This window comes from Harpia harpyja, chromosome W, assembly GCF_026419915.1.
Source record: "Harpia harpyja isolate bHarHar1 chromosome W, bHarHar1 primary haplotype, whole genome shotgun sequence".
In the NCBI taxonomy this organism is placed as follows: Eukaryota; Metazoa; Chordata; class Aves; order Accipitriformes; family Accipitridae; genus Harpia; species Harpia harpyja.
In genome coordinates, this window is record NC_068968.1 from 16,346,840 (window position 1) to 16,418,928 (window position 72,089).

A 72,089-nucleotide genomic window follows, 5' to 3' on the forward strand; every position below is an offset into this window, starting at 1 on the left:
GAGGTCCCTCCAGCTGCGGCAACAAGCACAGCAGCTACCCAAACCTTGGCAACAGACACTGCGGTTATCCAAGACCCGGCGAGCGGTACTGCAACTGAACCAGCGGACCAACCTGCACCAGTATCAGTTGCCCCTGTACAGAAAAAGAAATATACAAAAAAATCAGTTCGCTTAGCGAAGGATGAAGGCGAACCAGGGTCATCACGGGAACAGGAGGAAGAGGCAGAACCAGAGGTAATCACCCGGTCCCTATCCTTGAGTGAGCTGCGGGATATGCGAAAAGATTTTGGCTGCCGTATAGGTGAGCATATTATCACCTGGCTCCTCCGATGCTGGGACAATGGGGCTAATAGCTTGGAATTAGAAGGTAGGGAAGCCAAGCAGCTGGGATCGCTTGCCAGGGAAGGTGGCATTGACAAGGCAATTGGAAGAGGGACACAAGCCATCAGCCTCTGGAGGCAACTCCTGTCAAGTGTGAAGGAAAGGTACCCCTTTAAGGAAGATGTTATATGTCAATCAAGCAAGTGGACCACCATGGAAAAAGGTATCCAATATCTGAGGGAATTAGCTGTGCTAGAGACAATTCATCATGATCCGGACAACCCACAATTACCCAAAGATCCAGACGAAGTCCAATGCACATGACCCATGTGGCGGAAGTTTGTACGGAGCGCACCATCGTCCTATGCCAACTCACTGGCAATAATGACCTGGAAAGACGAAGAGGCACCGACAGTGGATGAAGTGGCTCACCAACTTCGTCAATACGAAGAAAATCTCTCCTCCTCCCTACAAGCCTGCATTTCAGCTGTGGAGAAGCTGTCCGAGGATTTCCAGCAATTCAAAGAGGAGATGTCCTGTTGCCCACCTGTAAGGACCAATGTCTCAGCTATTAGGAGTGAGCGCTCCTCTGCCCAAGAGAGAGAATATAGAAGGTACACACTGCGAGGTGCCCTGTGGTTTTACTTCTGTGATCATGGAGAGGACATGAGGAAATGGGATGGAAAACCTACCTCGGTCCTAAATCCACAGGTACGTGAGCTGCGAGGAAAAACCACCACAAAAGGGGATTCTACCAGGAAAAATGCCGCTCCGGTTTCCAAACAGAGTAGAAGGGCTGATCTTATTTCTGATCCTCTTGAAGGGACTTCTGAGCCAATTTTACGACAAGTGAATACTGGATACTCTGACCAGAAGGCCCTGCCTCCAGCCAGGTGGAGGAAAGGGATAACCGGGTCTATTGGACTGTGTGGATTCAATGGCCTGGCACGTTAGACCCACAGGAGTATAAGGCTCTAGTAGACACCGGTGCACAGTGCACTCTAATGCCATCAAGTTATGAAGGGGCAGAACCCATTTGTATTTCTGGTGTGACAGGGGGATCCCAAGAGTTAACTGTATTGGAAGCTGAAGTAAGCCTAACTGGGAATGAATGGCAGAAACACCCCATTGTGACTGGTCCGGAGGCTCCGTGTATCCTTGGCATAGACTATCTCAGGAGAGGGTATTTTAAGGACCCAAAGGGGTATTGATGGGCTTTTGGTATAGCTGCCTTGGAGACGGAGGGCACGGAACAGCTGTCTACCCTGCCTGGTCTCTCCCAAGACCCTTCGATTGTGGGGTTGCTGAGGGTTGAAGAACAACAAGTGCCACTTGCTACCACAACGGTGCACCGGCGGCAATATCGCACCAACCGAGAGTCTCTGATTCCCATCCACAAGTTGATTCGTCAACTGGAGAGCCAAGGAGTGATCAGCAAAACTCGCTCACCCTTTAATAGTCCCATATGGCCCGTGCAAAAGTCTAATGGGGAGTGGAGACTAACAGTTGACTATCGCGGCCTGAATGAAGTTACGCCACAGCTGAGTGCTGCCGTTCCAGATATGCTAGAACTTCAATACGAACTGTAGTCAAAGGCAGCCAAGTGGTATGCTACAATTGACATTGCTAATGCGTTTTTCTCAATCCCTCTGGCAGCAGAGTGTCGTCCACAATTTGCCTTTACTTGGAGGGGTGTCCAGTACACTTGGAATCGATTGCCCCAGGGGTGGAAACACAGCCCCACCATTTGCCATGGACTAATCCAGACTGCACTGGAAAAAGGTGAAGCTCCGGAACACCTGCAATACATTGATGACATCATCGTATGGGGCAACACGGCAGAAGTCTTTGAGAAAGGGAAGAAAATAATCCAAATCCTTCTGAAAGCCAGTTTTGCCATAAAAGAAAGTAAGGTCAAGGGACCTGCACGGGAGATCCAGTTTTTAGGAATAAAATGGCAAGATGGACGTCATCAGGTCCCCATGGATGCGATCAACAAAATAGCAGCTATGTCCCCACCAACTAATAAAAAGGAAACACAGGCCTTCTTAGGTGTCGTGGGGTTTTGGAGAATGCATATTCCAAATTACAGTCTGATTGTAAGCCCTCTCTATCAAGTGACCCGGAAGAAGAATGATTTTAAATGGGGGCCTGAGCAACAACAAGCCTTTGAACAAATTAAACGGGAGATTGTTCATGCAGTAGCCCTTGGACCAGTCCGGACAGGACAAGATGTTAAAAATGTGCTCTATACTGCAGCTGGGGAGAATGGCCCTACCTGGAGCCTCTGGCAGAAAGCACCTGGGGAGACCCGAGGCCGACCCCTGGGGTTTTGGAGTCGAGGATATCGGGGATCTGAAGCTCGCTATACTCCAACTGAAAAAGAGATATTGGCAGCATATGAAGGAGTTCAAGCTGCTTCAGAAGTGGTTGGTACTGAAACACACCTCCTCTTAGCACCCCGACTGCCAGTGCTGGGCTGGATGTTCAAAGGGAAAGTCTCCTCTACACATCACGCGACTGATGCCACGTGGAGTAAGTGGATTGCACTGATCACACAACAGGCTCGCATAGGAAACCCCAGTCGCCCAGGAATTGTGGAAGTGATCACGGACTGGCCAGAAGGCAAAGATTTTGGAATGTCGCCAGAGGAGGAGGTGGCACGTGCTGAAGAGGCCCCGCTGTATAATAAACTGCCAGAAAATGAGAGGCAATATGCCCTGTTCACTGACGGATCCTGTCGCATTGTGGGAAAGCATCGGAGGTGGAAAGCTGCCGTATGGAGTCCTACACAACAAGTCACAGAAACTGCTGAAGGAGAAGGTGACTCGAGTCAGTTTGCAGAGGTGAAAGCCATCCAGATAACATTAGATATTGCTGAAAGAGAAAAGTGGCCAGTGCTCTATCTCTATACTGACTCATGGATGGTGGCAAATGCCCTGTGGGGGTGGCTACAGCAATGGAAGCAGAGCAACTGGCAGCGCAGAGGTAAACCCATTTGGGCTGCCGCACCGTGGCAAGATATTGCATCCCGGCTAGAGAATCTGGTTGTCAAAGTACGTCATGTAGATGCTCACATACCCAAGAGTTGGGCCACTGAAGAACATCAAAACAACCAACAGGTGGATCAGGCTGCCAAGAGTGAAGTGGCTCAGGTGGATCTGGACTGGCAACATAAGGGTGAACTATTTATGGCTCAGTGGGCCCATGATGCTTCAGGCCATCAGGGAAGAGATGCAACATATACATGGGCTCGTGATCGAGGGGTGGACTTGACCATGGACACTATCGCACAGGTTATCCATGAATGTGAAACATGTGCTGCAATTAAGCAAGCCAAGCGGTTAAAGCCCCTGTGGTATGGAGGGCGATGGCTGAAATATAAATATGGGGAAGCCTGGCAGATTGACTATATCACACTCCCACAAACTCGCCAAGGCAAGCGCTATGTGCTCACGATTGTGGAAGCAACCACCGGATGGCTGGAAACATATTCTGTACCCCATGCCACCGCCCGGAACACTATCCTGGGCCTAGAAAAGCAAGTCTTGTGGTGACATGGCACCCCAGAACGAATTGAGTCAGACAACGGGACTCATTTCCGAAACAACCTCATAGACACCTGGGCCAAAGAGCATGGCATTGAGTGGGTGTATCATATCCCCTATCATGCACCAGCCTCTGGGAAAATCGAAGGATACAATGGACTGTTAAAGACTACATTGAGAGCAATTGGGGGTGGAACTTTCAAACATTGGGGTACACATTTAGCAAAAGCCACCTGGTTAGTCAACACCAGAGGATCTGCCAATCGGGGTGGCCCTGCCCAGTCAGAATTTTTACGTACTGTAGAAGGGTATAAAGTCCCTGTAGTGCACATAAAACATATGTTGGGGAAGACAGTCTGGGTTACTCCTGCCTCAGGCAAAGAAAAAACCCATTCGTGGGATTGCTTTTGCTCAAGGGCCTGGGTGCACTTGGTGGGTGATGCGAAAAGATGGGGAAGTCCGATGTGTGCCTCAAGGGGATTTAATTTTAGGTGAGAATAGCCAGAATTAAACTGTATGATATTAGTTGCTATATAACCCTGCTACTGTATGTTATCATTACTATAATTGTTATATGCTATATCCATCATGCAACAATCCAACGGTGCACACCATCCTCCTGCTGCGCCAAATGTCACCTGCTCGTCACACCGCACTGAAGCCCAATTCTGCTCTACCGACTGAGAGGACTTTGCACCATCCCTCCTGCCCAGAAAGACTGGTATGACAGATGGAGCCCAGAGTCAGAAGCTAAATGAACTCAATGAACATTTTATGAACATGACCCATGAACTAAAGGAATGATATCTCTGTGTGTGTATACATATATATATATATATATATATCATTGCTCATATGTCTTAAAGGGATGGAAAGGTGATGATTGATCAGGATGTAACTAAAGGTATGGGAACTGTGCATGACGTCGATGGTATAGAATAAGGGGTGGATACTGTCCTGGTTTCAGCTGGGATAGAGTTAACTGTCTTCCTAGTAGCTGGTACAGTGCTATGTTTTGAGTTCAGTATGCGAAGAATGTTGATAACACTGATGTTTTCAGTTGTTGCTCAGTAGTGTTTAGACTAATGTCAAGGATTTTTCAGCTTCTCATGCCCAGCCAGCGAGAAAGCTGGAGGGGCACAAGAAGTTGGCACAGGACACAGCCGGGGCAGCTGACCCAAACTGGCCAACGGTGTATTCCATACCATGTGACGTCCCATCCAGTATAGGAACGGGGAAGTGGGGGCAGGGAATCGCCGCTCGGGGGACTGGCTGGGTGTCGGTCGGCAGGTGGTGAGCAATTGCACTGCGCATCATTTGTACATTCCAATCCTTTCATTATTACTGTTGTCATTTTATTAGTGTTATCATTATCATTATTAGTTTCTTCTTTTCCGTTCTATTAAACCGTTCTTATCTCAACCCACGGGTTTTGCTTCTTTTCCCGATTTTCTCCCCCATCCCACTGGGTGGGGGGGGGGGGGAGTGAGTGAGCGGCTGCGTGGTGTTTAGTTGCTGGCTGGGGTTAAACCATGACACTGGGTCTTCCCACTCAAAGGCAAAATAATCTCTACATTCCTCCTTTAGAGGGCATGACCAGAATGCATCCTTAAGATCTATTACACTATACCATTGGTTCTCGGGCCCCAATTGACTCAACAGGGTGTGTGGGTTTGCCACTACCGGGAACCGGCTGACAGTCCGTTTATTGATTTCCCTTAAGTCATGCACTAACCGATAGCTACCATCGGATTTTTTTACTGGTAAAATCGGGGTATTGTAAGGGGACATGCAGGGTTCGAGTAATCCCTTTCCCAATAGTCTCTCGATCTCAGGTTTTAGTCCCTTTCTTCCCTCATTAGATAGGGGATATTGTTTAATTCTCACTGAAATCTTGGGGTTCTTAATAACCACCTCAAACGGTTCAATATCCAGTTTTCCAATTGTTTCGGGAGTATACCACACTTAGGGGTTAATTTGCTTCTCGTCCACCTCTGTAAGGGGACAAAGCCTGATTTTTAACTCTTCCTTCTCCACATCCACCCGAATCCCCATTTCTACGATTAAATCCCTACCTAATAGGTTATATTCCGCTTCAGGTACTAACAACAGCGTCCCATTTCCGTACCTGCAACTTGATTCCACCGCCACATCTTTTATAACGGGGACCTTAAAAGGTTCCCCTTTTGCTCCAATTACATTAACTTTATCTCCGGAGATTTTACATCCCGGAGGTAATGATTGTACAGTAGACCTTTCGGCTCTGGCATCCACAAGAAAGGTCACCTCCTGGTGCTGAGGACCCACTTTTAAAGTTATCAAGGGCTCTTTCTTACCAGGGGTCCTCAGCACATAGAGTCCCTGACCCCGCTAATCCTCCCGGAACGCTTTTTCATCTTGAATCCTTTTTCTACATTCTTTCTTCATGTGTCCCTTTTTCCTGCAATAGAAACATTCTACAGCTTTATCTCCTCTCCTCTCGATTCTTTCCTTATCTCCCTCACCAGACCTACCGGGTCTCCTTATCACACCCTTCTGTCCTTCTCTTACCGCTGCAACCAGCAGCCTAGTCTGCCGCTTTTCAGTTTCCTCTTCTCGCCTCACATACACCTTCTGAGCCTCTCTAAGTAATTCATCCAACCCCCGCTCCTGCCAGTCCTCAATCTTTTCCAATTTCTTCCTAATATCTCCCCAAGATTTTGCCACAAACTGAGTTTTCAGCAACGCCTGTCCCACAGGGGTAGCAGGGTCCACCCCAGAGTATAACTGGAAACTTTTTCTTAGCCTTTCAAGCCATTCTGTCGGGGTTTCATCTTTCTTCTGTTGTTCACTAAAGGCTTTATTAATATTCTGACCTTGGGGAACAGATTCTCATATCCCCTGAATTATAGTTGTTCTCAGATCTGACATATTATTCCTATGAGCCGGATCCTGGTTATTTCAGTCTGGCCAATTTAAAGGCCACTTCTGATCCGCAGCTGGGCCAGCTTGATGTTGCTGATCCCACACTCTCATTCCAGTCCCTCTAATCATGTCCCTCTCTTCCACGGTAAATAGTATGCCCAGGATAGACTGTAATTCATCCCACGTGTACAAATTCGGTCCCAAGAATTGATCCAGCCTCTCGGCTACCCCCAGGGGATCATCTAACAAACTCCCCATTTCCTTCTTAAATTCCCTTACATCCCCCGTATTAAGGGGAACTGCCACATACCCCGTTCCCGTTCCTGGTCCCCCCCGTCCATCCCCACCAGGCACTAACATTTCCCGAAGAGGAAACAATCTCTCCTCTCCTCGCCTTATTCTATTACGTGCAGACCTTCTGGGAGGGGGTGCCGGGGTCGGGGAATCAGGTTCCGAATCTGACCCCTCCTGGGCCTGGGCTATTCCCTGGCCTTGGGGTGGGTCCTGAGGCAGAGGGGCCTGAGGGGCATAGGGAGGGGGCCAAAGGGGGTCCTCATCATCTTTTCGAGGTTTTTCCGGTCTTTTTTCCCTTAAGGCAAAGAGGAATGATGGTTCCCAAGATTGGGGGATCCATAAGGCAGCATATTCGCTCTCCTCTGGGCCGGCTGGTGGTCTCCTATTGTTTACCCATATATTTAATTGTTGACACACCCAATCCTCAGAGGACCCGAACACGGGCCAGAGTACATGAGGATTGCTGAGGGGTTTCCCACCCCAAATCTCAATACAATAATTAATCATCTTTTCCTTAGACTTATCCTTTCTCCTTGGGGAACTGTTCCAATATCTTATCATCAGGCCTAGGGGACTATCTGGGGGTATGTCTGGTAACTTATCTTTCTTCCCCATCCCCATGGGTCCAGAGGGCTTGCTTTTCCTCTGCCCCATCTTCCGAGGTGCCTTTATCCACACACACACACTTCCCCTCGGTCGTGACTCGCTCCCTCGCGGGCTACGAGAACTGCACTACTGGAGGGTCCGCACTCGCATGATCTCAGAGAGACCTCTCACACAGTCGCACCTCGGGATAACCACCACAACCAAACGGCTCACAATTTATATACTCACCTGCTCCTGGGGTCTTCGTTTGGTCTTCGTGCACAAAATTTAAGGGGTCCTGCAGGTTCTTTTGCTCAATTATCGTAATTTTAAAGGGGGTTCGTGGGTCCAGGGTATGGTGGCGGCACCTCCTCAAGACGGGGCTATCCGGGGATAGGGCGCCTCCCCGCTTGCGAGGGTCCGCACCAAAGAACCTGGATCCGAGTCACGGCACCAAGTTTGTTATAGACGCTCGTGACAAATTGGAGGAGCCAATTTGTATTAAATAACAAGATCGAATTTATTAGCAAGCGATAAGAGAGCAAAACAGCGCTGGGCGGCTGGGGAGACAGTGCTCCACCAAAGGCTCGTGCCGAAAATGGGGAAGAGTCCCTTTATTTATACAGTTTCTAGCTCCTGTCTAAGTGGCGGCTGGTATCTTCTGCATTGTGTGTGCGCTTGCGCCATCAGTTGCTAGGTGGTCGTAATCTGCCTTCTGGTGGTCGCTGGGGATGAAGGCCGAAGTCTTCCTCAGCTGTCCTTTAGGTGACCTGAGTCTCACTCATGCTCTGTAAAACGTCTCTTCACATTCGTTAATCATCAGTACGTAATTGTTTACCTAGCCGGATACTGTGGTGTTAGATAAGCGAAGAATGTCTCTACCCCCACGTGCGATTTCATGAACAAAGTTAACCCGTTCATTACACGGAGCAGGTTTTCTGGCAGGACTTGTGACCCCGTGGGGGACCCACGCTGGAGCAGTCTGTGCCTGAAGGACTGCACGCTGTGGAAGGGACCAATGCTGGAGCAGTTCGTGAAGAACTGCAGCCCGTGGGAAGGACCCATGTTGGAGAAGTTCGTGGAGGACTGTCTCCCGTGGGAGGGACCCCATGCTGGAGCGGGGAAGAGTTAATTTTCCCCAAGTTGAGTCTGTTTTGCCCATGACGGTAATTGGTGAGTGATCTCTCCTGTCCTTATCTCGACCCAGGAGCCCTTTGTTATATTTTCTCTCCCCTGTCCAGTTGAGGAGGAGTGGAAGAAGCCCATGGAATATCTATCTGTTAAAGGACAGGGGATAGTAATTAATAAGAATGTATAAATCTCTATGTTGGGTATAAAAGTGGTTTAAGTATGTAGTTTCAGTTGTAAGTGTTGGTAAGAAGGGATTTCAGTAATGAGAATTAAATACAATGGCATGGTTAGAAGATATCTGTATTAAATTATGTGGGACCTAAGCATGATGCAAATGGTATGGAATAAGGGGTGGAGATTGTATTGGGTCTGGCTGAGATGGAGTTAATTCTCCCCATAGCAGCCCTTGTAGTGCTGTGCTCTGCATCAGTAGCTAGAAAGGTGTTGATAACACACCAGTGTTTTGGCTACTGCTGAGCAGTGCTGGCACAGCATCAAGGCTGTCTCTCCAACATTTTTGCCCCCCCTCAACGGCAGGCTGGGGCAGGGCAAGATCTTGGGAGGGGACATAACCAGGACAGCTGACCTAAACTAACCAAACAGATATTCCATACTGTATGACGTCAGTTCAGATATAAAAGCTAAGTAAAGGGAGATGGAAGGGGGGCATTTTTGTCTTCCAGAGCAACCACTACGCGTACTGAAGCCCTGCTTCACAGGAAGTGGCTAGACATTGCCTGCTGATGGGAAGTAGAGAATAACATCATTTGTTTTTCTTTGCTTTCATGCGCGACCTTTGCTTTCACTTTATTAAACTGTCCGTCCTTATCTTGACCCACGAGCCTTTTGTTATATTTTCTTCCCCCTGTCCAGCTGAGGAGGGGGAGTGATAGAGTGACTTTGGTGGGCACCTGGCACCCAGCCAGGGTCAACCCGCTACAAGCTCTCTGAACAACTTCTGTGGATATATGTTTTCTTCAAGATAATGTAAAATTGGCAAGTTTGTTTGCTATTATTAAGCAAATGGTTGCTCACTTTTCCAAGTTTATTCAGTATATGCTACTTGCAAATGTCTAATACTATTTGAATAGTTTGTTGCAAGGTCCAAGCAGATGGAAAAGGTTACTTCTCAGGAAGCTCAAATTTAAACACAGAACAACCCTTTTTGCTTTTTTTTTGTTTGTTTGTTTATTTTCAGAGTTCTGGTTTAACCGAAATATATAGCATTGGCAAAAGCCCTAGACTGCATGCTTTCCAATTTGGCTTTACAGTCAATAAGCTTCAAAACAGAAAGTAAATGCTTCTGAGGGAAAAACAAGGATCAAGGTGAAAGTGTGAGTCAAGACAGTATGATAGCATATTTCCATGCATTCTGTATGGTATGTCTAAATATTTTGATGGTTTTAATATTTTGTACCAGCCGTGGAAACTGGTTTGCTGCTAGGTGACTGTAAAAGTGAGATTTGGTAAATAATTATTAGAAACCTTATACTTACACTATGATTGAAACAATAGACAAAAGTATAGCCAAGCAATTAACTAGTAGAGGTAGTTACTCCTAAGTTTTGTAGTTCTTGGCTCTTATGACTAGATGTTCCTGTACACTAGATGAGAACAATGTTGAAACTGACCACATGTGATTGAAACTGCGTTAAGCTTCAAGATCAAAGAACAAGGACAAGAACAAAGACAACAAGGACAAGAACAAAGACTTCAAGGACAAGAACAAAGACTTCAAGGACAAGAACAAAGACTTCAAGGACAGCCAACAGAATCTCAAATGGGTTGGTGGTCGTAAAAGCAGCCCTTCGACTCAAATGGATCCTTCATTGCGCATGATCGGATGTAGGCAGCACTAAGATAATCAGTTACAATCATTTTTATGTATATGTATACTAATCTGATTAATATGTAATTGTTACTCCATATAATCTGTTTGTGCTGAAGCTGTGGCATGCATGCTAGGTGGAACTATCCCCTGTGCATCCAGTGCTGCAATAAAGAATGCCTGCTTTCTAAAACTCCAAAACGAGTCTTAGAGAGTTTCTTCGACCGGCTTTTTGGTATCAAGTATAGCTAACTGTATACTTTTAAATAAGAATTCCATCCTTCTTTTACACGATCTGGAAATAAAGAGCTAATAGATCAAGCCCATTATGTAATTTCATTTTGGAGATGGATGTGATCATTTCATATTATCCATATTCAGAAGTAGGGAGGGTTCCAATATGGTCGTGATTAGAGCAGGAAAAGAAAATAGAGTGAAACTAGAACCACATGAGACAAGAAAGGGAAAAGATTTCAAAAATATCATAAGGTACTGCATTACAGACAGCTGACAAGTAAAGAAGTTGAGGAAAGAGTACTAGGTCAGACTTTTGGGCTGGAAGGCATCATTATATTTTCTGTAAGAACAGTTTTATTAGAGTGCAAGATGTGGAAATGAGATAGTCTACAGTAGAAACAAACAAAAGGGAATCCAACAAAAAGCAATCTGCATCATCATTCTTTTCCTCCTTTTCCATCCTGGCAATGCCATGGTCAGTGTGTACAATCCTGAGCATCCAGATAAGCATAAAATATGCTAGGAATCCACTTACCATCCTTGAATGTGGGGCTGGAAATTAGCTCAAAAGCAGCACAAACTTCCAGTGGGAGTAGTTGGTCTCTGTAGCTGCTCTGCTTTGTGCTGGTCTGGATCTCACTGACTGTGGTGGGTTGACCCTGGCTGGACACCAGGTGCCCACCAAAGCCATTCTATCACTCCCCCTCCTCAGCTGCACAGGGGAGAGAAAATATAACAAAGAGCTTGTGGGTAGAGATAAGGACAGGAGAGATCACTCACCAATTACCATCACGGGCAAAACAGACTCAGCTTGGGGAAAATTAACTCAATCTATTACAAATCAACCAGAGTAGGGTAATGAGAAATAAAACCAAATCTCAGAACACCTTCCCTCCACCCCTCCCTTCTTCCCAGACACAACTTCACTCCCGGATTCTCTACCAACCCCCCCCCCCCAGCGGCACAGGGGGATGGGGATGGGGTTTACGGTCAGTTCATCACACGTTATCTTCTGCTGGTTCATCCTCCTCAGGGGCAGGACTTATCACACTCTTCCCCTGCTCCAGCGTGGGGTCCCACCCACGGGAGACAGTCCTCCACGAACTTCTCCAACGTGGGTCCTTCCCACGGGCTGCAGTTCTTCACGAACTGCTCCAGCATGGGTCCTTTCCACGGGGTGCAGTCCTTCAGGCACAGACTGCTCCAGCGTGGGTCCCCCACGGGGTCACAAGTCCTGCCAGAAAACCTGCTCCAGCATGGGCTCCTCTCTCCACAGATCCGCAGGTCCTGCCAGGAACCTGCTCCAGCGCGGGGTTCCCACGGGGTCACAGCCTCCTTCGGGAACCCACCTGCTCCGGCGTGGGGTCCTCCATGGGCTGCAGGTGGATATCTGCTCCACCGTGGACCTCCATGGACTGCAGGGGGACAGCCTGCCTCACCATGGTCTTCACCACGGGCTGCAGGGGAATCTCTGCTCCGGCGCCTGGAGCATCTCCTCCCCCTCCTTCTTCACTGACCTTGGTGTCCGCAGGGTTGTTTCTCTTACATGTTCTCACTCCTCTCTCCGGCTGCCATTTTTTCCATCTGTCCCAACTTTTTTCCTTCTTAAAAATGTTATCACAGAGGCGTTACCACTATCGCTGATTGGCTCGGCCTTGGCCGGCGGTGGGTCCGTCATAGAGCCGACTGGTATTGGCTCTGTCGGACACAGGGGAAGCTTCCAGCAGCTTCTTACAGAAGCCACCCCTGTAACCCCCCCCCACCAAAACCTTGCCACACAAAGCCAATACACTGACACTCCACATGGAGCTTAGAAAGACTTAGTGTAATCATGATTGAGTTCTTCCCTAGGCTGGATTGCTCACTGAGATGCCCATTTTAATTCTGAAAAATATTTCAAACAATTATTCTAGAGCTGGGGTTATGGGGTAAGAAGCCTGTTTTACTGAATTTCTTTGGATAATTTGGGTGAATCATCCCAATTTTTAAGCAATTCCTTCAAGTTTTAAATTACTTTGAAAAACTTGACAGTGTTATAATCTTTGAGATTTTCCTATCTCTAATGATGTTATCACTGATGAATGAAAAATATGAAATAATTTTGAGATATATAATTCCTAGGAATAGCACTAGACTATTTAATTTCATAATTTGTAACACAGCCAGTAGAACTGTAGGATATTTTGGACGCAGTCCTAGAAAATGCTTCATTTGTGATAAATAAGCTAGTAGCTGGAGAATGTATTGGAGTTGCTTTTTTCAAATGGATATATGAGTTGATAGGGTAATTTCAAATATTATATGCATAGTATCCTGCTCAAGATCATTAAATCATTTGACTGTATATGTTTTCTCTTAGCACTCCTTAGGTCATGAAAAGAGATTTTAAGACATTAGAAGAGAAATAATTAACATAGCTAGATGTCGTGGTTTAACCCCAGCCAGCAACTAAGCACCATGCAGCCGCTCACTCACTCCCCCCCCACCCAGTGGGATGGGGGACAAAATCAGGAAAAAGAAGCAAAACCCGCGGGTTGAGATAAGAATAGTTTAATAGAACAGAAAAGAAGAAACTAATAATGATAATGATAACACTAATAAAATGACAACAGCAATAATGAAAGGATTGGAATGTACAAATGATGCGCAGTGCAATTGCTCACCACCCGCCGACCGACACCCAGCTAGTCCCCCGAGCGGCGATTCCCCGCCCCCACTCCCCGTTCCTATACTAGATGGGACACATGGTATGGAATACCCCGTTGGCCACTTTGGGTCAGCTGCCCCGGCTGTGTCCTGTGCCAACTTCTTGTGCCCCTCCAGCTTTCTCGCTGGCTGGGCATGAGAAGCTGAAAAATCCTTGACTTTAGTCTAAACACTACTGAGCAACAACTGAAAACATCAGTGTTATCAACATTCTTCACATACTGAACTCAAAACATAGCACTGTACCAGCTACTAGGAAGACAGTTAACTCTATCCCAGCTGAAACCAGGACAGTATCCACCCCTTATTCTATACCATTGACGTCATGCTCAGTTCCCATACCTTTAGTTACATCCTGGTCAATCATCATCAGCTTTTCCATCCCTTTGAGACATATGAACAATTATATATATATATATATATGTATACACACACAGAGATATCATTCCTTTAGTTTATAGGTTAGGTTCATTTAATGTTCCTTGAGTTCATTTAGTTCCCGACTCTGGGCTCCATCTGTCATACCAGTCTTTCTGGGCAGGAGGGATGGTGCAAAGTCCTCTCAGTCGGTAGAGCAGAATTGGGCTTCAGTGAGGTGTGACGAGCAGGTGACACTGGGCGCAGCAGGAGGATGGTGTGCACCGCTGGATTGTTGCATGCTGGAGTCAGTTCTGGTTCCATCACTACTGCGCTTTGCTCAGTTTTATCACAGTTCTTTTCTTGCTTGATCTAAGTGATTCTTACTATAGTACTATGGATATAGCACATAACAATTATAGTAAGGATAACATACAGTAGTGTATTGGTTTTGTGTGGCAAGGTTTTGGTAGCGGGTGGGGTTACAGGGGTGGCTTCTGTAAGAAGCTGCTGGAAGCTTCCCCTGTGTTCGACAGAGCCCATACCAGCCGGCTCTAAGACAGACCCGCCGCCGGCCAAGGCCGAGCCAATCAGCGATAGTGGTAACGCCTCTGTGATAACATTTTTAAGAAGGAAAAAAAGTTGGGACGGCGGTATTCGGCAGCCGGAGAGAGGAGTGAGAACATGTAAGAGAAACAACCCTGCGGACACCAAGGTCAGTGAAGAAGGAGGGGGAGGAGATGCTCCAGGCGCCGGAGCAGAGATTCCCCTGCAGCCCGTGGTGAAGACCATGGTGAGGCAGGCTGTCCCCCTGCAGCCCATGGAGGTCCACGGTGGAGCAGATATCCACCTGCAGCCCGTGGAGGACCCCACGCCGGAGCAGGTGGGTTCCCGAAGGAGGCTGTGACCCCGTGGGAACCCCGCGCTGGAGCAGGTTCCTGGCAGGACCTGCGGATCTGTGGAGAGAGGAGCCCACGGAGCAGGTTTGCTGGCAGGACTTGTGACCCCGTGGGGGGCCCACACTGGAGCAGTCTGTGCCTGAAGGACTGCACCCCGTGGAAAGGACCCACGTTGGAGAAGTTCGTGGAGGACTGTCTCCCGTGAGTGGGACCCCACGCTGGAACAGGGGAAGAGTGTGATGAGTCCTCCCCCTGAGGAGGATGAAGCGGCAGAAAATAATGTGTGATGAACTGACCGTAAACCCCATTCCCCGTCCCCCTGTGCCACTGGGGGGGTAGGTAGAGAATCCGGGAGTGAAGTTGTGCCCGGGAAGAAGGGAGGGGTGGAGGGAAGGTGTTCTGAGATTTGGTTTTATTTCTCATTACCCTACTCCGGTTGATTTGTAATAAATCAAGTTAATTTTTCCCCAAACTGAGTCTGTTTTGCCCGTGACGGTAATTGGTGAGTGATCTCTCCTATCCTTATCTCGACCCACAAGCTCTTTGTTATATTTTCTCGCCCCTGTCCAGTTGAGAAGGAGGGGGAGTGATAGAACAGCTCTGGTGGGCACCTGGCATCCAGCCAGGGTTAACCCATCACAAGTAGCAGGGTTATATAGCAACTAATATCATACAGTTTAATTCTGGCTATTCTCACCTAAAATTAAATCCCCTTGAGGCACACATCGGACTTCCCCATCTTTTCGCATCACCCACCAAGTGCACCCAGGCCCTTGAGCAAAAGCAATCCCACGAATGAGTTTTCCTTTGCCTGAGGCAGGAGTAACCCAGCCTGTCTTCCCTAGCATATTTTTTATGTGCACTACAGGGACTTTATCCCCTTCTACAGTATGTACAAGTTCTGACTGGGCAGGGCCACCCCGATTGGCAGATCCTCTGGTGTTGACTAACCAGGTGGCTTTTGCTAAATGTGTATCCCAATGTTTGAAAGTTCCACCCCCAATTGCTCTCAATGTAGTCTTTAACAGTCCATTCTATCGTTCGATTTTCCCAGAGGCTGGTGCATGATAGGGGATATGATACACCCACTCAATGCCATGCTCTTTGGCCCAGGTGTCTATGAGGTTGTTTCAGAAATGAGTCCCGTTGTCTGATTCAATTCGTTCTGGGGTGCCATGTCACCAGAAGACTTGCTTTTCTAGGCCCAGGATAGTGTTCCGGGCGGTGGCATGGGGCAAAGAATATGTTTCCAGCCACCCAGTGGTTGCTTCCACCATCGTGAGCACATAGCGCTTGCCTTGGCGAGTTTGTGGGAGTGTGATATAGTCAATCTGCCAGGCTTCCCCATATTTATATTTCAGCCATCGCCCTCCATACCACAGGGGCTTTAACCGCTTGGCTTCCTTAATTACAGCACATGTTTCACATTCATGGATAACCTGTGCAATAGTGTCCATGGTCAAGTCCACCCCTCGATCACGAGCCCATCTATATGTTGCATCTCTTCCCTGATGGCCTGAAGCATCATGGGCCCACTGAGCCATAAATAGCTCACCCTTATGTTGCCAGTCCAGGTCCACCTGAGCCACTTCAATCTTGGCAGCCTGATCCACCTGTTGGTTATTTTGATGTTCTTCAGTGGCCCAACTCTTGGGTACATGAGCATCTACATGACGTACTTTTACAACCAGATTCTCTAGCCGGGACGCAATATCTTGCCACAGTGCGGCAGCCCAAATGGGTTTACCTCTGTGCTGCCAGTTGCTCTTCTTCCATTGCTGTAGCCACCCCCACAGGGCATTTGCCACCATCCATGAGTCAGTATAGAGATAGAGCACTGGCCACTTCTCTCTTTCAGCAATGTCTAACGCTAGCTGGATGGCTTTCACCTCTGCAAACTGACTCGATTCACCTTCTCCTTCAGCAGTTTCTGTGACTTGTGTAGGACTCCATACAGCAGCTTTCCACCTCCGATGCTTTCCCACGATGCGACAGGATCCGGCAGTGAACAGGGCATATTGCCTCTCATTTTCTGGCAGTTTATTATACAGCGGGGCTTCTTCAGCACGTGCCACCTCCTCCTCTGGCGACATTCCAAAATCTTTGCCTTCTGGCCAGTCCGTGATCACTTCCACAATTCCTGGGCGACTGGGGTTTCCTATGCGAGCTCGTTGTGTGATCAGTGCGGCCCACTTACTCCACGTGGCATCAGTCGCGTGATGTGTAGAGGAGACTTTCCCTTTGAACATCCAGCCCAGCACTGGCAGTCGGGGTGCTAAGAGGAGGTGTGTTTCAGTACCAACCACTTCTGAGGCAGCTTGAACTCCTTCATATGCTGCCAATATCTCTTTTTCAGTTGGAGTATAGCGGGCCTCGGATCTTCGAAGTCCTCGACTCCAAAACCCCAGGGGTCGGCCTCGGGTCTCCCCAGGTGCTTTCTGCCAGAGGCTCCAGGTAGGGCCATTCTCCCCGGCTGCAGTATAGAGCACATTTTTAACATCTTGTCCTGTCCGGACTGGTCCAAGGGCTACTGCGTGAACAATCTCCCGTTTAATTTGTTCAAAGGCTTGTTGTTGCTCAGGCCCCCATTTAAAATCATTCTTCTTCCGGGTCACTTGATAGAGAGGGCTTACAATCAGACTGTAATTTGGAATATGCATTCTCCAAAAACCCATGACACCTAAGAAAGCCTGTGTTTCCTTTTTATTAGTCGGTGGAGACATAGCTGCTATTTTGTTGATCACATCCATGGGGATCTGATGACGTCCATCTTGCCATTTTATTCCTAAAAACTGGATTTCCCGTGCAGGTCCCTTGACCTTACTTTCTTTTATGGCAAAACCAGCCTTCAGAAGGATTTGGATTATTTTCTTCCCTTTCTCAAAGACTTCTTATGCTGTGTTGCCCCATACGATGATGTCATCAATGTATTGCAGGTGTTCCGGAGCTTCACCTTTTTCCAGTGCAGTCTGGATTAGTCCATGGCAAATGGTGGGGCTGTGTTTCCACCCCTGGGGCAATCGATTCCAAGTGTACTGGACACCCCTCCAAGTAAAGGCAAATTGTGGACGACACTCTGCTGCCAGAGGGATTGAGAAAAACGCATTAGCAATGTCCATTGTGGCATACCACTTGGCTGCCTTTGACTACAGTTCGTATTGAAGTTCTAGCATATCTGGAACGGCAGCACTCAGCTGTGGCGTGACTTCATTCAGGCCACGATAGTCTACTGTTAGTCTCCACTCTCCATTTGACTTTCGCACTGGCCGTATGGGACTATTAAAGGGTGAGTGAGTTTTGCTGATCACTCCTTGGCTCTCCAGTTAGCAAATCAACTTGTGGATGGGAATCAGAGAGTCTCGGCTGGTGCGATATTGGCGCCGGTGCACCGTTGTAGCAATTGGCTCTTGTTGTTCTTCAACCCTCAGCAACCCCACAATCGAAGGGTCTTGAGAGAGACCAGGCAGGGTAGACAGCTGTTCCGTGCCCTCCGTCTCCAAGGCAGCTATACCAAAAGCCCACTGATACCCCTTTGGGTCCTTGAAATACCCTCTCCTGAGACAGTCTATGCCAAGGGTGCACGGAGCCTCTGGACCAGTCACAATGGGGTGTTTCTGCCATTCATTTCCAGTTAGGCTTACTTTAGCTTCCAATACAGTTAACTCTTGGGATCCCCCTGTCACACCAGAAATACAAATGGGTTCTGCCCCTTTATAACTTGATGCCATTAGAGTGCACTGTCCACCGGTGTCTACTAGAGCCTTATACTCCTGTGGGTCTAACGTGCCAGGCCATCAAATCCACACAGTCCAAAAGACCCGGTTATCCCTTTCCTCCACCTGGCTGGAGGCAGGGCCCTTCTAATTCTGGTCAGAGTATCCAGTATTCACTTCTCGTAAAATTGGCTCAGAAGTCCCTTCAAGAGGATCAGAAATAAGATCAGCCCTTCTACTCTGTTTGGAAACTGGAGCGGCATTTTTCCTAGTAGAATCCCCTTTTGTGGTGGTTTTTCCTCGCAGCTCACGTACCTGTGGATTTAGGACCGAGGTAGGTTTACCATCCCATTTCCTCATGTCCTCTCCATGATCACATAGGTAAAACCACAGGGCACCTCGCGGTGTGTACCTTCTATATTCTCTCTCTTGGGCAGAGGAGCGCTCACTCCTAATAGCTGAGACATTGGTCCTTACAGGTGGGCAACAGGACATCTCCTCTTTGAATTGCTGGAAATCCTCAGACAGCTTCTCCACAGCCGAAATGCAGGCTTGTGGGGAGGAGGAGAGATTTTCTTCGTATTGACGAAGTTGGCGAGCCACTTCATCCACTGTCGGTGCCTCTTCGTCTTTCCAGGTCATTATTGCCAGTGAGTTGGCATAGGACGATGGTGCGCTCCGTACAAACTTCCGCCACATGGGTCATGTGCATTGGACTTCGTCTGGATCTTTGGGTAATTGTGGGTTGTCCGGGTCATGATGAATTGTCTCTAGCACAGCTAATTCCCTCAGATATTGGATACTTCTCTCCATGGTGGTCCACTTGCTTGATTGACATATAACATCTTCCTCAAAGGGGTACCTTTCCTTCACACTTGACAGGAGTCGCCTCCAGAGGCTGAGGGCTTGTGTCCCTTTTCCAATTGCCTTGTCAATGCCACCTTCCCTGGCAAGCGATCCCAGCTGCTTGGCTTCCCTACCTTCTAATTCCAAGCTATTAGCCCCATTGTCCCAGCATCGGAGGAGCCAGGTGATAATATGCTCACCTATACAGCGGCCAAAATCTTTTCGCATATCCTGCAGCTCACTCAGGGATAGGGACCGGGTTATTACCTCTGGTTCTGCCTCTTCCTCCTGTTCCCGTGATGACCCTGGTTCACCTTCATCCTTCACTAAGCAAACTGATTTTTTTGTATATTTCTTTTTCTGTATGGCGGCAACTGATACTGGTGCAGGTTGGTCCGCTGGTTCAGTTGCAGTACCGCTCGCCGGGTCTTGCATAACCGCAGCGTCTGTCGCCAAGATTTGGGTAGCAGCAGTGCTCATCGCTGGGGTTGGAGGGACCTCAGTGCCCGTTGCCGAGGTTTGGGTAGCTGCTGTGCTTGTTGCCGCACCTGGAGGGGCTGCAATGCCTGTTGCTGAGGTTTGGGTAGCCACAGTTCTTGTTGCCGGAGTTGGAGGGGTCACAGTGCCTGTCACCAAGGTCTGGGTGGCCGCAATGCTCGTCGCCGGGGCTGGAGGGGCCGCAGCGCCCATTGCCGGGGTTTGGGTGACCACAGTGCTCATCGTTTTGTTGTTAGGTCCAGAGACCTTCTCTTCCCCTTGAGGGTACTGAGTGGTGTCGAACAGGGCTCGATAGGAATGGGCCAGGCCCCAGCATGTTGCAGTAATTTGTGTCTCTCTGGAGCTGCCGGGGTGACAGCATACCTTTTCCAAATATTTTACTAGTTCTTCTGGATTCTGCACTTGTTCAGGGGTGAATTTCCAAAACATTGGAGGTGCCCACTTTTCTAGGTACTTGCCCATACTACCCCACACACCCTGCCACTCATCATTATCCAGCCTCAGGGCAGATCTCTGGGTGATCTTCTTAAATAGTTGTTTAACCTGAAACAAGAGCTGAACCACATTCAGGAGCATGCTAATTCCTAGCAGTAGGGCTAGGACCGTGCTGGTCTCAACATCCCAAGGCTATTCAAATTTTTCAAAATTCTCCAACACCATTGTAACTGGACTGAAGGAGAAAGGAGAGGGGAAGAAAGGTATCCCACCCATAGACTGGTTTTCCAAGGAGGAAAGGTAAATGGTGTAATTATTAATAGTTTCCCACACATGGCTCCCGGAGTATAAAGGTGACAATGCTGAGTGCAAGTACCGGATTAATCCCACAACCGATGACTTTATCATACCATAAACCAGTGTTATACAATACATCAAAGCGAAAACCTTAATCCACCTCCCACGGATGATAAGCAGCAGAAGAGGGACTACATACAGCAAGTGAGGTGATACATAACAGAACTTTAAGAACCAGAGCAACAACTCTAAGAACACATAAATCAACATAATGACCAGCGACTATTAGACCAATATAATGAATACTTATAACAAATTTGTTTTAGCAAGCTCTGGTCAGGTTTGTCGTTATCTCAACCCTTCGGGCCCCACGTTGGGCACCAAAATGGACTGTCGTGGTTTAACCCCAGCCAGCAACTAAGCACCATGCAGCTGCTCACTCACTCCCCCCACCCAGTGGGATGGGGGAGAAAATCGGGAAAAAGAAGCAAAACCCGTGGGTTGAGATAGGAACGGTTTAATAGAACAGAAAAGAAGAAACTAATAATGATAATGATAACACTAATAAAATGACAACAGCAATAATGAAAGGATTGGAATGTACAAATGATGCGCAGTGCAATTGCTCACCACCCGCCGATCGACACCCAGCTAGTCCCCGAGAGGTGATTCCCCCCGCCCCCCCCCTCCAGTTCCTATACTAGATGGGACGTCACATGGTATGGAATACCCTGTTGGCCACTTTGGGTCAGCTGCCCCGGCTGTGTCCTGTGCCAACTTCTTGTGCCCTTCCAGCTTTCTCGCTGGCTGGGCATGAGAAGCTGAAAAATCCTTGACTTCAGTCTAAACACTACTTAGCAACAACTGAAAACATCAGTGTTATCAACATTCTTCACATACTGAACTCAAAACATAGCACCGTACCAGCTACTAGGAAGACAGTTAACTCTATCCCAGCTGAAACTAGGACACTAGATATTAAAGTGGGAATTTCAATAGATGAATGTCATATTTAAAACTCAGCCACTTTAATTATTTATACCTAATGGATGTCTTTTGGTTTGTTCAGTAGAAAGGATACTGCTAATTTAAATTCCCATGAATTATTGCCTCAAAGTGCACTTAAAAATACTCTCTGTCCTAGAGCCCCAAATTTTGGGAAAGGAGATAAAACAGCTGTTACTGCTTTTGTGTCAGGCAACATTTATTTGGCTAGACAGCTTTTTTTCATACTACTTACAATAATATGTGTTTCACAAATACAGATTAAACACAGTGATAAATCTGGATCCCTTCAGTGAGCCTGAGTGTCTGCATTCAATTACAGCCTTCTTAAAATACAGTGGTGGATTCCTGCTTGTGCCATACTGGCTGAGTCCCAAATTAGTTTAACAGTTACTGTCCCCAAAACACCGAGCTTGGTTCAGAGCTGGAATGCAAGATCTCAGAATACTCAACCAGGGTCCTCTTGACACCCACCAAAGGCCTTTGTGTCTTCTCATGTTGCCTTCTTTTTAAAGGTCTCAATCTATGAGACACTTTGTTTTAACTGACCTTATTTCTTCAATTTGTTTTTTTATTTTGATGAATGCATGCTGCTGCCTTGCATTGCTCTGCATGTCTGGAAGAGTGTTCTCTTCATCCTTTTCCCATGGAAGCTCTAAGCAGCTCTGTCCTTTGTCCCCTTTGCTTGCTCCAAGTATCAAAATAATCTCCACGCTATGAAACTAACTTTACTAATGTGAGGGTGTACAGTCACCCTAGTCTTCTTTCTCCTGCAGAGACCAAAATCTCAAGTTATCTCTCTGGACATTTTGGAGGTAAGACATCGATTCAGATTCAGTACAGTTACAGACAGCTCCCAGCCTTTCCTTCCAAACCTTCCTCCCGTTACCTTTCTCACTGCAGACAACATCTCTGTGCTTTCTGCCATTCAGCACTGAACTCTCCCTAGGTCTGCACATGCAGATAGTCTAGATATTGTACATTGATTCTATACATAATATCTTTGAGATAGGATGTTTTCTGTCTATCCATGGCTAAAACTCTCACACAAACTTTATTTTGGGTCTGAACTATAAAATTCCTTTTCTCTGAACTTGATAGATTCAATATGATACTGCTGTTATCCAGTCAGGATGCCGCTGCACCCTTTTTTAATTATCTTCAACATAAGATGCTAATTTTTAATGTCCTTTTCAGCTTAACCACAGCCTCTTCTCATCTCTCATTTGCTACCAAAATGTCTATTATGTTCCAAACAATCCATGATAATAGATTTACATGATGATAGATTCAGGGCCTTTTTTTTTTTTTTTTTACACTGATACTTTTGCCAAAAACGCTGATCAGTAGTTGTTATTGTTATTTAGTTCTCAGCATCCTTATGCTTGTCTGTATCTAGGCATTGGGGTTTTTGTCTGATTTGTTTAGAGTGTAAGATGTTTCTGGCCAGGACACCCTCATTTTACTCTGTTTTCATAGTACAGTGTGAGTCTGATCCATGACTAAGGTTCCTATAAGCTATGGTAAACCAAGTTGTAACAGATGGGTTTCCCTGACACAGATTCTTCAAATGTCCTTTTTTCTTTTTTTTTCATGTTGTTGATGGACTATCATGGTTCTAACACATCCTTTTGAAATGGAATGGGGCATTTATCTGTTTGGGGAAAGCACTCTGATCTGAAAATAGTAGAGCCATCTATTATGGAGACTAGCTCAAAGTGTACTCAAAAACTGGAATGCAAAAGGTCTTTTTGGAAATTAATATGCCTATGTGGTGGGTTGACCCTGGCTGGACACCAGGTGCCCACCAAAGCCATTCTATCACTCCCCCTCCTCAGCTGCACAGGGGAGAGAAAATATAACAAAGGGCTCGTGGGTAGAGATAAGGACAGGAGAGATCAACTCACCAATTACCGTCACGGGCAAAATAGACTCAGCTTGGGGAAAATTAACTCAATTTATTACCAATCAACCAGAGTAGGGTGATGAGAAATAAAACCAAATCTCAGAACACCTTCCCTCCACCCCTCCCTTCTTCCCGGGCACAACTTCACTCCCGGATTCTCTACCAACCCCCCACAGCGGCACAGGGGGATGGGGATGGGGTTTACGATCAGTTCATCACACGTTATTTTCTGCCGGTTCATCCTCCTCAGGGGGAGGACTCATCATACTCTTCCCCTGCTCCAGCATGGGGTCCCTCCCACGGGAGACAGTCCTCCACGAACTTCTCCAACGTGGGTCCTTCCCACGGGCTGCAGTTCTTCACGAACTGCTCCAGCATGGGTCCCTTCCACAGCGTGCAGTCCTTCAGGAGCACACTGCTCCAGCATGGGTCCCTTCCACAGCGTGCAGTCCTTCAGGAGCACACTGCTCCAGCATGGGTCCCCCACGGGGTCACAGGTCCTGCCAGAAAACCTGCTCCAACATGGGCTCCTCTCTCCACAGATCCGCAGGTCCTGCCAGGAACCTGCTCCAGCGTGGGGTTCCCATGGGGTCACAGCCTCCTTCGGGAACCCACCTGCTCTGGCGTGGGGTCCTCCATGGGCTGCAGGTAGATATCTGCTCCACCGTGGCCCTCCATAGGCTGCAGGGGGACAGCCTGCCTCACCATGGTCTTCACCACAGGCCGCAGGGGAATCTCTGCTCCTGCGCCTGGAGCATCTCCTCCCCCTCCTTCTTCACTGACCTTGGTGTCTGCAGGGCTGTTTCTCTTACATGTTCTCACTCTCTCTCCGGCTGCCGTTTCTGTCCCTCCCAGCAACTTTTTTCCTTCTTAAAAATGTTATCACAGAGGCGTTACCACTATCGCTGATTGGCTCGGCCTTGGCCGGCGGTGGGTCCGTCATAGAGCCGACTGGTATTGGCTCTGTCGGACACAGGGGAAGCTTCCAGCAGCTTCTTACAGAAGCCACCCCTGTAACCCCCCCCCACCAAAACCTTGCCACGCAAAGCCAATACAGCCTATTACATTAATTTTGTAATATCAAATAACATTGTGACCACTCTATTTGTGTGAAGTCTCTAGGGTTAAAATATTCTTTAAACAGATGTTTATTTTTGGACAGGCCTATTGAGTTGTTTCCTGTTGTATGTTAAAGTAGCTGCTCTCAGAGGTCAGAGAGTTCAGCTTTACAAAGACACCCTTATTTTGTAGAAAATGAATCTTCAGTGTCTTTAATAGGAACAAACAAAAATATCTCTAATAAAACTTTTTTAGAATATTTTGCTTGATGACTTGTCCAGAAAGAAAGGGGAAAAGTAACGTAAGGATACAAGTTTGAACAATAAACATAGGCATGAAAGCATATGCTCTGTTTTCAGTAAGTGTAGATATCTGTATATGTTTTTAATGTTTCTGCCACAGGAACATTATTCTTCTTTATTTGTGCTTGTTTCTTCCTCCTAAACCTACATACTTAGGAAAACATTAACTGGCTTTTGGTTTTCTGAGCAGCAGACACTAATTAAAATGGCATGGATCCAGCAACTGGACCCAGTCAGATGGAGGGTGCCTTTGCATAGACCTGTTGAAGACTTTGGAGTCCCAAGCTGTCAACAGGACCAGCCTGCATAGATAACTCTGTATTGTCAGAGTGAAAGAGGAATTCAACTCAAAACCATAGCTTCAAGTAAATGCAGTGTTTGTGAAGGATAGCACTCTGATAGCTGTGAAATGAGAACTCCTTACTTTTTCCCAGGAGGAAGACATCTTTAGCTGTGGCAAATCAAGTTTTACATTGGTGTAGCAGTTCATTTATGTCTCTGAAATACCCAGAGTGATTTATTTTATTGACCCATTTAGTAGCTGGTTTATCTATTGCAACAGCCAGTTCCAGTCTAGCAAGTGAAGCTGACATTGAGAAAAGCTGTATGAAGTTAGACACCTGTCATCCACTATCAGTTGAGGGCACAACATGAGGGCACAACAGCAGGGAATAGCATGGGCATGTGAAGACACATCCAAGCCTAAACCATAATTTTTCTCTGCAGATGCTTTAAATGAGTATCGCTGCTAGTAGACACATATGTGCTTAGAATTAGACATCTTAAGACACTTTAAAAATTAGAAAATTCTTGAAAAGCCTGGGTCATCAGAGTGCTGCTTTGAAAATGGAAAGATGTTAACTGGGATTTTAAAAGGAGACTGATGGGAAATTATTAGTTCTGATGGGAAAAGGTTCAAAAATAGAAGCTTTGCAGACAATTTTTTTGAGATATTTTCTTGCAATGTAAGTTGTATAATAATTAACTGCATTTTTTCAGAAGGTCTAGACAAAGAGGAATGTTTGGAAATGGGGGAGTTGGTGTTTAGCATTCCCACTTTCTATTCAATGTGTCCTCCAAGACTAGGTCAAACGGGACAGATTAATTAGTTGTTTCTATTACAATGATGAGAAGTGAAATGGTTAATACTGGGCTTGACACTGCCAGTCTTGCAGGCCAGTGCCAGTTCTCAGCCAGGTCCGTTGGAGGAGGCAGATAAATGAATGTTGGTTATTTAAACCGACAGAATGACGGGCCAGCATTTATTTGGATTATTTCCAGTGACTCTCTTCTTTGGCCAGCACGCTGGGACAGCTGTGACACGGGCCGGCATGCCCGAGCGCGGGGCGCTCGGCGGAGCACCACCGGTCCGCCGTGGCAGTCGTGCCGGGTACCCGCCCAGCCGCGTCCGGGCCGGTCTGGGCCTCCCTCCCCACGCTCATCTCCTGCCCGGCCCCGCTCCGGGCGACCCCCCCGGGCGCGGGCACCCCGTCGCGGCCGGCGGTGTCAGGGCGGGGGACGTTAGTGTGAGGGGGCCGGTCCTGGGCAGGGCCAGGGCCGCCGCATCCTGTCCCTCCCCGCTCCTCGCTGCACCGCGGCTCCCTCCCTCCCTACGGCTGGGGGCGGCCGGGTCGGCGCTCACCGGGATCCCATTCCTCCTCCCTCGGTGCATGGTCGCGGCAGGAGCGGGGGAGGGCGAGCCCGACGGGGCGCGGGCTGGAGGCGGCGGCAGCGGAGGTGAGGCGGCGCTGCTGAAGTTGGGGGGGGAGGACCGGGACCGCTGGGCGCGTTTCCAATCATTGCCCGTGCGGCGGCCGTGCGCGCTGGACTGCCAGTTCCCGTCGGGCCGGGGGTGTAGCCGCAGGACGGGCCGGGAAACCGCCGCGGGGGGATGGGGCACGAAGCGGAGGTAACGGCGGGGTCTGCAGGGGACGGGGCTGTGCGTCGGCGAGAGCCGCCCCACGTCCGTCGGGAAAGCGGCGGGGCGGGAGGGCGCCCGCTCACTCCCCCGCAGGGCGGCGACGCTGCGCGGGCAACCAGGGCGCGACCAGGCCGGCGGCGGGGCGCCCGGAGCCGCCGGGCGGGGCCGGGCAGTGGGGGGCCGAGGCGGGCGGAACGGCGGGAGCGCCGTCCGTCGGGGGGGGGTCGCATGGCGGCTTCGTGCGGGACAGGAAGCGTGAAGAAAGGTCGGAGGGGGAGCTGGGCTGCCCCCCAGCCAGGCCTGCACCCACCGGCTGCGGCGGCAGCGGCACCTGCGGCGTCTCCTGGGGGCGGTCGGTGGGGCAGGCGGGGGCCGCTCATCTCCTCAGCGAGGTGCTTGGGGAAGAGAGAGTTCAAAGCTCACCTTGGCGTCTTCCCACCTCCGATGTGTTCTTCCTTCCCTTCGCCTTTCTGGTCTCTGTTTTTGAGGGGGTTGAGGGTGTTTTGTTTCTTAGGATCCTTCAGGAAAGGGCAAGAAGTGAATGACACAAGTTATCAATGAAGGTTTGTTGGTAGTTTAGGCGTGGCTCCGAAGGAACTCGGAAATATACCATTGAGACTCCATAATTCAGAAGTTGTGGGTGCGTTGGAGCAATATCAAGTAAAACAACATGGGCTGGCAGTGCTATGTCCTGACAAGTGCACGTGCTGCCAGTACCTGGTGGCAGAGAGGCTGGGTTGCTCCACTGCAGTAAGTTTACGCTGAGACAGAAGTAAGCAGACGAGATGCGAGTGTGCGCATTCTGATGAGAGATGTGTTATTAGGAATAAGCGAAAAAAAATAAAAAGCTCTAGCTGACCTCATCTGGAAGAAAATATTATATATGTTAATTAAAAGGTGTGGCTTCCTTAGGGAAACATTCCTAGGCACCATTACAGATACCTTAATGAAAATATCTGCTTGGTCCCAGTCTTACAGTGGGTTCTGGCTGCACAAGCTCACACCTGCAAGGAGCCCCGTTGTTTTTAGGGTGTTTGGTCACAGAAACCTTATAGAGCTGTAACTCATCAAGGCCTAAATATATACTGTGCACAAAGAGTGGTTTATTAGAAAGCATTGGTGACACTAAAATCAATTTTCCAATTTATTCTTCTGGATAAAACATGCTATAAAAATATCCTCCTAATTAATCTCTGGCATTTTCTGGAGTATTCTCCATTTCCTCCCGTTGTTAGATGCAGGGTATAGACAGACCATCGGTCTGCTCTGTTAGGGCAGTTGCTAATGAGAGGGTTTTATCTCAGATACAGTTTCATGGGACCATTCCTTGATTTTTCATTGCATATGCTAGTTGCAGCCACTACAACTTTAATCACATTGCTGCTTTCTTCACAAGTTTTCTGTCTGGGTCATGGGGTGGGTTTAATCAGTACTTAGGAAATTGCCCACTTTATCTGTTCAGAAGGGACAGGTGAGGAAGGAGGGGTGGAGGGGTTGCCCTCTTTGTCAAGAAATGGATAGATTGTGAAGAGCTGTCTCTGAAGAATAGCCATGAGAAGGTTGAAAGCTTATGGGTAAGAATTAGAGACTGAGCCAACAAAGGGAACCTTGTGGTTGGTGTTTACTACAGGCCGCCCAAACAAGGGAAGCCTATTGACGAAGCCTTCTTACTCCGACTACAGGAGGCATTGCGCTCACAGGCTCTCATCCTGCTGAGGGACTTCAACCACCCCGACATCTGCTGGAAAAGTAGCACGGCAAGCTGTAGGCAATCCAGGAGACTCCTGGAGTGCATCGAGGTGTCACGTCCCAATTTCTCAGGACGACGACTCAGGTTTGCCAATTCCCAGGTCGGGATTAAGGTGAAACGACACCAGGGATCCTTTAACTCACAAAACTCAACTTTTATTTGCTCACAACAAGAATTGGCATGAAACTATGTCAGTAAACTGTGTAACGTGCTAACCATACATCACCAAACATATGCTACTAGCCTTGATTATTTGGGGATCAGTCCAGGGAAGACAATAAGGAGATCCCTCCCATTGAGCCATGAGGTTCAGAGTGGACCCCTTTGCTTTCTAGACTCCTTCTCAGAGAGGACCCTAGGGGCAGCTAGATCCACTCCTAGTCCCAGACTTGGTCAACGGTTTATGTGTAAAGGGATGAGGTGTAGGGATTATGGAAAAAAAAAAGAGAGAGACAGAGAGAGAAAAGAGAAAGATTTCACCAGTCCTGGGTCCAGCGTTGGTCCAGCCAGCCTAGGGGTCCAGTTCCAGAGGGCACACGTACGTGGGGTTTCTGTTTGTGTCCTTTTATAATCTCCTTGCCCCTCCTTCAGGCGGGCACTCAAACTCATTAGTCTAAGTAGGTGTCATGCACGGTTTGTGCTTCCAGAACCTTTGGGAAATGGGTCTGTGGGCTTGGGGGTCGTTTGAGGAGTAACTTCTCCCTCCCTGCAGGTATGGCTGTTCTTTGACCTTTGGCCATACCTGGTGAGCTCCCCTGCTCAGCATATCAGAACAGGCACCCTCCACACCCTGTTGCTAACTGAATTCTCACCTGTGGTTGGTTGCTCTCCAGAGTTCATTGTTATGCAGAGTGTGCCATTAAGCAGAACTTGCCCCACCACAATGTTTGAGACATTAACTCTTTCAGTCTTTCACGCAAGGATAACTTCTTAGGCCAGGTAATAGACAGCCCTACCACAGGGAATGCATTACTGGACCTGTTGGTCACCAACGCAAGTGGTGACAGAGACATTAAGATTGGAGGCAGCCTGGGCTGCAGTGATCATGCACTGGTGGAGTTTGCAGTCCTGAGGGATATGGGACAGGCGAAGAGTAAAGTCAGGAACCTGAATTTTAGGAAAGCAAACTTCCAGCTGTTCAAGGAGTTAGTCAATGGGACCCCCTGGGAAACTGCCCTCAGGGACAAGGAAGCAGAACAGAGCTGGCAGATCATAAGGATGCTTTCCATAGAGTGCAAGAGCTCTCGATCCCCATGTGTAAGAAATCAGGAAAGGAAGGCAAGAGACTGGCATGGCTGACTCAAGACCTGCTGGTCAAACTAAAGGGCAAGCAGGAAATGCACAGGCAGTGGAAGCAGGGACAGGTATCCTGGGAAGAATGCTCCCAGGTTGTATAGGGATGGGGTCAGGAAGGCCAAGGCATGGCTGGAGCTGAACTTGGCAAGGGATGCAAAGAATAATAAGAAGTTTAATAAAGTGAAAGCAAAGGTCGCGCATGAAAGCAAAGAAAAACAAATGATGTTATTCTCTACTTCCCATCAGCAGGCAATGTCTAGCCACTTCCTGGGAAGCAGGGCTTCAGTACGCGTAGTGGTTGCTCTGGAAGACAAAAATGCCCCCCTTCCGTCTCCCTTTACTTAGCTTTTATATCTGAGCTGACGTCATATGGTATGGAATATCTGTTTGGTTAGTTTAGGTCAGCTGTCCTGGTTATGTCCCCTCCCAAGATCTTGCCCTGCCCCAGCCTGCCGTTGATGGGGGGCAAAAATGTTGGAGAGATAGCCTTGATGCTGTGCCAGCACTGCTCAGCAGTAGCCCAAACACTGGTCTGTTATCAACACCTTTCTAGCTACTGATGCAGAGCACAGCACTACGAGGGGTGTTATGAGGAGAATTAACTCCATCTCAGCCAGACCCAATACACCACTTTGGGTCAGCTGCCCTGGCTGTGTCCCCTCCCAACTTCTTGTGCCTCTCCAGCTATCTTGCTGGCTGGGCATGAGAAGCTGAAAAATCCTTGACTTAAGACTAAACACTACTGAGCAACAACTGAAAACATCAGTGTGTTATCAACATTCTTCTCATACCTAACTCAAAAACATGGCACTGTACCAGCTACTAGGAGGACAATTAACTGTATCCCAGCTGAAACCCGGACAGCTGTGTAAAGAGCAGTTCTATTATTTTATTTTCAACAGTCTTCTAAGTAAAGCAAATAGTTTCAGTCATTTTCATGTTATGTTGTTGAAAGTAGTTAATGCATTTGGAAAACATTTTACTGCTAATCTGAGATCTTATTTTTTTTAATTGCCTTTGTTTCTCCCTATGTTTAGACTTTAGGAGGTCAGACATCAACCATGGATAAGCATTTCAACACCAGTTAATCAGAAAATAGAATAATCAATTTTCCAAGAAGTATTTTCCTAGAAGATAATCTTGTGGAAGGTAATTCCAAATAAAACAAAATCCACAAAGAAAAAATAATTAAAACTATACATTTTCTGCAGAAGTCAAGCAAATGAATACAAATGTGCCCAATCTATGTGAGTGGATCAAGAATATATCTGAAATTCTGAACTCAGGGAATACAGGTAGCAATTGGACAATTACCTTTTCCATGACTGAGCACAAATAAATCACGGTAGAAGATATTTAGAGACTGTTGTGCTGTTGACACAATCAATAGAATCCAGTTTCTGATTCAGTATATATAATAAAATACAATAAAAAAAAAATCAGTCTTTTGCTAAAGATTAATTTCTCTGGTTTGCCTTGTCTTCTGGTCCTCATAATCATACTATCTTTTTCAGCTTGGCACTCTGTAGTAAAGTTAGATGTGAGCTCTTCAAAGGACAATCTAGAATTTTTAGACATAGCTGCATGAGCAGAGTGCTGTAACGATACTTGTTCCTTAAAACGTTTCTTTGTTATATTGGTTTAAATGTTGTGGGTTGGGGTTTTCTTTGAGGGTTGAGGGCCCATGGTGAAAGCATGGAAATTAAATGATAAACCATGAAAATGAAAAACTATAAAAAGAGAAAAAAACCTGTTTTGGAGAAAGTGTAATATTGTGTTACAACCAGCTGAGAGGACTATAAGTAATAAATGAACCCAGACACACAAGGAAACCTTACTTTAAGCTGATTTTCAGATCTTTTCATTTTCACCTTTATACATCTTCTGGTGCTCAGAAAGGATTAACGAAGCAATTTTGCTGAAGCAGCTGTACAGCCTCCTTTGTCATTGGTGTCAATGCCCTATTTCAAATTACTTTGTCTTAATACTTTTGTCTTATCTTAAAGACTGTGAAGGTATTGTTAGATTCATGTTCTATACATGGTATCTAACATCTTATCAGTGTAAATGTCTTGGTTTTGAATTAGCATTAGAGTTCACTGATTAGCCTTCATGCTTGCTAACATCTGACATTGCATAAGTTGTGTGCGTTCTCATGCATCGTTTATGACAATTCACCATTGACAGAATGAATGCTGTTGCTCTGTTCTGGATGAATAACAGTAAGTTTTGTAGATAAAATCATTTAATAGGCTCTAATAGTACAACTGATATTTATTTTAAAGCTTGACTGCAGGTTGTTGGCCTTTTCATCTTGCAAGATTCTGTTTGATCCCAAGTAGGTTCTTTTGTTATGGTGCTTTAGAAAAAATATTGTAAGTTTACTGATAATAGAAATAGTCAACGTGATTGACCACAGCATTCTCCTGGAAAAACTGGCTGCTCATGGCTTGGATGGGCGTACTCTTTGCTGGGTAAAAAACTGGCTGGATGGCCAGGCCCAAAGAGTTGTGGTGAATGGAGTTAAATCCAGTTGGCGGCCGGTCACAAGTGGTGTTCCCCAGGGCTCAGTTTTGGGGCCAGCTCTCTTCAATATCTTTATCAATGATCTGGATGAGGGGATCGAGTGCACCCTCAGCAAGTTTGCAGATGACGCCAAGTTGGGCGCGTGTGTTGATCTGCTTGAAGGCTCTACAGAGAGATCTGGACAGGCTGGATCGATGGGCTGAGGCCAATTGTATGAGATTCAGCAAGGCCAAGTGCCGGGTCCTGCACTTGGGTCACAACAACCCCATGCAGTGCTACAGGCTTGGGGAAGAGTGGCTGGAAAGCTGCCTGGCAGAAAAGGACCTGGGTGTGCTGGTTGACAGCTGGCTGAATATGAGCCAGCAGTGTGCCCAGGTGGCCAAGAAGGCCAATGGCATCCTGGCCTGCATCAGAAATAGTGTGGCCAGCAGGACTAGGGAAATGATTGTCCCCCTGTACTTGGCCCTGGCGAGGCCCCACCTTGAGTACTGTGTTCAGTTTTGGGCCCCTCACTACAAGAAAGACATTGAGTTGCTGGAGCATGTCCAGAGAAGGGCAACCAAGTTGGTGAGGGGCCTGGAGCACAAGTCTTATGAGGAGCGGCTGAGGGAGCTGGTGCTATTTAGTCTGGAGAAGAGGAGGCTGAGGGGAGACCTTATAGCTCTCTACAACTACCTGAAAGGAGGTTGTAGCAAGGTGGGTGTCAGTGTCTTTTCCCTGGTACCAAGCGATAGGACAAGAGGAAACGGCCTCAAGTTGTGTCAGGGGAGGTTTAGATTGGATATTAGGAAAAACTTCTTCACTGAAAGGGTTGTCAGGCATTGGAACAGGCTGCCGAGTGAAGTGGTGGAGTCACCATCCCTGGAGGTATTTAAAAGACATGTAGATGTGGCGCTTAGGGGCATGATTTAGTGGTGGACTTGGCAGTGTTAGGTTAATGGTTGGACTTGATGATCTTAAGGGTCTTTTCCAACCGAAATGATTCTCTGATTCTATGATAACTATAGCAATTATAACTTGGTCCTGGTCTGAACTGAAAGTTGAATTGGTTTATTAAAAGCCATAGAATTTTTAAACCAGCTTCATTCAAGCAGTGCGACTTCCCAGGGTGGCTGAGACTTTGGGTAGCTGTGACAGAACTTTCTTGGTTCAGCTTCCAGGCAGAATCCTTTAAATCTGTTTGGAAAGAATCACCTGTGATGTGGGAGGATAAATTCCATATCCGTATTTGATCTTCTGTTGAGATTGCAGATAGGGTGCCAGTTGGTGCCATCTGTGTTTATAGATTTTGTAATAGCATTCACCAGGAGATTATCTGAAAGCTGAATCAGTTTACATAGGTCAGTGAATTGCAGGTTGCAAGGCTTACATCTGGGATCACTGTAAACAGGTTTTTCAGAGTTTTCATTGAACTTTCATTTGTCAGAACCTAACCTCATCACTAAAGTGTGTGGTGGTGCTAATGCACTGGTTTTATACGCTGGCAAATGCATTTTAGAGAAGCTTTATTTTAACGGTTACGTACTCCTGTTTTGTCTCTGCTGTAACAAAAAATATTTTCATATATAGGAGTGGTGTTTTTTTATTCCTGAAATGTTAAAAAAGTCATATGTATGCAGTGCTGTAAATATAGTCACTGTTCCTGCAGTAAAGTACCTGTAAAAGTTAAAGCGCTGCAGATGAGAGTACAATTTTTCAGATGTCTGGAGTTTACTAAAGCAAGGTTTGTACACAATTTCACAAGGTAATAGTTCTTTGTGTGCAAAGAACGACAGCATCTTTCTGCACAACTATTTAGTATTGATGAATCGCATGTATTGAATTGTGCTTGTAATATAAACACTGGAGGCTATCTTATGCAAATACTATAGCTCTCTCAGCCTTCTATGGAACTCATTTATTTCACAAAATAAGGCAGTAAGTGTAGCATTGCATGGGGTTGTTGTGACCCAAGTGCAGGACCCGGCACTTGGCCTTGCTGAATCTCATACAATTGGCCTCAGCCCATCGATCCAGCCTGTCCAGATCTCTCTGTAGAGCCTTCCTACCTTCAAGCAGATCAACACACGCGCCCAACTTGGCGTCATCTGCAAACTTGCTGAGGGTGCACTCGATCCCCTCATCCAGATCATTGATAAAGATATTGAAGAGAGCTGGCCCCAAAACTGAGCCCTGGGGAACACCACTTGTGACCGGCCGCCAACTGGATTTAACTCCATTCACCACAACTCTTTGGGCCTGGCCATCCAGCCAGTTTTTTACCCAGCAAAGAGTACGCCCATCCAAGCCATGAGCAGCCAGTTTTTCCAGGAGAATGCTGGAGAAACTTCTTTTGCCATGAGAAAATTTTCTTTTCATGTTATCCAATTTATACCTTTCTTGTTGCAGTTTAACAGCATTACCACTCATCCTGCATCTGTCTTGGACAGATAAAATAATTGTTTTTCTTCTTACTACGTGTTTTTTTTTTTTCTTATCTATCATAGCCTGCTATTTCTTTAATCTTAATTCTTTGACCTCAGAGGTACTGAGGCCAGTGTACACCACTTATTTTTGTTGCTTTTCTTTGGGTTGTCTTCCATTACTTCACAACTATTTTGTTCTGTCCAAGTTAAGACTCTATTCCACTTGAGGTTTTAATGATGTTGAATAAAATGGAATAGGATCCTCTTCATACTTGCTGTTATGATGCTTGTCTTTTTTGTGGCACTGTGACTCTTTTTCATGTTCAGGCACTGATCCACCAGATCCTCATCCAAGGACATGTGTTCTAAGACACTGTTCTCACTGATAATTTTATAGGTGGTTATTTCTGCCTAACTGTATCATCTTGTACATGTTCTTACTGAAGATGACACTGTTTTTTCAGGACATTCCTCCAGTTTGCCATTTTGAATTCTCATCTTTTCCTCCGTCAAACATGCTACCTTTTCTAGATTAACTTTGTCTGGTAATATAATAGCTTACTTTTTTCAGGATCTGTATGATGTGATATACTGAAACAAATATTCTTTGGAAACCTTACCTTAAAAAAGGGAAGAAATTTTTAGCTAAGTCTTTTTTTTTACTTGCAATGATCCTTTTCAGGGAAGAAAATGTAGAGGAGAGAGAAAATTTTAGGACAAAATATTTTCCTTGTAGTGCAAGTGATTTAAATTAGCCATGTGTATTGAAGAATCTGTGGAAAAAAAAATTCACCAGACTTCTGGTGGTCCTGTGGACTGGGGACAGCAATTCATGCAGATGTTAATGCTCAGAGGGAAACCTTTCTCCTCAAGTCTTTCCATTAGTTTACAGGTGATGGAGGTAAATATTTTCACAAGAAACTGTTGGCCTCCATCCTTGTCTATTTTGGTATTATTAATACTGGATCATTGTGTAATCAGTGTCTGTTGAAAAATGCGGTTTCAAGGGTAGTAGCTATAGTTCAAAAAGTACAAGTTGTGTGTGAAACAGAAAAACAGAAAGGACAAACTGGCAAAATTAAATGTCCGCAAGAAGGAAGGTTAAAAAAGAATTTGAGGAATAAGTTGAGGAGCAGGAAGTCTGCCAGAGAGTCTGTAGGGCCAACAGATTATTGGGGAATAAAAAGAACATTCAAGGAAGGCAAGGCCATAGTAGAAAGACTAAATTAAAATTTTGCTTTTCTGGCTTTTCTGTTCATGGTGGAAGAAATTGATGGAGGTTTCTGCCCTGGAGTTCTTTTTATATGGGACGCTCATTAGGGGGTCAGTCTCAAATTGAAATGTTGGCAGGAGATGATAGAGAAAAATTGACAGAAGTAAACAAGAACAAATTGCCAGATTCAGATTCACTCAGAAATGAAATAACTGCTAAATGTGCTGTGACAATTTCTTTAAAATGCTTTGGTAGTGAAGGGCTGAAAATGGTAAATGTGTGGCAGCTTTGGTGGGATTCCAGGGGAGATTTGGGAACTACAGAGCAGTGTGCCTGCCATCTGTAATATGCAGGTGTACCAAGGAGTAGACATAGTAGATACATGCATAAATACGAGGTAATGGGAAAGAGATAACATGAGTTTTTCAAGGGGAAATAATGCCTCATAAACCTGGAGGCACATAGATGATGGAGATCAAGTTGATTTTTAAGCTTCTTAGATTTCAGCAAGGCTCTTAAGGAAAGCAAGCTGCTATGGGAGGAGAAGTGAAGCTTCTTGCACAGATAAGCAAGCAGAAAACTGAGGGTAGATGTAAATGGTTTGTTGTCACAATGGAGGTAATTTACCAGTGGAGATGCACATGGATCTGTTGTAGTGCCTCTGCTCTTCATTTGTTCATACATGATTCTGAAGAGATGATAGGTTGCATGTGCTGCTGTGTTATTCAGGGTAGTATTCACGTGCAGAAATACTTTATAAGACCAAGTAACTAGGCAATAAAACAGTATATGCAACTCAGTGTTGAAGAAAAATTGATGAAGTATCAGGGGGCAGGGAGAGCAGACCTACCTTTGCTTGTAAAGTGGTGGGCTCTGAGCTGACTATTATCTCTTGGATATAAGACCTTAGATTTGTAATAAATGGTTCCATGAGTATGTCACAGTCAAAAAAGCAAACTGAGTGTTAGAAATCTGGGGTTTTGTAATTGTTTCTTAAAGGAATAGAGCACAAATCCACCATTTGTATTGATGGTGTACCCACATCTTGCATGTTGTGTGCATTTCTGGACCACCATCTCAAGAGGGATCCAGGAGGACTGGAAAAGACCCAGAGAAGTGCTGCAAGGACAATCAGAGATGCATATCACCTTCCATACAAAGAACAGTTAAGTTGATGAGGAAAATAGACAACTGGGGATGCAATGATAGTTTTATAAAATCATGAATGGCATGGCGAGGGTGATAGGGATCAGTTCGTTGTCTCTCCCAGTACAAGAACTAATGAGCATGGAAATGAAACTAGCAGGTGTTGGGTTAGGAACAGCAAAAAGAGGAGTTTTGTTTCATGCACATATCATTAAGTTGTGTAACTCCACAGGATGTGGTGGATACTGAAAATTTATACCAATTCAAAGGCAGACTGGTCAAAATGAATGGAAGAAAAAGTCTGTAGAGGATTATTAAATACATAAGCATGACCTCTGGCTTTGAAAGTCCCTGAGCTGCAAATTCTTGGAGACTGGAGAGTATTTGGGGAAAGTATGACTAAACACTTACACTGTTCTTATCCTCTTCCCCAGACATCTGCTTTTGGCTGCTCTTGGAGATGGGGGTACTGGGTAGAAAATTTGACCTGGTATAATTTTAGATTTGTCTTTTTAAATTGTAAAAACTGAAGACACATTTTTCTGTGAGTTAGCAGCTCAGGGTAGCATCTGCAAATCTTGTACTTTGTAGACCGAAAGCCTCCTATTAATTTTCCTTATAATTTAAGATAGAAGTACATTTTTAACAAAACACAAAAATTACCATGAACATTTGTCTGTCTCCTGCCAGTTGGTATCAACTACAAATTATGTTTCATTTCAGTCATGCTAAACTTCCAGATGAGATAATACATATTGTCTCATTTAGGGAATCTAAGCAGCTATGTCTGTAATCCTAACGTGTTTTTTCTGATTTATTTTCTCCTATGCTTGCGTGAAATTGTATTTAATATGGAAGTTTTGCATTTCTCTGCCCTTCTTTTTACTGTAGATACATTTTAACTGCTGACATGAACATAAAATATGTGAGATTCCCTGTGGAGTTAGAGAAAAGACTGAAAGTTCATAGGTCTCTGATTGGGACAGAGAGGTATAGAGGGAGGAAGATGCTGTGTTATTTATTCTTCTACAGACACTGATTTACTGGATTGATTTAGAGCATTGATTCAATGGTACATCTTTAGGGCACTCGCCAGCAGATCAAAAATGCATAACCACACAATGCAAACGTCTTGTGTAAACATACCTCATCAGCCAAAATTTTAATAAATTAACCTTGTACTAGTAGGTTTTCTGCTATGTCAGATATTGTTTGTCTCTTTACAACTCTGACAATGCCACACCAGGTATTGTTCATCCTCCTTCAGCTGGCGTGAAGTTGGTATGAATGTAGTATCCTGCGCTCTGGCAAACTTGACAGAAAAGTGATTGTGTCCACACCTGCTCGGGGGTAAATTTGTATTGCGTGGTGATCGTACCAGATGGTAATGTACCAGATGGTAATCTGGCATTAATGAAGACAGAGCCATGTGTTGCACATGTATTCTTTACTCTTCTATCATGTATTGATATATTTAACACACTTTTGCTGGGTTTTCCAAAGTGGCTATGAGGGTTAAATTAACAATGTCTTTTACTCCAGACTCTATCTGCAGGCTTCTTCACCTCTTACCACCTAAATGTTTCCCCTATTCTTGTAATACCAAATAAACAATTTTATCCTCCTTTTCTCTGTAGTCTGAGGTATGGGGGAAAGTAACTTTGCCTGGAGATAGAAAGCCTGGGCAGTGAATGCCATAGAGCTTTTTTTCATAGCAGGTATTAGCCCATTCCGTGTTACCAGTGCTTGAATTCCCAGGTTATCTTGTGCTGCTGCAGTGGAGGCTGAGTTGAAAAGGCAAGGATCATGCAAGTATTAGGAAGTTCCTTCCTGAGCCTTTGTAGTGTGTTCCCACATCTGCCACTGAAGTAGACTGATCATATTGAAACTCCATACGGTTTACTTCACATACCAAAGTGGGCTTTATTGAAGTATGTGGCTTTGGAGGTGGGGAAGGCAGGACCGCTCAGACGTCTGAGAGGCAACATTTGGGTTTTTGTAGGTGAGGCTATTGAAGTTTGTTGTAAATAACTGAGTGCTGTTTTGTTATTGTTGGGATGTTTGTATACAGTAGCTACTTTGATCTCTGCACATTGAGTGAACATTAATTAATGTTACTATGTCAGAGCTGTTTTATGACTACCTTAAGAATAAACTGTAGGAAACTCCAGAAGTATTCTCATTTTCAAACATCATCATCTGATACCTATAAATATTTGAATTGATGATGTACTTGCACATAGTGAATACAATTCTCTTCTCTGAAGGTTTGTTAAAGCTGTGCCAAATGCAATTAGTTATAGTCGACAGCCTCACAGCCAGGTATTTCGGAATTGATAAAGGAAGATAAGTTTTCTGTTTAGACAGGAAAGTGGTCCAGCTTTTCTGTTGGACTAAAACACCTCTCCTGTATGGACATGGGAAGTTTTGGCCATGTCATTATACTGATTATACTTCTGAGAAGTATGTCAGATAAAATGAAGCTACTGTTTAGATACCTAACAGTCTACCTTTTAGCTGAAGAATAACGCAAGGTTCTTTGCCAGAGAATCAGGGAATACATCCGAGGGGCTCATACTTTAGATATGATCTGTGAAAACAGTCTGAAGGAAATCTTTTTAATGTTTGGGGTTTTTTTTCCCCCATTTAGCCTTTTGCTATTGAGTTATGCTGGAAAAGAAAGAAAAGAGAAGAAAAATGGCCTTGTATCTAGCTATCAATCAATTGATCAATTGATCATTGACCTCAGACGTAGTATCCATGATAGTGATTCTTCCGCTAAGTTTTTATGTAACCAGACCATACTTTTGAGGAGAAAACTGTTATACACTCTTTTCTGAGGTTAGATTATGGAAGGGAGATCATTAATTAAACAATACTCCAAAGAAGTCTTTACTACTGTCCTTTCCTCCTGCAATAATCATAGTTAAAATTTAGAGTGTGGCAATAATAATAATAGTAAGACATATCTGTCAGAGTTGTTCAGACACTATTTTATTCTTCATTCTATATTATATGCTTCCTAAAGATGTCAGGAACTTGCTCAAATATACAAGAAGTACTAATGTTGTCATAAAAAAAAATTAATAACCAATTAACAAATCTTTCATTTGAAGTTTTTCATTCTGAATCCTTATCTGTGGCCATAGAGTTCTCTGCTGAGGGATAGTCTACATTTGCCATCAGTTATGTTTATTGCTTCACTTTCCATTCGTGCTTGCTCTTGCGACTAAATAGAATATATTATTTTATTGAGTACATTTTTTTTTCAGTGAGGATGAAGATTTGTATCAAACAAGCCAGATAATTTGGAAAATGATTATGTCCCTTTCCAACCTACTTTCCTCTACTGGAAAGACTGAACAAAGACAAAGACTGATCAAAATCAATGCTCTCATTACTCACTTGCGTTTTTCTGTATCTGATAATGTGAAAGGTTATTTATAAGCACTGGTTAATTAAAATCCAGTGCATCAGACCTGTGTCTGTCTGTCTGGGCTGAGATACCATTCATCAGCTGAGGGGAGTAGTGTACATGTAGCCATCTTTGCAAACACACGTAATATACTCCTCGTTATCTCTAAAATCCTCAGACATTACAGCCCATTGCAGGAAGATGTTGGTCTGATAAATGAAGAATGGGCAATTACAGTCCCATTGTGTGGCATGGTCAAAGAGTTCGCAATCTAGGGGGAAAAAAATTATCCAATACTTATTTTTGTGGGCTGACTTAGACCATTATGTGCCCCTCCTCAGTCAAGTTCTCAAAAATATAAAGCTTATTTCCCATTTCTTTTTTAGAAAGCAGTGTTTTGTTTTTAACATTACTTTCCCATGGTTTCCTGCAAAGCCTCAGAAGCTCAAAACATCATTATGTATATCTTCTTATTCAGAGAGGAAACGGGTACGGTAAAGTGTTTGGTTTTTTTGAAGGAACCATAATTGATAAGAATAGCTAAAAACATTACATGAAATAGTAACAAATAAGCACTGGCTTCATATTCACAGACATTGTCTAGAATAGTCCTGCACACGGGACACTGTCATGGTAAAGAGAGGAACAAACAGAAGGTCTGAGTGACAGTGCGAGGGTGAACACAAGGGCCCAACGTGGACTCCAAAATCTGGGCTCCTCCTGGCAAAACCCGCTCTCTCCTTTCTCCCCAACAGTTTTCTGTGAGCTTCCTTGCTCAGGGCAGAGAGCTCTCTGTTGTCTTTGGATCACTGCAAGCATCTCAATTTCGCTTGTGAGAAGCAAACGGCGTACCTCCTAATCTGTGTTTATCTCATTACCAGATAATAGAAATAGTCTGTCTGCTGGTCTTGCAGTGAAACTAGTGTCCTATTTAAAGAATAATAAATATGTCCACCTACTGGTTCTGTCTGCTGTTTGCAACTGGCAACTTCTTAAAGTCTCTTTTCTGTACACTACCATTCTGTTTTTGCATATAACTCTAAATTGTTTGATCCTGGATGAGTTATATGTCCTAGTACTTCTGGATTTAACTAGATCAAATTAAATGTTTCTTTTGTTTTAACATGCACATGCTGTTACTCCATTAATGGTTGAGTAATATAGTAATAGTCTTTGCTTATGAACCAAGAGAGGAATGAAAATTGCTGCTCAGCATTATCCTTAGTGGGTAGAGGCTGATCCATGTTTTAAGCTTTGAATCTTAATTTTTCCATGCATACTTTGTTCTAGGGTTTGAGGTTTTTTTGTCTTCATGTGACTGAGATAAAGATTTAAAGGGGAAAATTATTATATATGGCTACAGTCAGCTAAACCTGTCTATGCAGCAGAAGCTTGATCTTTTATTTTTTTTCTTTTTTCTCTGAAGTTCACATGCTCTCACAGTAGAATAAATGATTCAGTAGTTGGTGCCTCCCCGAGGATCATGGCTCTGCTGAAAGCCAAGTTTTTGAATGTCTCCTATTTAATCTATTTTATTTTAAAGATAGGGTACATATGGTTTTTAAAAAGGGCAGTTTTACTGCAGTGACATTTCTTACCTGTCAGCCAGTTGGAGGAGAAGCAACCATTGAGTGAAAAATTTCGTATTCCTTCTTTAATTTAATGTGATCGGGAAGTACTTGGTTTTCCCTTTCCTTTTGCATGGAGGTTTGGATGTTTGTAACTTGTAGGCTGGCACAAGTCAATCTGCACCCACTTCTGTGATTGTTGACTGTGGCTCAGAGAGCTCTGCAGTTCTGAAGGCTTTTGCATCATGAAGGTTAAAAAAATAAATGAAGCAGCCAACGGAAGACTTTGTCTAAAAATGAATTCATTTCTCCTGTTGTGTTGGAATTATTTGGGGATGGAAGCCTGTGCAGAGGCCTGTAGCTATTCTTGCATCCTCAAATGCCATTGGGATAGCCAGAGTTCAGTCTGGCAATGGTAGTAGTTCTTGAGGTGCTGATAACCATTTGGTGAATGCCTCTCTCTACTTTTCTAGCCATATATAAGTGACCTGAGCATTGCCCTGAGTGGGTTAGTTGCTTCATTACTACTATGTGTGACTTCCTGGAGGGAGTGTGTGGTCCAAGAGACCTCACAGATTTCCTGGATGTGGCCCACACTGTAGTTGTGTCTGTTATTTATTATATCCTTTCAGAAACAGAAGATAAACTAGTTTCCCTAATGATTATGGTTTTTTTCATATGCTTAAATGAGTTTCTGCCTTTAGAGGGAAATTATTTTGGCTCCCTTTCACTTATTTGTCTGTGTACTAGTGTTCTTGCTCAGCTGGAAGATTCACCACCTATGCATCAGTTTGTTCCAGCACAAGATAGATAGCTATTTAAATATTTGAACAGTTAAATTTTTAAACGCATACACTGTCTGGAAAATATTATAAAAGTAAGTGGCTATGTGTTGCAATTTTTATAATATTTAATGTGATTATAAAAATAAATGTGATTACTTGTTACATAGTTAATTTTTGAGATGTATTTCTAGACTTATGTGCACAGACACATGCTTAATTTTGTTTAATTGAACATGTGAAAAAAGTATTATTTGGCCATAATTTCATAAATAATTTTTTAGAACTCACAATTGACTCCTGTGCAGAACTAATATATAATTTCTCAGAACAGGAATCTGTTAAGAAAATACCAGCAGAGATAAACATCACAGTATCATCCCTCATTCAGCATCAAGCCCCCCAAATTAAATTTCAGCAGGAAAAACACTATATTGAGTTTTATCTTGAAAAATGTTATTTAATGCTATTGTATTGGGTCTGGCTCAGATGGAGTTAATTCTCCTCATAGCAGCCCTCATAGTGCTGTGCTCTGTATTGGTAGCTAGAAAGGTGTTGATAACACACCAGTGTTTGGGCTACTGCTGAGCAGTGCTGGCACAGCATCAAGGCTGTCTCTCCAACATTTTTGCCCCCCTCAACGGCAGGCAAGATCTTGGGAGGGGACATAACCAGGACAGCTGACCCAAACTGACCAAAGGGATATTCCATACCATATGACATCAGCTCAGATATAAAAGCTAACTAAAGGGAGATGGAAGGGGCAGCATTTGTCTTCCGGAGCAACCACTATGAGAACTGAAGCCCTGCTTCCCAGGGAGTGGCCAGACATCGCCTGCTGATGGGAAGTAGAGAATAACATCGTTTGTTGTCATTTGCTTTCGCCCGCAACCTTTGCTTTCACTTTATTAAACTGTCCTTATCTTGACCCATGAGCCTTTTGTTATATTTTCTCTCCCCTGTCCAGCTGAGGAAGGGGAGTGATAGAGCGGCTTTGGTGGGCACCTGGCACCCAGCCAGGGTCAACCCACCACAGTCCTTTTTGGTGCCCAATGTGGGGCACGACAATGGCAGTTTTGCATTGTGTGCTATATGTAGTTATTAAGTGGCAAGCTCCTGTACGGGTCACGGAGTTTGTTGGCTGCATTGCTTATCTCTTTATTTTGCTGAGCTTGGGAACATGGTAATACAAATAATGGCTGTGTGCTTTGCCATGGCACAGATGGCCTTGCTGTGCTGGGGGAGCTATCTTGTGGAGGAGATGAGGGAATACATCTCCCTCTCCCTACCAGGCATTGATGTGAATGGTTTTATTATGCAGGCTCCCGAGGTCCTTGTTCACCCTTATGTGAGTGTCGTGGTTTAACCCCAGCCAGCAACTAAGCACCACGCAGCCGCTCACTCACTCCCCCCCCACCCAGTGGGATGGGGGAGAAAATCGGGAAGAGAAGTAAAACTTGTGGGTTGAGATAAGAACGGTTTAATAGAACAGAAAAGAAGAAACTAATAATGATAATGATAACACTAATAAAATGACAACAGTAATAATGAAAGGATTGGAATGTACAAATGATGCACAGTGCAATTGCTCACCACCCGCCGATCAACACCCAGTTAGTCCCCGAGCGGTGATCCCCCACGCCCACTCCCCCGTTTCTATACTAGATGTGACGTTACATGGTATGGAATACCCTGTTGGCCAGTTTGGGTCAGGTGCCCTGGCTGTGTCCTGTGCCAACTTCTTGTGCCCCTCCAGCTTTCTCGCTGGCTGGGCATGAGAAGCTGAAAAATCCTTGACTTTAGTCTAAACACTACTGAGCAACAACTGAAAACATCAGTGTTATCAACATTCTTTGCATACTGAACTCAAAACATAGCACTGTACCAGCTACTAGGAAGACAGTTAACTCTATCCCAGCTGAAACCAGGACAGTGAGCTGTTCAATACTACTAATTAATACTGGTGGTATATTATGGGTTTTGTGGAATCTGGTCTCGTCCTGGTATAAGAGAAGACAAATTTTCGGTGAGGCAATACTGAAATGTGCCCTCAAGCGACCGGTCCCTGGGTGGCAGGGTGTATGGAAGGATTTGGGCAGATTCCTAGGACGGTTATCACCTCCCATAACCTGGGACTTTACACCTGAACAGGCAAGCAACCCTGGCAAACTGATGCGCCACCTGATAGAGGGGTGCCTTGCCTATCCCAATGAAAACCAGCAGCTTCTCGCACTGTACTGGGGCCTGGCCTATGCCTACCGAGCCATAGTTCAACACTCTCAGAGGACCACGGTCGAGGCAGGGACCCAGACTGCATCTGAGGACACCATGCTAGACATAGGGACCCAAACAACAACTACAGTGATTGCCCCAGTAGTGAAAAAGAAACAGTGGACAAGGAGATCAACGGGTCCATATCATCGATTAGTAAGGGAGGAGGAAGAAGAGGAAAGGTCTGATAAAGAAGCCAGTCCTTCAGCAAAGAAATTGGAGGAAGGAGTGAGAGAACTTAGACAGGAAGTGGAAACTACCCAGTCCCTGACGTCCTCAGAACTTCGAGACATGCGGAAAGACTACAGCCGCCAGGCAGGTGAGCAGATTGCTGCCTGGCTGCTCCGATGCTGGGATAACGGGGCCGACAGTCAGCAATTGGAAGGCAAGGAAGCCCAACAGCTGGGATCCCTTGCTAGAAACTGGGGAATTGAGAGAGGAATTGGAAAAGAGGCAGCAATTTGCAGTCTCTGGAGCCGGCTCCTCTCAAGTGTGAGGGCAAGATATCCATTCAAGGAAGATCTTGTGAACTCCTCAGGAAAGTGGACTACTGCAGATGAAGGCATCCAGTACCTGAGAGAGTTAGCAGTGCTGGAAGTCATCTACAGTAATCTAGATGATGAGGAGGTCTCCAAAGATCCAGAGGATGTCCTGTGCACACGGGCCATGTGAAGGAAGGTGATTCAAGGTGCCCCAGCGTCATATTCTAACAGCTTGGCAGCAATGTATTGCCCAGATATGGAAACACCAACTGTGGAGAAAGTGTCGTCTTGGCTCCAAAACTTTAAGGAAAATCTCTGTGTCTCCTCATGCCTACAGGACAGTGCCTTGGCTGTTAGGGACTGTCATGGTTTAACCCCAGCCAGCAACTAGTGCACCACACAGCCGCTCACTCACTCCTCCCCCACCCAGTGGGATGGGGGAGAAAATTGGGAAGAGAAGTAAAACTCATGGGTTGAGATAAGAACGGGTTAATAGAACAGAAAAGAAGAAACTACTAATGATAATGATAACACTAATAAAATGACAACAGCAGAAATAAAAGGATTGGAATGTACAAATGATGCGCAGTGCAATTGCTAACCACCTGCCGATCAACACCCAGTTAGTCCCCGAGCGGCGATTCCCCCCCGCCCCCACTCCCCCCAGTTTGTATACTAGATGTGATGTCACATGGTATGGAATACCCCGTTGGCCACTTTGGGTCAGGTGCCCTGGCTGTGTCCTGTGCCAACTTCTTGTGCCCCTCCAGCTTTCTCGCTGGCTGGGCATGAGAAGCTGAAAAATCCTTGACTTTAGTCTAAACACTACTGAGCAACAACTGAAAACATCAGTGTTATCAACATTCTTCTCATACTGAACTCAAAACATAGCACCATACCAGCTACTAGGAAGACAGTTAACTCTATCCCAGCTGAAATCAGGACAGGGATGCTCCAAGAAATCAGTGCTCTCCTGCCCCGGTCAGAGGGAAAGGGAGCCCCAGGCGTATGCCGTGTGGTACACTCTGGTTCTTCTTGTGTGACTGTCAGAAGTTGTTGGTACAGAAGCATACCTCCTCTTGGCACCACGATTGCCCGTGCTACACTGGATGTTCAAAGGAAACATCCCCTCTCCACATCATGCAACCAGCGCTACATGGAGTAAGTGGATAGCATTGATCACGCAACGAGCTCTACTGGGGAAATCCAACTGGAAGATCATGGACTGGCCAGAAGGCAGAGATGTTGGAGCATCGCCTGAGGAGGTGGCTTGCGCCCAAGAGGCACCACCATATAATGAGTTATCAGAAGATGAAAGGCATTATGCTTTGTTTACTGATGGATCCTGTTGTGTGGTAGGGAACCATCGGAAGTGGGAAGCTGCTGTGTGGAGTCCCACACGACAAGTCATTGAGGCCACTGAAGGAGAAGGCGAGTCAAGTCAGTTTGCAGAAGTGAAAGCCATCCAGCTAGCCCTAGATATTGCTGAATGAGAAAAGTGGCTGGTATTCTATCTCTATACCGACTCCTGGATGGTAGCTAATGCCCTGTGGGGGTGGCTAGAGCAGTGGAAGAAGACCAATTGGCAACGCAGGGGTAAACCCATCTGGGCAGCTGCATTGTGGCAGGACATTGCTGCCCGTGTAGAACACATGGCTCTAAAGGTACATCATGTAGATGCTCACATGCCCAAAAGCCGTGCCACTGAAGAACATCGAAACAATGAACAGGTAGACAAGGCTGCCAAAATAGATGTAGCTCAGGTGGACCTGGACTGGGAGTGTAAGGGTGAGCTATTTGTAGATCGATGGGCCCACAAAACATCCGGACATCTAGGCAGAGATGCGACATATAGATGGGCTCATGATCAAGGGGTGGACCTGACCATGGAGGCAATCACACAGGTCGCTCATAAATGTGAAACATGTGCTGCAATCAAGTGAGCCACCAGAGTAAAGTCTCCCTGGAACAGTGGGCAGTGGCTGGGTTTTCGATATGGCAAGGCCTGGCAAATTGACTACATTGGACCACTGCCACGAACATGCCAAGGCAAGTGCTACATACTCACGGTGGTGGAAGCAACTACTGGTTGGCTAGAAACATATCCTGTAAACCATGCCACTGCCCGAAACACCGTCTTAGGCCTTGAAAGGCAAATTTTATGGCGACATGGCACCCCAGAAAGAATTGAATCAGACAATGGGACTCATTTCCGAAATAACCTCATAAGCTCCTGGGCAAAGAAACACGGCATTGAGTGGGTGTACCACATCCCCTATCACCCGCAAGCATCTGGAAAAATTGAGAGATATAATAGACTGTTAACGACTATGTTGAGAGTGCTAGGCAATGGGGCATGGAAGCATTGGGATACACATTTAGCAGAAGCCACTTGGCTAGTTAACACCAGAGGGTCTGCTAACCATCCTGGTCCTGCCCAAACAAAACCCCTACATACTGTGGGAGGAGATAAGGTCCCCGTAGTGCACATGGGGAAGTGGCTGGGGAAGGCTGTGTGGATTTCTCCTCCCATGGGAAAAGGCAAACCCATTCGTGGGATTGTCTTTGCTCAGGGACCTGGGTGTACTTGGTGGGTAATGCGGAAGGATGGGGAGACCCAGTGTGTGCCTCAAGGACATTTAACCTTGAGGGAAAAATAATCTGTGATGTGAGTTGTATGTTGTAGGAAGTAATGTAGCAGGAATGACCTGAACTGCAGAGGAGTGAACTTCGCAAGGAACCAGACAAGTGCATCAGTGACCCAAACCAAGCTGGTGTTGGTGCCCAACGATCAAACATACTGCTTCTCCTGTCCTGACCACTCGTCTTGACGGATGGGGCCCAAGTCATAACCTGTGTGTGAACATCTGGAGGAGTGGAAGAAGCCCATGGAATATCTATCTGTTAAAGGACAGGGGATAGTAGTTAATAAGAATGTATAAATCTCTGTTGGGTATAAAGGTGGTTTAAGTATGTAGTTTCAGTTGTAAGTGATGGTAAGAAGGGATTTCAGTAATGAGAATTAAATACAATGGCATGGTTAGAAGATATCTGTATTAAATTATGTGGGACCTGAGCATGATGCAAATGGTATGGAATAAGGGGTGGAGATTGTATTGGGTCTGGCTGAGATGGAGTTAATTCTCCCCATAGCAGCCCTTGTAGTGCTGTGCTCTGCATCAGTAGCTAGAAAGGTGTTGATAACACGCCAGTGTTTTGGCTACTGCTGAGCAGTGCTGGCACAGCATCAAGGCTCTCTCTCCAACATGTCCCCCCCTCTCACCAGCAGGCTGGGGCTGGGCAAGATCTTCAGTCAGCGGCGAGGCCAGCAGAGGCAACGGTAAATTGGCGGCTAAACGCTAGATTGAGGCTGACTGGGAGGTTCCCGACGCCCAGGAGCCCCGGGGAAGAGCAGAGGGGACCCGTCCAGAGCCGGTGGCTCTCGCGAGAGAGGCTGGCGCGGCGTGGTCGTTGCCAAGGGCAACCGCAGCAGATTTAAACGGCCCTGAGGAGCACTGCGATCTGGAGCGCGGTGACCAGGGCGGGCAAACAGGTCGTAGCGCGTCAGAAAGGGCGCGGCGCGGCAGTGCGCGCAGGCAGGGCGCAGCCCCCCCTCTTCCTCTTCCCAGCTCGAGAAGTCTATTCAAGCGCTGGGAGTCGGCCCAGAGGGAGACCCAGGTATGGTTGCCACTCGGGTGAAAGCCATTGCCAGGAAAAATGTGGCGATGTAGACAGAGCTCCCATGTAAACGTGCAGCTGTCCAGGTCTCTGGCTGCAGGGAGTGCCTGAGCCTGTCACTGGTGCTGGAGGGCAGCAGGGGCACCTCCTGTGTGAGGTGTGACCAGGTGGATGATCTGCTCAGCCTGGTGGCAGAGCTGAAGGAGGAAGTGGAAAGGTTGAGGAGTATCAGGGAGTGTGAGAGGGAGATAGATTGGTGGGCCCACACCCTACCATCCCTGAGGCAGGGGCAGCAGATGGAGGCTCCACAAGAAGCGGAGGATCCCCTGCACTCTTGCCCCCAGGCAGGAGGGGACCTAAGAGATGGAGGGGAATGGATACAGGTCCCTGCTCGGGGAAGCAGGAGAATCCCCTCCCGGTCTCCCTCACCTTCCCAGTTGCCCCTTCACAACAGGTATGGGGCTCTGGAACTTGAGGACCAGGTCAATGAAGATCAGGTTGTAGGTGAAGCCCTATCTAGGGAGGTGCCTAAGCCCAGTCGGGCATCCCCACGCATTCTCACATCCTCAGAAAAAAGAAAAAGGAGGGTAATTGTCATAGGCGATTCCCTTCTGAGGGGGACAGATGGCCCAATATGCAGACCTGACCCATCCCACAGGGAAGTCTGCTGCCTCCCTGGGGCCCGGGTAAAAGACTGTGGTGGTTTCAGCCCAGCCGGTAACAAAGGACCACGCAGCCGCTCGCTCACTCCTCCCGCCCCCCTCCGGTGGGATAGGGAGGAGACGGAGGAGAGAAAAGAAAAAAAACCTGGAACCTCGAGGGTTGAGATAAGGGCAGTTTACTGGGACAACACAAAAAAAAGGTTACAACAACAACAACGGTACTAATGAAAGAATATACAAAAAGAGTGATGCACAGTGCAACTGCTCACCACCCGGAACCCGATGCTCCGCCACTTCCCCCACCGAAAGTCGAGAGAGCTCCCCCCGGCCTGCTCCCCATTTATATACTGAGCATGATGTCACATGATATGGAATAGCTCCTTGGCTAGTTCAGGTCGGCTGCCCCGGCTATGCCCCCCCCCCCCACCTCCCAGGTTCCTGTAAAAATTAACTCTATCCCAGCTGAACCCAGGACATTATCCACCCCTTATTCTATACCATCTACATCATGCCCAGATCTTACATTTTCCAATCAACCACTACCACTTTCCTTGTCTTATATATATATGTATATGGACACCTGTCACGGTCCACTCGGTGGACTTGTGATGGTTCGTTTGCTACGATCTCGAAAGTGCAAAATTAAGGTGACCAACACCGAAGGGGATAGCAATAATCACACAGTAAAAGTTTATTGTATTGCCTGTGAAGAGGCACGCGATAGTTAGAGATGGGTGAAAGAAAGGAGAAAAGTAAAGTTAAGTTTAGAGAGAGGAGAAAGAGAAGTTATAGCTACCACCGCTGATCTCAAGACGTCCTAACGGTCCCAGGTCCAGCTAATGCTGCGTCGTTGATCGTCGTGGTCCTTGGTGAGGAAGCTTCAAATTTCCGTTGTTCAGAAGTCATCTTTTATGCTTAGTAACACACCTTGCTCCACCTCTGCCTCAGGAGTCTCCGCCCTTCTCGAGCGAGGCTATCACGCAGGCGCAGGGTCAGTGTCCGAGGTGTGGTAAGTCTTGGAGGCGGGTAGCCTTCAACCAGGAGGTGTGTTTTGGTATTATAATGAAGCAAAGTTCGTCTAAAGTTCATGATTTCTTCATCGATGTTATGGTAACAGTTGCAATCCATCCTTTTTGACAGTAGCTATGCGGTTATCTCTAATGGAGCCTTGTACCGCGTGTTCTGTTCTTGGGATCGGCCACTGCGCTCCAAACAGGCCATTGTCAGATAACATACTGTTCATGTTCCTGATGACGATGTTGAGACAATGCTGATTTTCTGACCATACTGTTCATGTTCCTGATGATGATGTTGAGACAATGCTGATTTTCTGACCGACTCCTACAACATCCCCCCCCCCCCCCCCCAAACAGTATTCCCTTAGTCGATGGGCTATCCCTCCAATGTGTCCATCAATTTTATTTAGTCCATGACTTTGGGGCTCCATCTGTTGTAACAGTTCTTCAGGATAAGAGAGATGGTGTGAGGTGTTAGGTTGTTGTATGCTGCCTCTGGAACTTGTGGCTGGTACATTTGGTGCAACCCACACCCTTGGCCTGCAGGTCGAAGAGGTTGATCTTGAGGAAATTGCTGGGCACCAGTTCAAGTTCTATCACTGTTGTACTTGGCTCAGTTTCAAAGTCCATCCTTCAGTCATTTGGGTAATTCTTACAGTAATACCCTTGATATGGCATATAGCCACTATAGATACAATGACATACATTGGCAGGTTATTTAGCAGTTAAATATCATACAGCCTAATTCACTGGCTATTCTCTCCCAAAATCAAACCTCCCTGAGGTACACATCGAACTTCCCCATCCTTCTGCATCACCCACCAGGTGTACCCAGGTCCCTGAGCAAAAACAACCCCTTGGATGGGTTTGTCTCTGCTTGAGAGGGGACTAACCCAGACTGTCTTTCCTAACATACTCTTCATGCGCACTACAGGGACTTTATCCCCTTCTACAGTATGTGGAAGTCTTGGTTGGGCGGGGCCAGCCCGATTGGCAGATCCTCTAGTATTAACTAACCAGGTGGCTTTTGTTAAATGTGTATCCCAATGTTTGAAAGTTCCACCCCCCATTGCTCTCAATGTAGTTTTCAGCAGTCCATTGCATCATTCGATTTTTCCGGAGGCTGGTGCGTGATAAGGGATGTGATATACCCACTCAATGCCATGTTCTTTGGCCCAGGTGTCTATGAGGTGGTTTCGGAAATGAGTCCCGTTGTCCGACTCGATTCTTTCTGGGGTGCCGTGTCGCCATAAAACTTGCTCTTCAAGGCCCAGGATAGTGTTCTGGGCAGTGGCGTGGGACACAGGATATGTTTCCAGCCATCCAGTGGTTGCTTCCACCATTGTAAGCACATGGCGCTTGCCTTGGCGGGTTCGTGGGAGTGTGATATAGTCAATCTGCCAGGCCTCCCACTGTTTATATTTCAGCCATCACCCTCCATGTGACAGGGGTTTTAGCAGCTTGGCTTGCTTAATTGCAGCACGTTTCACATTCATGGATAACCTGTGCGATAGTGTCCATGGTCAAGTCCACCCCTCGATCACGAGCCCATCTATATGTTGCATCTCTTCCCTGATGGCCTGTGAGGTATCATGGGCCCACTGAGCCATAAATAGCTCACCCCTATGTTGCCAGTCCAGGTCCACCTGAGACACTTCAATCTTGGCGGCCTGATCTGCCTGCTGGTTGTTTTGATGTTCTTCAGTGGCCCAACTCTTGGGTATGTGAGCATCTACGTGATGTACTTTAACCACTAGCTTCTCTATCCGAACAGCAATATCTTGCCACAGTGCGGCCGCCCAGATGGGTTTACCTCTGCGCTGCCAGTTGCTCTGCTTCCATTGCTGTAGCCACCCCCACAGGGCATTTGCCACCATCCATGAGTCAGTATAGAGATAGAGCACTGGCCACTTCTCTCTTTCAGCAATGTCTAACGCTAGCTAGATGGCTTTCACCTCTGCAAACTGACTCGATTCACCTTCTCCTTCAGCAGTTTCTGCGACTTGTCATGTAGGACTCCATACGGCAGCCTTCCACCTCTGATGCTTTCCCACAGTGCGACAGGACCCATCAGTGAACAGGGCATATTGCCTCTCATTTTCTGGCAGTTTATTATACAGCGGGGCTTCTTCAGCCCGTGTCACCTCCTCCTCTGGCGACATTCCAAAATCTTTGCCTTCTGGCCAGTCCGTGATCATTTCTACAATTCCTGGGCGACTGAGGTTTCCTATGCGAGCTCGTTGTGTGATCAGTGCAATCCACTTACTCCACGTGGCATCAGTTGCATGATGTGTAGAGGAGACTTTCCCTTTGAACATCCAGCCCAGAACTGGCAGTTGGGGTGCTAAGAGGAGGTGTGTTTCAGTACCAACCACTTCTGAGGCAGCTTGAACTCCTTCATATGCTGCCAATATCTCTTTTTCAGTTGGAGTATAGCGAGCCTCGGATCTTCGATATCCTCGACTCCAAAACCCCAGGGGTCGGCCTTGGGTCTCCCCAGGTGCTTTCTGCCAGAGGCTCCAGGTAGGGCCATTCTCCCCAGCTGCAGTATAGAGCACATTTTTAACATCTTGTCCTGCTCGGACTGGTCTAAGAGCTACTGCATGAACAATCTCCCGTTTAATTTGTTCAAAGGCTTGTCATTGCTCAGGCCCCCATTTAAAATCGTTCTTATTCCGGGTAAATTGGTAGAGAGGACTTACAATTTGACTGTAATTTGGAATGTGCATTCTCCAAAAGCCCACGACACCTAAGGCGGCCTGTGTTTCCTTTTTATTAGTCGGTGGGGACATAGCTGCTATTTTGTTGATCACATCCATTGGGATCTGACGATGCCCGTCTTGCCATTTTACTCCTAAGAACTGGATCTCCTGTGCAGGCCCCTTGACCTTACTTTCTTTTATGGCAAAACCAGCCTTCAGAAGGATTTGGATTATTTTCTTCCCTTTCTCAAAGACTTCTTCTGCTGTGTTGCCCCATACGATGATGTCATCAATGTATTGCAGGTGTTCTGGAGCTTCACCTTTTTCCAGTGCAGCCTGGATCAGTCCATGGCAAATAGTGGGGCTGTGTTTCCAGCCCTGGGGCAGTCGATTCCAGGTGTACTGGACGCCCCTCCAAGTGAAAGCAAATTGTGGACGACACTCCGCTGCCAAAGGAATGGAGAAAAATGCATTAGCAATGTCAATTGTGGCATACCACTTAGCTGCCTTTGATTCCAGTTCATATTGAAGCTCTAACATATCTGGCACAGCAGCGCTCAGCGGTGGCGTGACTTCATTCAGCCCACGATAATCTACTGTTAGTCTCCATTCCCCATTAGATTTCCACATGGGCCATATGGGACTATTAAAGGGTGAGTGAGTCTTGCTGATCACTTCTTGGCTCTCCAATTGGTAAATCAGCTTATGGATGGGGATCAGGGAGTCTCGGTTGGTGCGATATTGCCGCCGGTGCACAGTTGTGGTAGCAATTGGCACGTGTTGTTCTTCAACCCTCAGCAACCCCACAACCGAAGGGTCTTGAGAGAGACCAGGCAGGGTAGACAGCTGTTCAATCTCTGTCTCCAATGCAGCTATACCAAAGGCCCAACGGTACCCTTTTGGGTCCTTGAAATACCCCCTCCTGAGATAATCTATACCAAGGATGCACGGGGCCTCTGGGCCAGTTGCAATGGGGTGTTTATGCCACTCATTCCTGGTTAGACTCATTTCAGCTTCCAATACGGTTAGCTCTTGGGATCCCCCTGTCACACCAGAGATACAGATGGGTTCTGCCCCTTTATAACTTGATGGCATTAGGGTGCACTGTGCACCAGTGTCTACTAGAGCCTTATATTCCTGTGGGTCTGATGTGCCAGGCCATCGAATCCACACTGTCCAGTAGACTCGGTTGTCCCTCTCTGTTGACGTGGAAGTCATGGACACTGCACACAATCAATATGATCAAGCAGATGCCACTTTATTGCCAAGATAGCTCGGTTTATATATTCATTCTAGTTACTGTTCACGCATAAGCAAATTAGAGATTGGTTAGCATGAGCTGTCCACGCGCCTAGTTACATCTAATGATTGGTTATAACAACACTGTACACGCGCATAAACATAAGGCATAATTGGTTGCATTAACTAAAACATGCGAAACTTGTCTCGGGCTAATTGGTCAAGATAAGCTGCCGAATTGAGGTTCTTTGTGCCAAGTTCCCTTTATCGTGGAATGCGCACCTGTGTTCTTCTAATTGGCATCTTTCTTTTTTTGTCTTCTTGTTTATTCTGTTCAAGGCCTTCTAAAGGCATCTGGAATGCTCTTACTACCGTTAGCTAAATATGTGTCCACTAGCAAAGCGTCCTTGAAGCCTGCTGCCTACAAAACATCCTTGGCTCACAAATTGATCAGTTCCATCGAGTCTGGATTGTTCACTATGTGCCCATTACTTTCCAAGTATCCCACACCTCTCCTCCACCTGGCTGGAGGCAGGGCCCCTCTAATCCTGGTTAGAATATCCGTTACTCACTTTTCGCACATGTGAATCAGAAGTCCCTTCAAGAGGATCAGAAATGGGATCAGCCCATCTACTGCGTCTGGGGGACTGCTCACGGGAAACTGGAGCAGCAGTTTTCCAAGAAGAATCCTCTTTTCTGGTTGCTTTTTCTCTCAACTCCCGTACCCGTGCATCCAGGACTGAGGTAGGTTTTCCATCCCACTTCCTCATGTCCTCTCCATGGTCACGCAAGTAAAACCACAGGTTAGCCCGTCGTGTGTACTTTCTCTCTCCTCTCTCGGGCAGAGGAATGCTGACTCCCAATAGCTGCGATGCGGGCCTGTACAGGTGGGGAGGAGGACATATCCACTTTGAATTGCTGGAACTCTCGGGACAATTCCTCTACAGCCGAGACACAGGCCGGTAGGGAGGAAGAGAGACTTCCTTCGTATTGCCGGAGTTGGACAGCCAATTCGTCCACCGTTTGTCCATAGCCTTCTTTCCAGGACATTACTGCTAATGAGTTGGCATAGGTTGGGGGTGCACTTCGTAGAAACTTCCGCCACATGGGTTGTGTGCATTGGACTTCATCTGGATCTGTGGGTGACTGCGCATTTTCTGGATCATTATAAATCACCTCCAGCACGGCTAATTCCCTCAGGTACTGGATACCTCTCTCCATGGTGGTCCACTTGCCTTGGTGACATGTAACTTCATCCTTGAAGGGGTATCTTTCCTTTATACCTAACAGAAGTCGCCTCCAGAGGCTGAGGACTTGTGTTTTTCTCCCAATCGCCTTGTCGATGCCCCCTTCCCTAGACAGAGATCCCAACTGCTTGGCTTCCTTACCCTCTAATTCCATACTACTAGCCCCATTATCCCAGCATCGGAGCAGCCAGGTAACAATGTGCTCACCTGGGTGGCGGCTAAAATCTTTTCGCATGTCACGCAACTCACTCAGGGACAGAGATCGGGTAATTACTTCAGGTTCTGCCTCTTCCTCCTGTTCTCGCGATGACCCTGGTTCATCTTCATCTCTCACTAAGCGAACTGATTTCTTTGTGTGTTTCTTTTTCTGTACAGGGGCGACTGATACTTGCACAGGTTGGTTCTCTGGTTTAGCTGCAGTATCTGTCACCAGGGTTGGGGTAGCCACGCTGCCTGTTGTTGGGGTTGGGGTAGCCACAGTGCCTGTTGCTGGGATAAGGGTAGCCATGGTGCCTGTCGCCAGGGTTGGGGATAGCCACGGTGCCTGTTGTCCTGTTTTCCCTCTTTTCCCCCTGAGGGTGCTGCCTAATATCAAGCAGTGTTTGGTAGATACTGGCCAGGGCCCAGCACAGTGCAGTGACTTGTACGTCTTTGGAATAGCCACAGCATTTTTCTTTCAAATATTCTACCACTTCATGAGGGTTCTGTAGTTGTTCGGGAGTGAACTTCCAAGCCACTGGAGGTGAGAAGTTCTCTAGATACCTGCCCATATCCTCCCACATGCCGTGCCACCCATGAATATCCAGCTTTGGGGCAGATCTCTGGGTGGTACTCTTAAAGAGCCTTTTTGTAGCCCTAAACAAGACCTGAAACATATTCAGGAGGCATAGCACTAACAGCACACTGGCTTGCGCATCCCAAGGATATTCAAAATTCTCAAAAGCTGTTGTAATTAGTCGGAAGGAGAGAAGGGAGGCGAACGGACGGGGGGAAGTATCCCCCCCTAACTTCCCCATGGATTGGGTGTAATTACCAATAAAATCCGATAGAAGGTGCCCGAAGTATGGAAATGATATCACTGCCTCATACAGATACCAGCTTAACCTCATGACCAGTGATGTAATCATTTCACAAGTCGACATTGCCCAGTACAGCAAAATGATAATCCCAATCACTCTCCCAGAGGTGAGAAACGTAACTACAGGCAATACATAGAGCACATAAGAACTTACAAAACACCACCATGTAAACAAATGAACCAACATTGTGACTAACATCTATTTATCTAATATAAGAAATGCGTATGACAAATTTGTTTCAACACACTCTGGCCAGATCTGTCGTTATCTCGACCCTTCGTGCCCCACGTTGGGCGCCAAAAAGGACTGTTGTGGTTTCAGCCCAGCCGGTAACAAAGGACCACGCAGCCGCTCGCTCACTCCTCCCGCCCCCCTCCGGTGGGATAGGGAGGAGACGGAGGAGAGAAAAGAAAAAATCTGGAACCTCGAGGGTTGAGATAAGGGCAGTTTACTGGGACAACACAAAAAAAGGTTACAACAACAACAACGGTACTAATGAAAGAATATACAAAAAGAGTGATGCACAGTGCAACTGCTCACCACCTGGAACCCGATGCTCCGCCACCGAAAGTCGAGAGACCTCCCCCCGGCCCGCTCCCCATTTATATACTGAGCATGATGTCACATGGTATGGAATAGCTCCTTGGCTAGTTCAGGTCAGCTGCCCCGGCTATGCCCCCCCCCCCACCTCCCAGGTTCCTGTAAAAATTAACTCTATCCCAGCTGAACCCAGGACAAAGACATTACCAGGGAACTCCCTGGTCTGGTTCGGACCTCTGATTATTACCCATTGCTGGTTGTGCAGATTGGCAGTGATGAGATTGCAGAGAGGAATCCAAAGGCAATCAAAAGGGACTTCAGGACACTGGGGCGGTTAGTGGAAGGATTGGGAGCACAGGTAGTGTTTTCCTCAATCCCTTCAGTGGCAGGGAAATATACTGAAAGGAACAGGAAAACACACCTGGTTAATATGTGGCTCAGAGGCTGGTGCCATAGGTGGAATTTTGGGTTTTTTGATTGTGGGGAGGTTTACACGGCACCGGGCTTGCTAGTGACAGATGGTATCCAGCTATCTCAAAGGGGTAAAAGAATCCTCGCTCGTGAGATGGCGGGACTCATAGAGAGGGCTTTAAACTAGGTTTGAAGGGGGTAAGGGATAAAACTAGGCTCACCAGAGATGAGCCTGGGGGCAGCGTGCCGATGTTAGGGGTGGATTCGATAGGCCAGCTCAAATGCATTTATGCCAATGCACGCAGCATGGGCAATAAACAGGAGGAGCTGGAAGCCATTGTGCAGCAGGATAGCTATGACTTAGTTGCCATCATGGAAACATGGTGGGATGACTCCCATGACTGGAGTGCTGCAATGGATGGCTACAAGCTCTTCAGAAGGGACAGGCAAGGTAGAAGAGGTGGTGGGGTGGCTCTCTATGTTAGGGAATGTTTTGACTGTACAGAGCTACACGATTGTGATGACAAGGTGGAGTGCTTATGGGTGAGGATGAGAGGGAAGGCCAACAAGGCAGATATTGTGCTAGGAGTCTGTTATAGACCACCCGACCAGGTTGAAGAGACGGATGAATCATTCTACAAGCGGCTGGCAGTAGTCTCAGAATCGTGTGCCCTTGTTCTCATGGGGGACTTCAACTTTCCAGACATCTGCTGGAAATACAACACGGCAGTGAGTAAGCAGTCTAGGAGGTTCCTGGAGTGTGTGGAAGATAACTTCCTGACACAGCTGGTAGGTGAGTGTTTTAGGGTGGTTTTGAGGATTCCCGAGAAGGTGAACACACACACACTGACTATAAGGGGAAAAAGCAAGCATTTATTAACTACAGACATGTGTTATGCTAAGGGTATCTTGTAAAGCAAATTAACATAACGACCCGAGGACTGTGAGGAAGATGGACCATCCATACATTCTTGTGCTGTCTTGCACCGCGAACTCAGCCCAGCAATCGGTAGGTGCCAGCTTTACATGGGCGTCCCCACGGAGGCAACGGTGGCCTTGCCGTACACCAGCCCGATGCTCTTCAGGAAATCCCGGTATTTATACATTTGCAGAGGAACAGGTTTCGGCACACGTGGCCAGCAGGTGCCAAAACATGCCTCCGTTGCAACATAGGGAGCCTATGACGCATGCGCTCGCTGGCCAGGTGCGCTGCATGCGCCATAGCCATCCTGTCTATTGGTTCATGGGCTTTGTACACACGGCATATTGTCATAATCCAGCAGTCATGCACCGACCATGCTCACAGCTGTACTGTGCAACATCCTGCTGCCCGTCCTCCCCCAGTATTGCTCAGCTCTCTTATCTCTGTGGTCAGCATTCCAAGCAACGGGCAACAAACCATCCGTTTTCTGTGCTGACTGCGTTTTTCTTGGCTATCTACTTCTCCCCCAGTGTTCATCCACGGACCAAAATTCCATCTTTTAACCCCTCCGTATACAGTGAGCCAACCAGGGGAGGAGCCTTGCTAGATCTATTGTTTACGAACAGGGAAGGACTGGTGGGAGGTGTGATGGTCGGAGGCCGTCTTGGGCTTAGCGACCATGAAATGATAGAATTCTCAGTTCTTGGTGAGGCAAGGAAGGGGGTTAGCAAAACCACCACTATGGACTTCTGGAGGGCAAACTTTGGCCTCTTCAAGGCACTGGTTGAGAGAGTCCCTTGGGAGACGGTCCTGAAGGGTAAAGGGGTCCAGGAGGGATGGACATTCTTTAAGAAGGAAATCTTAATGGCTCAGGACCAGGCTATTCCCATGTGCCGCAAGACGAACCATCAGGGAAGACGACCAGCCTGGCTGAACAGGGAGCTTTTGCTAGGAGTCAAGAAAAAAAGGAGAGTTTATCATCTCTGGAAGAAAGGGTGGGCAACTTGGGAGGAGTACAGGGATCTTGTTAGGTCACGCAGAGAGGAAATTACAAAGGCAAAAGCTCAGCTAGAACTAAATCTGGCCACTAGTGTAAGGGACAACAAAAAATGTTTTTACAAATATGTTAACAGTAAAAAGAATCCCAAGGAGAATATTTTATCCTTTAATGGATACAGAAGGGAACATTGCCACCAGAGATGAGGAAAAGGCCGAGGTACTTAATGCCTTTTTTGCCTCAGTCTTTAGTAGGGAGACCAGTTATCCTCAGGGTACTCCACTCCCTGAGCTGGAAGGCAAGGATGAAGAGCAGAATATACCCCCCATAATCAGGAGGAAATAGTTAGTGACCTACTATGCCATCTGGACACTCACAAATCTATGGGACCTGATGGGATCCATCCAAGAGTACTGAGGGAACTGGTGGAGGTCCTTGCCAAGCCACTCTCCATCATCTATCAGTAATCCTGGTCAACAGGGGAGGTCCCAGAGGACTGGAGGCTTGCCAATGTGACTCCCATTTACAAGAAGGGTCAGAGGGAGGATCTGGGGAACTACAGGCCTGTCAGCCTGACCTCGGTACCAGGGAAGATTATGGAGCGGTTTATCTTGAGTGAGCACTCACATGGCAAGTCCAGGACAAGCAGGGGATCAGGCCCAGTCAGCATGGGTTTATGAAAGGCAGGTCCTGCTTGACCAACCTGATCTCCTTCTATGACCGGGTGACCCGCCTAGTGGATGAGGGAAAGGCTGTCGATGTTATCTTCCTTGACTTCAGCAAGGCCTTTGACACTGTCTCTCATGGCATACTCCTGGAGAAGCTGGCGTCTCGTGGCTTGGACAAGTGTACTCTTTGCTGGGTGAAAAACTGGCTGGATGGATGAGCCCAGAGGGTCGTGGTGAATGGGGTGAAACCCAGTTGGCGGCCGGTCACAAGTGGTGTTCCCCAGGGCTCAGTTTTGGGGCCAGCTCTCTTCAATATCTTTATCAATGATCTGGATGAGGGGATCGAGTGCACCCTCAGCAAGTTTGCAGATGACACCAAGTTGGGAGGCAGGGTCGATCTGCTTGAGGGTAGGGAGGCTCTACAGAGGGATCTGGACAGGCTGGATCGATGGGCCGAGGCCAATTGTATGAAGTTCAACAAGGCCAAGTGTCGGGTCCTGCACTTGGGTCACAGCAACCCCATGCAGTGCTACAGGCTTGGGGAAGAGTGGCTGGAAAGCTGCCTGGCAGAAAAAGACCTGGGGGTGCTGGTTGACAGCTGGCTGAATATGAGCCAGCAGTGTGCCCAAGTGGCCAAGAAGGCCAATGGCATCCTGGCCTACATCAGAAATAGTGTGGCCAGCAGGAGCAGGGAGGTGATTGTTCCCCTGTATTTGGCCCTGGTGAGGCCACACCTTGAGTACTGTGTTCAGTTTTGGGCCCCTCACTACAGGAAAGACATTGAGTTGCTGGAGCATGTCCAGAGAAGGGCAACCAAGCTGGTGAAGGGCCTGGAGCACAAGTCTTATGAGGAGCGGCTGAGGGATCTGGGGCTGTTTAGTCTGGAGAAGGGGAGACCTTATAGCTCTCTACAACTACCTGAAAGGGGGTTGTAGTGAGATGGGTGCTGGTCTCTTCTGTCAGGTGGCTGGAGATAGGAGGAGAGGAAATGGCCTCAAGTTGCAGCAAGGGAGATTTAGGTTGGATATTAGGAAAAACTTCTTTACTGAAAGGGTTGTCAGACATTGGAATAGGCTGCCCAGGGAAGTGGTTGAGTCACCATCCCTGGAGGTATTCAAAAAGCGCATAGACGAGGTACTCCATAACATGGTTTAGTGGGCATGGATGATGGTTGGACTTGATCTTGAAGGTCTTTTCCAACCTAAATGATTCTGTGATTCTATGAATCTTGGGAGGGGACATAGCCAAGACAGCTGACCTAAACTAACCAAACAGATATTCCATACCATATGACGTCAGCTCAGACATAAAAGCTAAGTAAAGGGAGACGGAAGGGGGGCATTTTTGTCTTCCGGAGCAACCACTACGCGTACTGAAGCCCTGCTTCACAGGAAGTGGCCAGACATCGCCTGCTGATGGGAAGTAGAGAATAACATCATTTGTTTTTCTTTGCTTTTGCCCGCAACCTTTGCTTTCACTTTATTAAACTGTCCTTATCTTGACCCACGAGCCTTTTGTTATATTTTCTTCCCCCTGTCCAGCTGAGGAAGGGGAGTGATAGAGCGGCTTTGGTTGGACACCTGGCACCCAGCCAGGGTCAACCTACCACAGCTATGCAGTTTAAACTAAAAAGCAAATGGGACTGAGAAACCTAAAACCTGTTAATATTTAAAGAAATTGGAGAATACATAAGATCTGAGTTTGATATAGTAACAAAAGATCAATTCCAGTTAAATCTGCAAAAATATTCTGTGGACCAAGAATGGGGGAAAAGAAAAAGTGTTTCTTCCCAGTTTTATACCACGCCTCTCTGTCCTGGAATCCATTTACATTTGTTTGAATTGCAGGCAGTTTGAGGTACCTGTGTTACGGATGCACGCACAACCAAATCCAACAGGTGTTAAAACTCAGATTTATTCTCCAGTAAAAAGTTAGTTAGAAGTCTGGTAACATTTTATAAAACCACAGGCTCAATGATGTAAAGAGAATTAATACCACACAGCCGACTTAAGAATCCCCAAGATTTAAAAATGATGGCTCCAGAACGCGTGTATCAGTCACCTAAAAGCTGAGGGCTCTCTCCCTCCAGGAGTTACCTCGGGCGGTGCCCCGACCCAAGGTGGAGTCCCCGACTGCAGACCCGCTGCTCCGAGGAGGACTGCCCACATGTCCTCTGGCGGGACCCCATTTATACCCCTGTCGAATCTGACCTGTGGTCATTTAATCCCTATTGGCCAAGAAGTTCACCTCAGTGTACCTGACACATCTTGATTGTCCAGTTCAAATTTCAACCTGTGGCCTCTAGGGTTTAGGGGTTTTTTTTTCCCCTTCTCTCTGCCTGGAGAAGTTTCGTTTCCTGTTGGCGGGGTGTGGAGTGTACTGCCACAACTTGTTATGAAAAGATGTTGACAGAATCAAAGGAAGTAAGAAGAAGGTATCAAAAGGATCAAAGGGTTGGTGGGATGATTTATGAGGAAAACAAAACTACTCTTAATGGCTTTGTTTAACAGTGGTGAAATGAGGTCAATGAAGCAAGTTGATAACAGGATGAAATGAAGAAAATGTGGGCTGTGTGTCGGTGTTACTTTGTATATTGAAATAATTTTCTCTGGAACCGTTTCTTGTCAAATTCCAAAAATTGCATTAGTCAGATATGATAAAATTTAATAGGATACTTTGTTCACAAAGCAATGCTGTAACGAGCAGTCTTGCATTGACCTAGATTGACCAGACTGTTCCCTATCTCCAGTTTCTACGAACAGTTTGTGGGGTTTTTTTTTGGTTTTGTTTTGTTTTTAAATGAACTTTAGCTTTATTAATGCTAAAGTTCACTAGTTCTTGAACTTGTGCTAGAAGTTGTGATGGAAATATTGTTTGAATATTGACCTTAATATACAGAACCTGGAGGGTCACCACAATACTTAGATGTGTAGGTCTGTAGTTAACCCTTTCACTCTTCATCTTTGGGAAACTTCCATTTCATGCATTTAAACTGGTTTGTTCTCCATTATTTTTCCCTTTTTATGATTTTCTTTTTTGTTTTCCTTAATAATGTGGTTGTGCCTGTCATTCCCATCTCCCCTCTTTCTTGAGGCCCGTCAGTCATAAGCAGAGAGAGGGCACTGAGCTGGATGAATTGCGAACTGTATCCTGCCCCTCATGTGTCTCCCTCATGAGGACTCCACAGTCCCACCATGTAGCAGCACTGGGTACTTGTCAACCGTGGATGTGTGGCCATGTGACCGGAGGACAGATGCGTGGATCATGAAGCCAGAGATCATGCCATACTGGTTACATTAACTGGGATTTATACATTTTGATTGTATGAATGTATATACATATAGTTATTTATGACTGAATATTTGAGAAGCTATATATCTTGCAGTAGCCAAAAGGGTGGATGCTCCATTTCATTGAACATCCACCAGGCATAGCCATGCAATTCCTTTTTCTTAGATCAAGTGCATTTGAAGTTAATATTAAACACATAGACTAATACTGGGGACTTGAATATTTTGGATACTAGTGATGATACAGCTGATAGAAGAGTTCTCAGTTTTTCACATGTGATGATGTGAAGGCGTGATTTATAACACCTTTCATTAGAAACTTTTAACTGTAACTGACTGTCGTGGTTTAAGCCCAGCCGGTAACAAAGCACCACACAGCCGCTTGCTCGCTTCCCCCCACCCCCCGCCACGGTGGGATGAGGAGAAAATATAAAGGCAGGCTCGTGGGTCAAGATAAGGACTGGGAGGGATCACTCGCCACTTATGGTCACGGGCAAAAGACAGGCTCAACTTGGGGAAGAAACAAAATCAATTTACTTTACTACAAATCAAATCAAACCAAGGATATTAGGAAGTAAAACCAAACCTTAGAACACCTTCCCCCCACCCCTCCCTCCTTCCTGGCTCAACTCCACTCCCGGGTCTCTCTACCTCCTCCCCCCGGCGGCGCAGGGGAACAGGGGATGGGGGTTGGGGTCAGCTGGCCACACCTTGTCTCTGCCACTCCTTCCTCCCCAGGGGAAGGACTCCTCACTCATCCCCTGCTCCACCGTGGGGTCCCTCCCACAGGAGACAGTCCTCCACGAACTTCTCCAATGTGAGTCCTTTCCGCGGGCTGTAGTTCTTCACAAACTTCCCTGGTGTGGGTCCTTTCTGCAGGCCGATCCTCAGTCACACACTGCTCCGGCGTGGGCTTTCCTATGGAGTCACGGCCATGTTCGGGGGCCTCCGCTCCACCGTTCACCTCCATGGGCTGCAGGGGGACAGCCTGCCATCTCACCACGGCCTGCAGGGGCATCACCTCCTCAGGCACCCCTCCTCCCCCACTGACCTCAGTATCTGCATAGGTGTTCCACTCACATTCCAATTCCCAACTACTTACTGCAGGTTCCCCTTCTTAAATATGTTGTCCCAGAGGTGCTACCACTGTCACCGATTGGGTCGGCCTGGGCCAGAGGTGGGTCCGACTTGGAGCCAGGGGAGCTTCTCACAGGAGCCACCCCCTGCAGCCCCTCCCCTGCTACCAAAAAAACCCCACAACACTGACAAACAATGAACTATATTGAACAAAAAAAGCCAATAAGACCTGTGCTTTAAAAAATGGGGATGTGTTGATGCAGGTTTTTTTATACAGGAGGAACAGCTGAGCTATTTCCATTCCTTTTCCAAAACCTCATAACTAAATCCCCTCTTGTGAATTAATGTCCTGGTTTCAGCTGGGATAGAGTTAATTGTCTTCCTAGTAGCTGGTACAGTGCTATGTTTTGAGTTCAGTATGAGAAGAATGTTAACACTGATGTTTTCAGTTGTTGCTCAGTAGTGTTTAGTCTCAAGTCAAGGATTTTTCAGCTTCTCATGCCCAGCCAGTGAGAAGGCTGGAGGGGCACAAGAAGTTGGCACAGGACACAGCCAGGGCAGCTGACCCAAAGTGGCCAACGGGGTATTCCATACCATGTGACGTCACATCTATTATAGAAACTGGGGGGAGTGAGGGTGGGGGGATCGCCTCTTGGGGACTAGCTGGGTGTCGATCGGCAGGTGGTGAGCAATTGCACTGCACATCATTTGTACATTCTAATCCTTTTATTATTGCTGTTGTCATTTTATTAGTGTTATCATTATCATTATTAGTTTCTTCTTTTCTGTTCTATTAAACTGTTCTTATCTCAACCCATGAGTTTTACTTCTTTTCCCGATTTTCTCCCCCATCCCACTGGGTGGGGGGGAGTGAGTGAGCAGCTGCGTGGTGCTTAGTTGCTGGCTGGGGTTAAACCACGACAGTTAATAAGTCTCATTCACAGTGTACTTTTCAGATAACTCAGGGACCAACCACGTTGTAGTCATACATTCTTCTGGTGTTTCCTGAAGAGGTGGGATGTGGCACACCACCAGGAAGTGTGGTTTATTAAATTAATTATCTGTGGTAAATGAAAATTTTGAAGATATGAGGCACTTACATATGTCACAATTTTAGACAGCTTTCTGTGATTCTGTCTGCTTTTATTTTTAGTTTGTGGATTTACATTTGATATTTTTAGAAGATGAACATTATCTAAAAATGAACAAAATTCGTTCCTAAAGGCAAGTTAGCTTATCCTTTTTTACAGTTAACTTTTCATCACATTGTTGACTTACGAGGCTTTTTTAATGCATGAATGTTTTGAGATGGTTGATTTTTAAAGAAGCAACCAAATCCTCAACCATCCATATTCTGGCATGGCTTCTATTGAGAAAAAGTGCTTCTAAGAAACCTCAGTATTCTGAAACGTAACAGAGGGATAACGTGTGATTAGTAAAACATGTAGAGCATCAGTTGGTCTTTCATTTATAGCTAGGGAAAATTTTTTAGTAACATTTAAAACAATTTCTGTAAATTTGTAAAACATTTTATTTGGTTGTTTTCTAAAATAGGCTCCAATAGTATCTTTGTTTTCCTGCTATAAACAGATGAAGATGCAAAATTAGATTCAAAATTGGAGTTTCCTTTGGTTTGGCAGGAACAGGGAAGCAGAAATTTGAGCCATCTTGGCTGGGTGGTGTCAGTTTCTAGATAAAATTTCAAGTATTGATTTTTTGTATTGAAAACATGCCTATTAAAGGGAGTCTGTCTGTCTTGTTTCAGCTGAAATGAAGATACTTGCTTCAAAAGAGTGCATGTTCACTTCAGTACCTTGAATTATTTTATCTCCTGCCCCTGCCAGTTCCTCAGAGCCTGTATTTATTATTTCTTTAGTCAATTTATAAAGCTTATGTTGAGCATTTGAGAAAGAAATGAGTTCAGGTAACACTGGAAGGTGGAGATGTTATTTACTTAATATATCTATTGCTGTTATCAAGGAAGCACATGTTTACCTATGTTTTATGTATGCTAACGTACTTTCCATGTGCTGTTCATGTGTATGGTGTACATTCATGTACTCTGGGCATATGGTCCCATTTAGTGGCACTTTTGGTTAGCTCTTCACATCCAGAGCTCATTAGTCTCCCATTCCCGATGGAGAACTCCTGAAATTTTATTCTTTTTCCATCCTGAAGTAGAAATTTTCCTTCAGGAATGTGATCGGTGAGCTAGAACTTGTCATGCTTACCTTGGTGGTACTTGTGGATACATCACAGCATTGTTATCCTTTTTTTTTTATGGTTGGTCTGACTTTGATAGAAAAAGAAAGTTCTGAGACTGCATGTCAGCAGCTTTGGAGAGGAGGTCCAGTACAGGGGGCTCATTGTGCAGTACCAACCAAACAGTGCATAAAAGCCTCCAAGCATTCAATGGCTGCTTCCATACTGAAGCTGGGAGTCATGTTGCATATGTTGTATTTGCTTTTAATCTCAGAATGGCCAAGGGAAAAGCTTTTGTCTGTTGTTTTAAACCACTTCCATTTTTGCAGAGCTGCCCTGCCTTTCAACTTTAGAGGATTGTGAAGGAAATGGCTAGACACAGCTTGGGAACTGTTTGATTTTTCTCAGAAGAGGCTGGAACTGATTGTATTGACCTAGCTGAGGTCAGGCTTTCTGAGTACTTGGTGAATAGGAATTTTCCTCTGTAAAACTGGGTTGGAAAATAATATTTCAGTCACCTACAGAAGTCTAATTCAATATATACATTTTTTAATATATAATTGAAGACACAAATTCAAATTCTTGAAACATGTTAAGCCTAGATAATAGTTACACCATGGATTGTCTATGATATACTTTTAGGTGCTTTCAGGAGAACTGTAGTTGTTAAGAGTAAGAGGAAACAGTTTCCATTTGGGTGGTTAAAAAAAAAAAAAAAAGGAACCAGAGTACATTAAATAATGCTGTGAGTATTATATCTAGTTATCTCTCTCATCAGGAGTGATTACTGAGTAATATTGTCTGGAACTTTTCTTTTTAAGCACTGTCAAGTTCATGTTGATGAGAGTTTGGGGTCTTTTTAAAGTTGTCTCAGAAGCTGACTGGCACTTAAGAGATGTAGTCTTCCATTCCTTTGTAAAACTTTGCTTGTTAACTTTATGGGAAAATATTAGCATCAATTATAACAGGAACTGATGCAGGAAACTTTTAATAACTAGGAATAGCTATAGACAGCCTTTAGCTAGGGAATATTTGTATTTAAAGTTTATATGAATCTGTTGATCTAAAATGAAAGAAAATTACTTTTCTTAAAAGTGTTGAAAGACAGACTACTCATTTGGCAGTGATAGTGTTGCAGTGCCGGTGGAGATCTGACTTAAGTTTATAGAGGTATTATGCAGGGTAAGACAAGATGAATTGAAATGTATGGTTTCCACCCATCAAGATTATACATGATATATATACTTAGGATCACATATATGAGAAGAAATTAGTTCTGCATGTGCAGAAATGCAAAATGTAAGCTGGAATGTTAATTAAAAACCCCTAATCCAGCATAGCTGATGTAGTCACTGTTAAAGCCCTTTTTCAGCAGCAACCACCCCATGCCCCTTTTCAGTTGTCATAAAATTCTGGAGGAACATCCAGGCACTTTCTTTGTGAATTATTTGAGAGCACAGAATTGCCAGAGGGTCTCTGGGTCCCAGAATCTGGTCCCCAGCTGTTGAATGCAGCTATACAGTAGATTTCTAGTTTTAAGAGATTTGCAGAGTATCTCTGCCCACAACGACACACAACTTGGAACGCTTTCCAGTGCTACCCACTAAACTCTAGATGTCTGTTCATGTCTTAAGACACACTGTATCTGTATTAGGTTCCAAATATACAAAAATAACAGCTTGTTTTTTACATTAATCCTTTGTGGTTTAATTTATTAGGGTGGGATAATAATCAGTGTTCTCAGAACTTAGTTTCATCGTGTTTCACCACACAGGTGACTTAAATCTTTGGACACTGACAATTCCTGTTGATAATTTATCATTATATTGTGTAAATATGTTCTCTGTATAGGGGTGCACTCAAACTGTTGAAAAAACGTAATCAGAACTATATGTTTTAGCTTGTTGTGATAGATCACTATCTGTACAAAGAGGAGACAGCTACAAATCTTGTTTAAAAGAAGCCAAGACTCTGTCCCATGGGTGTGATTGTCCTGATCACTGTGTTCAGGACTGTAGAAGTTGAGTTTATTTCATCAGGAGCAAATCGAACTGCAGCATTACAGTTGGTGCATTACTCAATAGGAATGGTATAACTGTAAATGAGAGTGCAAAACCAGCAAAGATTTTATTAGATAGTGTTGTTCAGTATTTGGAAGAGAATTTGGCTTTTTTCACAGGTTTATAACAAACCAGATTCCAGTCCAGTAATGCCAGCCGTTAAACAGCATCCTTTAAAATCACCAGGGCCAAAGAAAGTGCATACAGAAAATTTGAAAAAAACTGAGCAGCGAGTTCTCTGCTCTTTTAGTGCTATTTACATCCCCATCATCACCCCCCTCTCCCCCAATTGATTTATTTATTTATTTTACTTCTGGAGAAGTTTCAGAGACTAGAAAATGACATCAGTGTTTTGTCTCTAGTTTATTAGATTACATGTGATGACGTAATGTTGTACAACACAGACTTATGGGCTGGATCTGGGTTTTGTTATGGGCTGCTGGGGAGGAGAGGTTAGGAAGACGGGTGGGTGGACTGTGCTGTCAGCCCTGAACAGTCAGATTGCTTTGCTGCCTTGGGGAGGTAAGAGCAGATTGATGGTGGTGGGTAGTGATACACCAGAAACAGTCTCTGGCTCCTCTCCCATCACCAGCAGCTTCAGCCTGACCCTCTGCATCAGGTTGTGGTAAGCAGCAACATTTTGCTCCTTGAGTAGCAGGTGCTACTGCACTCTGCCTCTGCCAAGGAAAACATGCTGGGTGGGCTGGATGGAAATGCTGGAAAAGCCAGACTTCAGGGTAGGACATCATGCTGTCCATGATAGGATTAAATTAATAGGCACTGAAAGAAGTGTATAAAACTAACTAGTATGGGTTAATGGAAAATTTATCTGATAAAATTAACTTGATAATGTTTTTACATGAAGTGACAAGTAGATAAAGATGTAATAGGTTTAGGTCAAGTATTTAACCTTTCAACACCCATTTTTGTTCATGAGGTAGAACAAAGCAAAATTGAAGAATGACCTGGCTAAGTGACAGGTGCCTAATGTAACTGTAAATATGGAGTTGTCATTGTTTAGCTGGGTTTGCAGATAAGCTGCTGGTTCTTCACTGATCTTTTTATTGGTGATACAAAACAAAACATCACATTACCCCTGCCAACCTTTGAAGAGTCACAGAATCAGAGCTTGCAAGGCCTGAAAGGACCCCTGTGGTCAGGCAGCCTGACTTCCTGGGCAATGGAGGCATTAGGACACTTCTGAATTAATTCTTGTTTGAGCTGTAACATAAAAAGTGCATTCTGTGTGAATTTAAAAATTACTGGTGATGGAAAAATCATTCCTTTCCCTACCAATAACATACAGCAATTAGTGGAATGACAAATAATAAACGGGGACAGTGATGTGGGTAGGTTGGTAAGCTGAGTCTGGCTAATGGCAATTCTGAAGTCAAAGTCATCCTGATAGGAAACGAGAATAACTCCCACAGGCATGTTCTGTATGAAATGTGGCAACTTTGAATAGAGGGTTGCAGTGGATAATCAGCTCAATGTGAGCCCTCAACATAGCAGTATGCCTGGAAAGGACTAATGCAGTTCCTGGATATTAAAAATTAGGCGCTTTGCCTAAGAGTAGACACTACAGAGGTTATAACATTTATTTGGCACCGGTACAACTGCTACTGGAATACCCTGCTACTGCCCATGAATCGAAGATGATGTTGACTGTGACCAGAGAAGAGCCAGAGAAATCCATAGTGGACTGAGAACTATTCCCTATGGCGTATTTATTTGGTTTAGGGTGTCAGTAAGAAAGTTATGGGCAATTCTAGAATCAAGTTTACACTTTTTCCCCCCTGAAAAATAAACTGTAATTCAACACTGAATTATTTCAGGGAAGTCATGGCTTGAGTTACATAGCAGTCCTTTCTAGCTCCATAAGGTATGAATCTATTTCACTTGCTGGTCAGAAGATTAGCTATATTTCTAGCCATGTGTATTTGCATAGAGGCCATCTGACAAAACCCTGGCTTTCATATGTCAGATTCTGGGCTAATCTGCGCACCATACAGTACTGATGAATATTGAAGTCCCTTAGGGTGTTGCACTTTGAAAACTCTAGAAAAAGCCCCAACCAAAAAAAAAAAAAAAAGTTAGCAATGATTGAAATTGGCTGAGCTGCAGCACTGCTTTCATGTCAGTTGGGATAACCAGTGCATCTCTGGGTGTGCTTTGTACCCCAGTGAGCTTGTTTTGGGGTAGTCCCTCCTGCAGTGCAGTCACCTACACACAGGTGAAGTATCACCACATTTAGCTGGCCTGATGGACCCCATTAGTGCTTACCTTGGCAACAACCTGTGGCATAGAGTATTTCCCCCTCACAAGCCTGAACGCTTTTTGGGAGACTTCTCTTGTATTAAATAATACATCCTTGAAGACCTGAATGTAATTGAGAACATCTGTAAATCCAAATAATTTCTCTAGATATATTACTCTTCAGTAATAAACCATGGCAGCTGGGGGACTGCTTTATTTATACCTCCCATGTCTTATTTCCAGTCTCAAACACCAATATGTATATTTGATTTCTTTAAAAGACGTTGTCTTCCCAGCTGCAATACTTGACTCCTTCAGGCCAGAAGGAAAGATATCTTTTTGGGAGCTTTTGTCATCATCATTCCATTTTACGTCCATTATAGGTGCTGGTTTTGGC